The 71,234-nt window shown below is 50.4% G+C and overlaps 1 long non-coding RNA gene across 1 annotated transcript; it reads right to left on the bottom strand.

The window, feature by feature from the left end:
• Nucleotides 1–22,444: 22,444 nt before the first annotated feature.
• On the bottom strand, nucleotides 22,445–60,371 carry LOC132534909 (uncharacterized). The gene is made up of 5 exons (XR_009546667.1): nucleotides 60,233–60,371; nucleotides 54,690–54,728; nucleotides 47,055–47,103; nucleotides 23,224–23,391; nucleotides 22,445–22,731 (listed from the first exon to the last, which is right to left on the bottom strand). It is a non-coding gene; the product is annotated as an uncharacterized LOC132534909 (long non-coding RNA).
• Nucleotides 60,372–71,234: the final 10,863 nt, after the last annotated feature.

Raw genomic sequence — 71,234 nt, 5'->3', positions numbered from 1 at the left:
CTTAGTCTGCACCATCAAACTGGTCCAACTTCACTAAGTGAGCCAAATGTTTGCCAGGGTAAGGCCAAGTCCCAGGTGTGAGCCTCCACGCCCTCATGGCCATGACCGGGATCACAGGACCCCATCACAGCTCCATCCCTAACTAGCCTCATGACCTCAGGCCAAGTTGGTCAATCTCTCTCCTCCTCCAGCTCCTCATCTGTAGAGTGGGGGTAATAATGTTCAGTACTTACAAGTTACTGACCAAGAGCTCCTGTGACTTTTTTCTGGATTGAAGCATACTTTACATGCAGCACCACCCACCTTATTTATTTGTCAGTCGTTTTTATATTTTATTGATTCATTATTTGCCACCAGGGCTGGTTAATCCCTGGAGCCTACTGCCTGTACAAGGAATCCACCACTCTCGGTGGCCATGTTTCTTTCATTTATTACTAGGACAGAGAGAAATTGAGAAGAGATAAAGAGACCCCCACAGCCTGTTTTCACGGTTTGTGGATCTCTCTGCAGGTGGGGAGTGGGAGCTCAAACCCAGGACCTTGCTCCACCAGGTGCTCCACCACCTAGCATCCCTACAATCGACTCTTTAATGTGCAGTGTGATGGGTTAAAAATAAATCCACTGGGTGGGTGGGTGGGGGGAGAGTACAGGTCTTGGATAAGGATGACAGGACCTAGTGAGGGCTGTATTGTTATGAAAACAGATGTTATGCATGTACAAACAAATGTCTTCACTGTCTATTGTAAAACATTAATCCCCCAATAAAAGGGGAAAATCCATTAAGACATGTAACCACCTAACCAGGGCCAAGAGGTGGAATGATTCCCTCAAGCTCCCCAAATACCCTTGAACCCCCTTTTTCATTGGGCTGCTCGCCTACCCTCAGGAGCTGGAAGCAATTGATCTATTTTCTCTTCCTACCGTTTGCTTTTCCCAGAACAGTTCATAAATACAATTATCCAGCATAGAGCCTCTGAGTCCGTCTTCTCCACTTAGCATAATCAACTTGAGATTCGCCCATGTTGGTCTTTGCATGCCAGTACTTCACCTCTTTAGTGCACATCCGCACTCCCTGTGCGGATGTCTTAAGGTCTGTCCATCCACTTAGGAGATGAACACTGGGGTTGTTTCCAGCTGGGGGAGGGGGCGGGCATTTGGGTAAAGCTTACGTAAACGGGCACCAACAGGAATTCTGTGCATGTGAGTGCATTTCACATGGTAAGTACTTAGACTGGAATAGCGAGGTCATCTGACAAGCACTTATCGATGTGGAGTAGAAACTGCTAAACTGTTTTCCAGAATGACTGGTAGTTCACATTGTTGCCCATGATGATGAGGAGAGAGACAGAGAGAGAGAGAGAGAGAGAGTTGTTTCACCCTTTCCCCAGCATTTAATAAGCTGTTATTTAAAGTTTTTAGGCATTCTCATAGGTCTAGAGGCTGGGAGAGCTCACCCGGTAGAGTGAACACCTTATGTACCAGGACCTGAGTTCAACCCTGATCCCCACGTGGAGGGACCACGCACAGGAGAAGCTTCAGGAATGGTGGAGCAGTGCTGCAGCGTCTCTCCTTCACTCTCCCATTCTTTATCTGGAGACCAGAAAACTTAAAATGTTCCCTAGTAGCAGGGGGAGTCACATAGGGGTGAAGTCCCAACAAACTCCTGGTGGCAAAACAAACAAACAAAAAAATGAGTGAGGATAGCTCATTCTAGCCTTGATTTGCACATTTGCAATGATCAGCAATCCTGAGCAGGACTTTATAAGATGATCCTGTGTGTGTCTTGAAATGTCTGTTTTAAAGGGGGGGTGGTTTGTTTGGGCATTGTTGAGTTGTTTAAGTACTTTAATACTCTAGGTTCAAGACCTTGGTTAACCATGTGTTCTTTGAAATATTTTTCTCCTCATCTGTGACTTAATTATTTCTAGTGTGTGTGTATGTGTGTTTTAATTGCCATTAGAGTTATCACTGGGTCCTTGTACTTGATAACATGTGTGTTTAACTGGGTGTGCCACCACCTGGCCCCTCATTCTATTTTTTTTCTTCAAAAAAAATTTTTTGTGTGTGTGGATTAAATCCAGTTCATTTAAAGACGGATGTCAGAGTTATCTAAAGTCACAAAACTCTCGCTTTAGGTTTGCATCCCAGACTCTGCTTCCCCGGTTGAGTTTTGCACACGGTGTTGAGTAAGGAGTCACCATGTTGGCTGCAATAGTTGGTCCCTCTCACAGTTCTCCCTGCCCTTGGTTGGGCTGTTTGTACTCTTTATAGACATTTCACCCGATGCCTCTGCTAATGTTTACATCCCCGCTCAATCAGGTTGGCCTCTGAGGCCCTGGGCGTTTCTTAGACACAAGCAGGATGGACTGGCAGTCTTTCCCAGCTACCCTGGGGCTGCTCCCAACTCAGAGCATCCAAGCCAGCTGAGAGCTGGACTTTGCTGCCTGGTGCTGGGTCCTGCCCAAGGGAGGGACTGTGTGTGGGTGTGTGGGTGTGTGGGTGGTGGGGGGTAGGGGGTGGGGGGCAGGGGTCTGTGCTCGCTTGTTAAGGAGAGCTCATGCACACAGTCTTGAGCACTGGCTGGTCACAGTGTGCATCAGCCTGGGGCAGGTTGACTCAGCCCTGGGCCCTTGAACATGACAAGACAGGGTCTGGATCAATAAAGGCAGGTGGGAGGGCAGCCAGGAGGTAGTTCAGCGGCCAGAGTATAGGGCTTGCAAGTAAGAGGACTGCTCCCCCAGGCTCATCTGCATAATGGGGCAGCATTCTGGTCTCACTCTAAATAAACCTAGTGTTTGTTTGTTTATTTATTTATTTATTTATTTTCCAGAACATTCCTCATCATCCCAAGCTGCGAATGCCCCCACTAAACTAGCTCAGCACTGCCTCCTCCAGTCCCGGGCACCCACCACTCTACTTCCCATCTGCACATTTGACTTTTTCAGGTACCTTATGTGAGTGCAGCATTTATCCTTAAAATTATTCAAATAAACCTAGTATTTAATTAACTTTAGAATCTGCATTAAGATTGATTTTAATATTACACGAGAGAGAAAGTGTGGTGGTAGAGAGAGAGTGAGAAAGACATGTCAGAACACTTCTCTTTGCAGTGCAGGTAATACCAGGGATCAAATCAGGAGTCACCGGTATTCAAGTCCTTTTCCATACAAGTTTAACTTTTTTCCCTGACCATGTAGAGTATGTTTTATTTTTTTTGACTTCATCATCATCAATCATTATCACTGGAGTTTCACTGTTCAACGCTTACTTTTTCAGATTGAAGGACAAAGACAGACACCACAGCACTGAAGCTTCCTGAAGTGGGGTGGTGGTATTGGTTATAAGCTTAGTCATGAACGTAACACAACAATTACATTATCTAACGATTTCTCTGGCCTTCAGGGCATCATGTCAAGTAGCACTGTGGTCTCTCTGTCTCTCCAGAAAATAAGTCTGCCAGGAGCAGTGGACTCATCTAGAGGCCAGATCCCAGGAGCATAAAGAAAGGGAAGTGAGTGCAGTGGGGCCTCTGAAAGGGTGGAGGGGAGCAACACCAGCGTCTCCCCCTGGCAGCCAGTTTCCATGCTTCTCCTTCCTGTCAAGACAGAACAGCCCTGAGCCTGTGGGCCACATCTGGGGACCGGGCATCTCCTGCATTCCCTGCAGGCCCTGCTTTTCCCATCCTCCGTGAGGGCCTGCAGTGAACAGGAAGCTGAGAAAGAAGTGCAGCCCCTCACCCCCTGCAAGCCAGAGAGTCCTCTGGTCCTTTTCCCTCACTTCCTCTTGGATGGAGAAGTAAGTGGGACCCTCTGTTCTCCTGGTTTCCCAGGGTCTGGGCTGCCACACCTCCCCTTAACCTAGGGCCTGGGGGGGGGGGAGGCCTTGAAGAGCCCTGTCATGGGTGGTCAGGTGGCAGCTGAGGAGAAAAGAAGCCGACAGGGAATTCTGGGGCCTGTGTAGCATGCAGACCTTCAGGGCATCTAGGGAAAGTAGATTAAGAAATCCTTTGCCAGATAAGAGAGGCCTGTAAAGAAGTGAGAGAAAGGGAAAAAAACACCCCCCTTTGATCACAGGGGATTGTAATTACTCTGATATTGATTGGGATAATAAGTTTGCCAAAACTCTGAGGAGGAGAGAGTCAGTCCTCCAGGTGTTTTCTGTTTGCTGCCTGCGCCAAGCTCAGCACATCTGGGGGCCGGGTCTCGGGCGCCACCACCTGTCTCCAGGGGGCTGTTCCCACCATCCCTATCGGCACGACTATGACTATGACTGTTATTTAGCACCTTTGGGTGACCTGGGAGGTGGCCCAGCAGCAGAGCACCTGAATTGTGTGCGAATCCCAGTAATGTAGTAAGAACAGCTCCTCCCCTGTCTAAAATAAATCTTAAATGAATAAATCAATCCTTTGGTCCCATCTGAGGTTGTGTGTGCAGCTAGAATGGAGGACCCTAGGACCCTAGGACTCTTTCTTCCTTCCTTTTTCTTTTTTTTGCCACCAGGGTTATCTCTGACTCAGTGCGCCTGCACCATGACTTCACTCTTCCTGGAGGCCAGTGTCTTTTTTCGTGTGATTTCATAGGATAGAGAGAAATCAACAGGGGAGGGGGAGATAGGGAGAAAGAGATACCTGCAGCACTGCTTCCACCCTACAGGTGGGGACTGAGGGCTTGAACCTGGATCCTTGCGCAGGTAATATGTGCTAGGTTCACCACTGCCTAGCCCCTAAGATCTTTTAAAAATTTTATTTATTGGATAGCAAGCCAAAAACCGAGAGGGAAGGGGGTGATAGAAAGGGAGAGAGACAAAGATCCCTGCAGCACTGCTTCACCACTCACAAAGCTTTCCCCCTGTAGGTGGGGACCGGGGGCTCGAACCTGGGTCTTTTTAAAAATATTTATTTCCCCTTTTGTTGCCCTTGTTGTTTTTCATTGTTGTTGTTATTGATGTCATTGTTCTTAGGTAGGACAGAGAGAAATGGAGAGGAGGGGGAAGAGGAAGAGGGGGAGAGAAAGGACAGACACCTGCAGACCTGCTTCACCTCCTGTGAAGTGATTCCCCTGAAGGTGGGGAGCTGGGGGCTCCAGCCAGGATCCTTACGCTGGTCCTTGTGCTTTGCGCCACTTGCACTTAACCCGCTGCGCTACCGCCCGACTCCCAAACCTGGGTCTTTGTGCGTTGTAACATGTACGCTCAGCCAGGTGAGCAACCACCCAGCTCCTCCCCTAGGATCTTCATTGAGTAGTTTCCCACCTTTCTTTTGCAGACCCTTCTAAGCTCAGGCTCCTGTTGCACCTGCCTGCATGCACACAGGCTTACACACACCCCGCTGTGCTGAGCTGGCCACTTCCCTTCTGCAGCCCCTACTCTCTGGGGGTGAGTGTGGAAGCAGCACCTCCCTGACTGCCGATGGTGAGGAAGAGGCAAGGAGAGCAGGCAGCACAGTTAGCACAGGGCCTGCCAAGGAGGAAGCAAAGCCATTTTGAGCTCTGGTTATGGCTGCCATTGTGTCCTGCCTCGCTGGGAGGTTTTGCTAGGCTCCTCTCCAGTTTTCAAGGACTCCAGCTGCAACTCAGGGCTCCTCTCTCCACCTCCCAAGCTCAACCCCAGGTTGGCCCCCTTCACTACCACTATCTCCACTTGCTCCTCCTACTCTTAGCTGTTGGCATCTCCTCTAGCTATTAGCTTGATGGGCATGGAGTCCTGATCTTAATCTCTGTGAGACAGGGCTTCTGTCTCCCTCCATCCCAAGATAGACTAGAAGAGACTGACTGAAGAGGCAGAAAGAAACCCACCAAAGCTTCCTTTGGAGTGCCAGCAAATCCTCTCGGCAAAGGAGGACTTTTCAGACGTATCCAGGCCCACAGAAGGCAAGGGAGAAAAAAGCCTGCTTCCAGCAGAGAAAGTGCTGATTGCTCCCCAAGAGAATTTTGTTCGAGGGCTAGGTGGTAGGTAGCACAGTGGGTTAAATGTACATGGCGCAAAGCGCAAGGACTGGTGTCAGGATCCTGGTTGGAGCCCTGACAACCCACCAGCAAGGGGTGGGGGTCACTTCTTCTAGCGTTTGCCCTTCTTCCATAGCCAGTCAACAGCGTCAGGTTGAGCCTGATGTAAAGTTTCGAGACCTCCTTTGAATCTGGAGAGGTGGCAATCGTTGACTATGTGGGTCATAGTCTGTCTGGAGCCGCAGGGGCAGTTCGGGTCGTCTCTGGCTCCCCAGCGATGGAACATAGCGGCGCACCGGCCATGGCCTGTTCGATAGCGATTGAGGAGGGCCCGATCATAACGTGCTAGGTCAAAGCCGGGTTGACGCTCGCAGGGGTCTGTGATGAGGTGTTTCACCAAAAGTGGTGAAGCAGGTCTGCAGGTGTCTATCCTTCTCTCCCCCTGTCTTCCCCTCCTCTCTCTCAATTTCTCTCTGTCCTATTAACAGCAACAGCAAGGCCAACAAAATTGGAAAAATGGCCTCCAGGAGCAGTGATTCATAGGAGTAGGCACACCAAGCCATAGCAATGACCCTGAATTAAAAAAAAAAAAAAAGAAAAAAGAATTTTGGTCCAGTCTTCCAGAAGGGGAGAAACATTAGGCAAAGATGACAAGAGGGCTCTGGCAACCTAATTTCACCGGGCCCCAGAAAGAGAAGAGGAAAACAGGAAGCAGTAATAGCAAGGCGCGACTTAGAAAGGAAGAGAAGGCAGGTCATAGAGGAAAATGGGCTTGGGGGCCGGGCGGGGCCACACCTGGTGAAGCTCACACACTTGTGTACAAGGACCTGGGTTCAAGTCCCTGGCCGCCTCCTGTAGGGGGAAAAGCTTCAACAGCGTCAGGTTGAGTGGTGAAGCAGGGTCAGAGGTAGCTCTGTCTCTCTTCCCTTCTCAATTTCTCTGTTTTGAATAAAATAATTATTTAAAAATGGGCAAAAACTATAAATAGGTAGTTATAAATATATCTGTGACCTTTGGAGAAACCACTGCAGTTTCTAACGGAGGAAATGGGACACAGAACTCTGGTGGTGGCAACGGTGTGGCATCGGTCTTCTGGGATAATTTTGTAAAGCAATATTAAATCATTAAGCCAATAAAAGTGCCCCTGGGACACCAGGAGTTGGGAAAGGGGCAGGGAGAGGAGGAAGGGAAGGACACAGCCTGAGGGACAGACAGTGCTTGTGGACCCAGCAACCGAATTACTCACCAGCACTGGCTTCATGTGCCTGGCACCAAGAGACACTGGGAAGGGAGCAGTCAGAGAGACAGAGAGACTGATCTCCACCAGAGAGAGCAAGTAAGTGACTGATCTCTGTGATCTCAGGGAATCAGGACACACCCCTTGTCAGCTCTCTTGCCTGTCAATACCCTGGAGGGTCCCATGCCCATGCCTTTTCTGAAGCTGTCTTCAAGCACCCTGTTTGCCACCAGGAGGGGGCCCTGGGGAGATGTGTGAAACTGGTACCCCACTCCGGAGGTGATAAAGGAGGTGAGGGTACAGAAGCACAGACACAGCTCTGCTTGGGAGGGTCAGGGGGTATCCTTGGAGAGACCATCACAGGACAGAGTTCTGGGCCCAGGTGCATCTTTGCTGAAGGCTGAAAGGTATGATGGGATGACAGGTGAAGGGGACCAAGTGGGAAATCTTTGTACAGCACTGTTATGCCAAGCGACACAAGTGTTTAACTGAGCATCTACTATGCGCCAAGTGTGGACACTGGGACCATGACAAGAGGCAAATCCAAGTCTGCTGGGTGCACCACCACCCAGTCCCCTTTGTGGAGAATATTCCCCAAGCTCCAGCTGCCCTGCTCACCAAGACTTGACTTTGCTGGCTCCATCTCCTCTCCCTTCTCTTATCTTCACTCCTCCAGCTTGCAGAGAACTCCTCGGGGGGGGGGGGGCAGGAGGCTCTCAAGGGCAGAGAGAGAGAGAGAGGGAGAGAGAGAGAGAGGGAGAGAGAGGAGCTTGAGGGGGGCCTGCAGCCTGGAGGACATTTCTGACCCACAAGTGGGTTGGACCACTTCCATCCCGGTTCAGGATGCTGTCAGGATCAGGGCCCCCGTGGTCTCCCATCTTATTTTCTTCTGCTTCTTCCTCTCCTGGCATCCGGTAACTGAGGTATGTTTTGCCACAGTTCTGGGGGCTGGCAGCCTGTGGTCAGACTGTCACATGCAAGAGAGGTTTCTTCTGCTGTGCCCATGGTGTCTTCTCCCCATGTCTTCCCTCTCTGTGCCAAGTTCCTGGTGTTTTTCTTTTGTTTTGTTTCGTTTCAGGGGCTGAGATCTTGAACTGTGTATTTTCTCTGTCACCAAGGAACAACAGGAAAAGGAGAGACCCCACAACCTAAGAGCTTCCTCTAGGGCCGTAGCTCCTGCCACTTGGTGTCAGGGTTCAACTTGGGGGTGTGCACACAGTAAGTCCTGCACCTGACTCAGTGAGCTATCTCTTGGCCCAAGAGTCACATCTTCAAAAGCATTCTTAAAATAGTTGACTGCACTGAAGCCTCCTAAATGGAATTTGCCTACCTTGCTACCTTCTGGAGAGATGGGGTCTGGGGCTCAGAAATGTTAAGTGAGTTCCTTGAGGTCACACAGCAGACAGGTCTCAAAGCCCGAGACTGTTCACATCTGTATTGGATGCTGGGTGGGTGTCTCCGGGCTCATCTGCACCGGGGAAATGTATGCTTCTGGTTTTAATGCCTCTGGTGAGCCCTGGCAGTTCCACTCTGGCAGAGGACACAGGCTCTCCATTCTCCAGATGTGGCCATGCCGCTGTGGGTGGGGGACGGCCAGAACAGGCTGACCACTCCCTGCTGCCTGGGATGGTCAGACAGAAACCACCATCTGTAGATTTACTAAGTTTTAAAAATATATTTATTTATTTATTTATTCCCTTTTGTTGCCCTTGTTTTTATTATTGTAGTTACTATTGCTATTGATGTCGTCGTTGTTGGATAGGACAGAAAAAAGTGGAGAGAGGAGGGGAAGACAGAGAGGGGGAGAAAAAGACACCTGCAGGGAGCTCACACAGACCCTGCGACAACAGGCAGGGGATGGACAGAACAGACAGCCCGGGAACGGGGTGGGGAGGGAGACGGGGCTCGGCGGCAGAGCACAGGACTTTCATGCATGAAGTGCTAAGTTCCATCGCCAGCACCACATATGCCAAGAGGGATGCTCTAGAGTTTCTTCCCCCGTCTTGCTCTCCCCACCCCTCATTAGTAAATGAATCTAAACGAGAAAACAGTTCAGCACGCCCCAGTGCATTCTGTCTAGTGGGCACAGGTACAGAAAGGCAGCCACGGGCATCAGAGGTGTAGAATGCGAGCACGGGCAAGGTGTGGAGCTGTTCAATCCGTCCTTTACCTTCTCAGAAAGAAGCAGAGGCTTCTGGGTTGTGGGGACCAGGTGGGCCAAGACCTTGGATGGCTGAGTGGCTGAAATCTGGAGGGCAGGGACACTCTAGCTTCCAGGGCTGCTTCTGCTGACCTTATTTGCCGTGAGGACCATTTTTACAAACACCCTGCCCTGACTCACAGGAGGCTGGAGCCTTTCAGCAAGTCAAGTTGGCCCTAAGTGTGCTGACTGACGCGGGCCAGAAACTGTGGTGCTCTCAGCTCCTCACGGAGAGTCGAGTCGAGGCAGGAGAACCAGGCCCTTATGTGTATGTGAGGTGGCATCCTGCCAAGCCTGCTCAGGGTGAAGGAGGGGCCTCCACCTGCCCTCCTTTGGCCCCTGCATCACGGGACTCACTGTGGACCGGCCGCGGGCAGCCATTGGTTTGTTGGTATTGCAGGAGCATGGCTCCAGCACCAGGGGAGAGTGTCAGGGTCAGGAACTGCAAATTGTCAACCACTGTGGAGTGAGAGGAATCAATCTGCAGTGACCTAAGAGGGAAGCCAGGCAACAGGAGGCTTAGAAAAGGCCCCCCAGGACATGCTGGGCTGCAGGAGACGGAAGGGCATAGCCTGGGTCCCTCTCCTCTCTGTGTGTGGTGGGGGGGGGGGGCTTCTTCCCTGGAGCAAGCCTTCCTGTCTACTCCACCGTGGTCTGGGCCCCAGGAGAGAGAGGCATCAGTTTTGTTTACATAACTCTCACTCTCTTCTGATCACAATGCCTGCTTGTTACAGGAAATGGGAGAAACCTGGGAAGAGAGCAGGCCAGCATTCACAAGCCTATCAGCCAGGAGAAGCACTGTCAATATAGTTGAGGGAATTTCCCTTCAAACTCTTTATTTAGCACACATGATTTTTAAAAAGATCACATGAGGATATATGCCTTGTGCCTTTTTGTAACGTTTTCCACTGAAGATCAGATCCTGAGGTAATCCCCAAATTTAATGAACCTGTTTAATGTTCCTCCATTGCATGTTTCAAAATGCCATTTATTTGTTTTATTGAGAGAGATAGAGAAACACACACACACACACGGCAGAGCACTGCTCAGCTCTGGCTTATGGTGCTGCTGAGGGTTGAACCTGGCACCTCAGAGCCTCAGGCATATGAGTCTTTTGCTGAACCATTATGCTGTCTCCCCAGCCCTATAGTAGGCTTTAAAAAAATTTTTTTTATATTTACTTATTTTTCCCTTTTGTTGCCCTTGTTTTTCATTGCTGATGCAGTCATTATTGTTGTGGTTATTGATGTCGTCATTGTTGGCTAGGACAGAGAGAAATGGAGAGAGGAGAGAAGACAGAGAGGGGGAGAGAAAGATAGACACCTGCAGACCTGCTTCACTGCCTGTGAAGCGACTCCCCTGTAGGTGGGGAGCTGGGGGCTCAAACCCGGATCCTTACTCCGGTCCTTGTGCTTCATGCCACATGCACTTAACCCACTGCGCTACTGCCCGACTCTCATAGTTGGCTTTTTTGTTTTGTTTTACCACTAGGGTTTACCACGGGGGTCTAATGCCCACTCGATGACTCCACCACTCTCTCAGAGGCCATTTCCCCCCTTTTCCTTATAGTGAATAAGGAGGAAGAGAAGAACAGGAAGAGATAACTGTAGCGCTGGTCCACAAATCCTGAAGCTTCCTCCCCCCTGTAAGTGGGGACTGGGGGCTCAAACCTGTGTCCTCACACATAGGTAACGTGTGTTTTCAACTGGGTGTGCCACCACCCAAGCCCCTTCTATGACATGCTTTTTTAAAAATTTTATTTATTTCCTTTTGTTGCCTTGTTGTTTTATTGTTGTAGTTATTATTGTTGTTGTCGTTGTTGGATAGGACAGAGAGAAGTGGAGAGAGGAGGGCAAGACAGAGAGGAGGAGAGAAAGATAGACACCTGCAGACCTGCTTCACCGCCTGTGAAGCGACTCCCCTGCAGGTGGGGAGCCGAGGTTCGAACCGGGATCCTTATGCCGGTCCTTGTGCTTTGCGTCACCTGCGCTTAACCCGCCTGCACTACAGCCCGACTCCTGACATGCTTTTATAAAAGGACTTTTGTGTCTTAAATCCTGTGGACCCAGACACATTTTGTTGGACAGCTCGATTGCTGAAGATGTAGGTGGCACTACTGTGAACACTGCTGCACCTTAAACATTCCTGATGATTTTCCTTACACTATTTCCCTAGTAGAATCAATGTTTCCAAGGCTCTTGGCCCAGGCTGGCTAACTGCCTTTCTTCCCCACCCCACCCCCCACAAGAAAAGTTATACTGACTAGCACCCCAGTAATCAGTCTCCCTGACCGTGTGTCCAGTTCACAGCATATTTGACAAAGCTGTGACAGTGCTCTTTTAAGCAAACGACCACTTTCCTGAGTCACTGCTCAGTGTACTGACAGCACGAGCTCCAGACATGGCAGTGACTTTGTGTGTTGGTGCAGTGCAGGAAAAAACTGGGGAGAGCTAAGAGAAACAGGAAAGGCAAAATCAATGCTGGGAAGGAGAAGAGAGAGCAGGGAACCAGCTGGGGCTTGGGTGAGCTGCCCTCAAATCTCCAAGTGTATCAGTGAGCTGCCTGCCTTGCCACCCCTTTCTTCCTCCGAGAGCTCCTGTCCAAGGCATGTTTCTGGGTGGATCAGGAAATGAGAGGACTGAGCACGGTTCCACACAGGCAGGCTCTGTGAGCTGGGAAGGCTGGCGACGTGCAACGACGTGCAAAGTCTGATGCTAAGCAGAAATGAAATCGCTAATGGTGAGACACCCAAAGAAAATGTATTCCATATGCACAGGCCGGCTGGCAGGGAAGGAATGCAAATGCAGACGGGCCCTGTGGAGAGGGAGCCGCAGCACAGGCAGCCTGGGACAGGCTTTCTAGTATCTACCTCAGCTGCTGGCGTCGTGGCCACCTGGAGTGATGCATTTGAACTTTATTATTATCACTTTTTGCCTCTAGGGTTATTGCTGAGGCTCTGTACTGGCACTATGAATCCACTGCTCCCGGCAGCCACTTTTCACATTTTATTGACTGGGACAGAGAGAAACTGGAGGGAGGGGAGATGATGGCATACCTGGATGAGCACACATGTTACAATGTGCAAAGGTCCCTGGTTCCAGCCCCTGGTCCCCACCTGCAGGTGGAAAGCTTTGCGAGTGAAGCAGGGCCGCAGGCGTCTGTCTCTCTCCCTGTCACCCCCCTTCCATCTCAATTTCTGGCTGTCTACTGAATACACAAAGATTAAAAAATTATAAAAAATGCAACACACAATGACCCTGGGTCCATACTCCCAGAGAAAAAAATACAAATTATGAAAAAAAAAAAAAGAGAGGGGAGTCGGGCGGTAGCACAGCGGGTTAAGCACGTGTGGTGCAAAGCGCAAGAATCGGCGTTAAGGGTCCCAGTTTGAGCCCCCGGCTCCCCACCTGCAGGGGAGTCGCTTCACAGGCAGTGAAGCAGGTCTGCAGGTGTCTGTCTTTCTCTCCCCCCGTCTTCCCCTCCTCTCTTCATTTCTCTCTGTCCTATCCAACAATGACAACATCAATAATAACTACAACAATAAAACAACAAGGGCAACAAAAGGGAATAAATAAACATTAAATTTTTTTTAAAAAAATTGAGAGAGAATGGGGAGATAGAGAAAGAAAGAGAAAGACACCTATAGACCTGCTTCATCCTCATGAAGCAACCCTTCTATGTGGTCCCCATCTTGCCCTCCCAGGCAGCAGGGAGGGGTCAGCCTGTCCTGGCTGTCCCTCACCCCCAGGGACATGGGCACATCTGGAGAAGGGAGGGCCTGTGCTCCCTGCCAGGACGGAACTGCCAGAGCTCACCAGAGGCATTAAAACCGGGAGCATGCATTTTCCCAGTGCAGATGAGCTGGGGGCTCAAATCTGGATCTTTGAGCAAGTCCTTGAACTTAGTACTATGTGCGTTTAAGGGGGTACGCCACTGCCCCCCCTCCCAATTTGAACTTTTCTTGCCTTCTGTGCTAGCTCAATTTCTTACTGCTGCAAATTCCTTTATTATTTTTATTATGATAGAGACAGAAAGAGGACAAGAAAGGGGAAGAGCAAAGAGACACCTGCAGCACTGCTCTGCCACGTGTGAGGCTCCCCCTCTGCAGCTGGGCTCGTGAGCATGACAGCTTGTGCGCTTTACCGGACACACCACCACCTGGCCCTCTGCAAACTACAGTATCAAGGGCCAGCATGTATTGGGCCAACTCAGCACATGGGAGGCCTGCTGCATTCTCATGCTGTGCTGCTCTGACGTACTTGCTCGCATCCTAAGCACAGTTGTGAGAAGCAGGCTTCAATCTTCCCCCACTCTCACTCCAATGAGGTCACTGATGCCCAGTGGGATTAAGCCATCTGCCGGACTCACTGTAGGGGCAGGATTTGTCATTAAGCCTAGCTGGGTTTTCTCCATGGCTCTGCTGCCTGTTTAGGGCCTGGTTTCCATGTTCGTGGAGACGGAGATGGGGGCCCCCCAAAAAGGTAGAGTCTTGAGGTTACCGGGGGGATGACTTGATGAGCCAGGGTTGGTTACTAGCCATGCCTTGTGACACAGCATTACTGGATAGCACCTTGGTGACAGGTAGGTGGGTGGTAGTGGACTTAAGCCTCCCAGCCATGGAGAATTCACATGCTCAGGATTCTCACAACACAGGTCTTCACAGACATGGCCCCAGTGTCCCCGGTGCAGTGACAGCTCTCTGGCCAACAGACTGAGTTGGGCTGAGAGTAGAAAACCTGATCCGTGATCTGATTTCTCCCCAGACCTCTGGGCCTGTCTGCTGACATGTTCTGTGGGAGTAACTGAAATGATAGAGGGAAAGAAAAGGAATCCAGGGGCCGGAAAATGGTATATATGTTACCATGTACAAGGACCTGGGTTCAAGCCCCCGTAGGAAGAAGCTTCATGGGTGGTAAAGCAGTGCTGCAGGTGGCTTTCTCTTCCCCTCTCTCTTAACCCCCTCAAATTTCTCTCTACCTTCTCAAATAAAAGAAATAACTACTAGAAAAGGAATTCACCCTGTAGGGTCTGGGAGATGTGGGACTGGCTTGTGTCCAGCCCCTCCCCCCAACATACATACCTGCCCTTCTCATTAGGGCTTCATCTAACTCCCCCAAACTTCCGCCTTGCCACTGATGTTTTGCTGACCAAGGAGAATTATTACTGCTGACTTGCTACTTTTTATGTTTGCTGGAAAAACACTGGACAGACAAGAATAGAACTTTCTTTTCTATTTAAAAAAAAAGAAAGGGGGAAAAAAAAGACAAAAAGAAAAGCACAAAGCTTTTAAGTTAAGTGGTGGGGGATTGTTTACTCGGGGCAAAATGGGGGTGGTGGTTATTGTTTAACTGGGAGCCTGGGGCTTGCTGGTCCAACAGCCTCTAAGGATTATGGGATGTGTCTCCCATAGAAGGTGACCCAGCTGCGGTTTTGCTCAGTCTCTGATGGGGGCAGAGGCTCAGTATTTTCTGAGCCCCCTGGGTGGGAGGTCTAGGTCCTCAGAGTTGGGGGTGCTGGTCCATTTAGTCCTCAGGGAGCCTCCCTGGGACATCAAGCCTGTCTGGCAGATGGAGACATGGAAGTTGAGGAAGATTTGGTACCTGGCTCATGATCCTGTGATCAGCCTGCACCAGAGCTGAGATTCCAAAGAGGCAACTCAGCCCCAGAGGGTCTGCTGGTGCTCTCTGCTGCTTCCAGGATGTCAGACTTCAGAAAGGAGGGAGTCAGTCTACAAATCCACACACGTTTGTATGCTACACAGCTACCCAGGCATGCATATGATATGTTACATACTGCTCCAATAGTGTAGATTGTAAACAAGATTATAAACACACTAGAGGTTATAAATATATCATGCATTATAAAGATGACATGCATTATAAATATATATTATAAATATGTATGTATAGATATTGTCTATTGGTCCCAGAGTTTTGCAAATTAATACCCTGAACAAGGCCTCTGGGAGGGGGCTTTCTTGCCAGCTCAGTAAGATTAAATGAGATCAATAGGGCCCCTCACAGCCCATGTGTCTCCTCCACTGTCCCCAAACAATACTGTTTTGCCGCCGTCTGTCCAGCTCATGTCTCCTCTTTTTGTTCTTGGGAACAAACAACTTCCAGAAGGGTGATCCTGATGGGTCCCAGGGCACCCTGCTCTCCTGAGTCTGACTGAGAGGAAAATCCTTGTTTGGCTGAAGTGGGAGGAATCAAAAAAAACACACTGGGCTTTAGAGATGTAAATATCCTCACAGTGTGATGGAGGAGGAGATGGAGAGATGCCAGAGGATGTCTGGATGCGAGAATCTGGCAGGCGGATGGACGCAGATGTGAGGAAACACAGGGGTGAGAGAGAAAGCAAAAGGCATGGAGCCACTGGACGGACAGGGCGGGAAGATTTAACTGTGGGCAGGAACCCCAGGGGCTGTGCAGGCCTTTCCTCTTGGTCTCAGTGACTCCTAGATGAGGGGACCTGGCCTTGGGATCACCCGAGGGTGAGCTGCATCTACTGCTGTGAGTGGAGTGGTACCCACAGCTGCCTGAAGTGCAGTCGCCAAGGCGCAGAGAGATAGCAGGCAAGCAGGGACCAGCAGCAAAGATGTCCAGGAGTTGTCAGCCAGTCACAGGCAAGCTAGGCTCTGCTACAGACCCTCCAGAGCAGCCCAGGGGTGTCTGAGAACCCCCAGAGTGGAGAGGTGTGGGAGATGAGATGAGGGGGTGAGGGGGGGGTGAAGGGGGTGAGGCTCAGCAGAAGTCTGGAAGCTAGGTTCAAAAGTTTTGTGGTGGGGTAGAGGAGGATGACGATTGTTGTTAAAATTCGGGGGCTCCAGCTGGCCGGGCTAGCTTCACGGGCGGGTAACAGAGACGACCAGAGACATACGGCTGGACAGGGAAGCTGTATTTCTTTATTCAAGAACAACGATTCATAAACTAAACCGAACTAATCACCAAACAGAACTCTGCTGCCTCTTTCCCCCACAGCGGCGCCAAGCACTCTCTTTAACTCTGGAACTCTCCAACTCTCCAACTCTGGAACTCTGGAACCCTCTCAGGATTCCTAGGGGCGGGGCCAAGCGGGCCCGTGAAACTAGCAGGACTGATCCAATTTTCTTGGCGGGGGAGAGCTAGAACAACCCAATGTAAAGCATACAACAGACGATGATGATTTTGCTCTAGTGGAAAAGACAGAACAGGTGCCTGGAGGGGTTCATGGGTTTCACCCAAGGAGATTGAGAGGGTGGTGAAGGATGCAGACTGCAGTGACTCCATGACAGGCTCCAAAAACTGCAGAAATGAGATAGGTCCCAGTTTCGAGAAAAACAGATCCTGGAATTCAGGACGGTTACTGGAGATTGAACCCACAGCCCTGAGTCAACAGGAACAAAGATAAGCTGAGCATTAAGAAAGGCATCTCTGGAGAGATAGAGACCATTAAGCATTTCCAAGGCATCTCTGGAGAGATAGAGACCGTTAAACATTTCCCCACATTTCCCCCCCCAGATGTATAAGAAAGATAACCACCAGGCTAAGCTTGTCATGTATGCTATGCTAATGTAACCCATACCCTATATATCTGCTTGTGTGCTGGGGTTCCAGGTTGAACACTTGAGGGCTGCTTTGTCAGTGTCTCGGCCCTAGCCTGGCTAGCAATAAAGATTGTGCTTTTTGCATCACTCTCGTCTCTTGGTGTCTTCCTTGGATAACCGGACCCAACAGGTGTGTGTGGGGGGAGACAGCTCAGAGTTAGAGCAGTAGACTTGAGGTCCCAGAAGCCCCAGGTTCCATCGCCAGCACTGCCCCATGCTAAAGCTGAGAGGTGCTCTGGTCTCTCTCATGGGAGGAGATCAATCTTCAGCACGAAGTTATGAAGAAAGGGAGGTCGGCCAATGCAGCTAGATAGCAAGCATCTGAGAAGCAGGGTGGGGTGACTGGCTTCTCGGGGTGGGGGGGATGCACTTGCACCAGGCCAGGCTTGTGTGTACCGTGGCACAAGCAGAAGGGGTTGGCTGGAGGGAGGCTAAGCAGGGGCTCAATGCCAGTTCCCCAGAAACCACATCGTCACCCCAGCTTGTGCGTGAAGGAATGTGTGCTTCAGTGCCGTTCAAACCTGAATCCTGAAGCCTGAAGCCAGAGTTGACTAGCTCAGGAGCCTCAGGCTCCCAGGAGGGGCTGTCTTTCTATAGGTGCAAAAGGGTTATAGGGCAGGGAAGTCCGGAGCTGGGTTCGGGGACAATCAGGGAAGGGTACCCAAATCTTCCTGCTTGTATGGCCCAGGGCTAACTTCCTGGAACAAAGCCCACCATGGGTCCTAACTGTTCTCAACTGTTCCAAGAAGACAAGGCCAACAGGGTCTGGCCTTCTGTCTCCAGACACTGTCTTTAGCATTTTTTTTTTTTTTAACTTGCCACCAGGGTTATCGCTGGGGCTTGATGCTGCCACTACAAATCCACCACTCACAGAGGCCATTTTTTCTTTCTTTCCCCCTCCTCACTGCAGGTGGGGAGTGGAGGCTCAAACCCTGGTCATTGAACATGATGATATTGGCTTCTTTCACAATTTAACTGCTGGAGTCAAATTTAGCCCAGAATCTCTGGTCATCTCCTCTTGTTTCACCCATCCGGGTTGTATCACACAGTCCAAACCCAGTCTTTTTTTGTTTGTTTGTTTGTTTGTTTTTTTGGGGGGGGTCAGTTTCAAGGTGTGGGGGAAGGCAGCCCAGGTGACCACAGCCTTCCCGGTTCCTGTATCGTGACATAACCACTTGATGACCATTCTCCATCTCCGTCGGTTGCATTTGCTATTTCACATATTTCACATTGTGTCATGGTTACTTCTTCCTCAGCTCCTAATTTTGGAAGGAGACGGCTGGAGCCATTTCTCCTGAAGCCTGATACCTGACACAGTTGAGGCCAAGATCACCCACACAGATTGGGACTCCCCCCACCCCATCCCCCACAGCAAGACCTCAGGGAGAGGTGAGAAGGGCCCAGCTTCCAAGTCAGTCTCTACTGTTGTGAATACAAGAAACCACACAGACAGAGAGACAAGTGTAATGGACCCAGGGAAACTTTTTGCCTGGGTAAATAACCATTACTGTGCTGATAGCCCTGAAACGTTCATTTCGGGCTTTTTAATAATGATTCAAATGCACTCTGGAGAATGTACTTTAAGAAAAAGCATTTCTTGTGTGACTTGCTATATTTGAATTTTTCAGGGGACCACCTGGAGGTCTCTTAAGGCCCCTGTTTGGAGACCCACTGTGTTAGCAGACAGCAGGGGTCAGGGAAGTGGTAGTGGTTCCTGGTAATAGATCAGGAGGAATCTGCTAATGAACCTGGGGTGGGGGTAGAGGGGGGAGAAGAAAAGAAAGAAAAAAAGAAAAAACTAAGCCCAACACCCAGTTGAAAGCAATCTCCATTAGTGTGGTACACTCAACACCACCGTGAATTATTGTGCTGATTGGAGTAGACAAGCCATAAATTTCCCCTATTAAAGTTCTCCACTCAACACTATCAAGGCAGACACTAATGATTCAAAATCTGTGCAAAGGCTGTCTGAATGCCGAGGGCCTGGGTGGAGGCCCCAGCAGGGGAGGCTGACCTGGGCGACAAAGTGACAAGTTCACTTGGGGGACCAGGCAAGATGCAGAGCACCCTGTAAGAAGGGAAGGCCCTCTTTCTCACCCAAAGGAGGCATTCCAGAAAGTTCCATAGACACAGTAATCTGAGGCAGTTTGGAGAGTCAGGATAAAGGCAAGGAGAGCCCTGGTCGAAGGTTCTGGTTGCTAGCTCTTCTGAGTTGGGGTCAACTGCAAAAGGGGCTCGGACCAGGCCAAATGCATTGAGCACAGTTGGACAACTGCTGGGTTCATACCTCCCACCCACCCTTCCCCAGCAGCATGTGGGTGCGCGTGGGCGTGGTGTGCATGTGTACCCGGGTCTTCTCTATATCCCATCCTCTGTGGGGCCTCAGTATCTACTGGGAGAGGGCCTCGCCACACTGTGTTCTTCTGTCCCCCTTTTTTTGGTTATTTTTCTCCTCCATAAATAAGTCCACTTGCAAGGCCCGGGTGGTGCTGTACCTAGTTAAGCACATGTTACCATGCTTAAGGACCCGGGTCCAAGGTGTGCAATCAACTGCTCAGCCCCCTCAGGCTTTGCAATCCCAACCCACTCAGTGTCGGCAGTTGGGTGGTGCTGGTTCCCTTACCCAGACACCCTGTCCAAACAGGAAATCCCAGTGCCCGCCTCTCCCGGGCACATCCTCCCCCGGGTGCCATCAGGGCACGTGTTCCCGGCTGAGCACAGCCGGCTTCAGCACAGGGCGCTGCTATTCGTGTATTGGTAGAAGGTGCTGTTGGCCACATTCAGCTCATCTGCTCTGTGCCACCGCCGGCTCGCCCTCTTAGCCGCCCACAAGTTCCATTCAGGCAGGAAGGTTTGCAGGGCATCTGTAAGAGTGATGGCACTGGGGCCTGGGTGGTAGAGCACACGTTACATCGTAGTGCAAGTCCCCCGGCCCCCACCTGCAGGGGAAGCTCTGCGAGTGTTGAGGGAGTGTTGTAGATGTCTCTCCCTACCACCGTCTCACCTCTCCATTTCCAACTATCTCTATCCAATACATAAAGATATATTTTTAAAAAGTTATAGCACGGAGGCACCCTTGGTACGTGCTCACTGTGGGGACGGGGTAAAGTAGTGGACTAGGTGTCTAGGATTCTGGGGTCTGAGCTGGTACCCCCCGGCCTTTGATGAGACACATTGCTGAGGGGGGGATCTGGCTGTGGGAAAAAGGGCTTCTTAAGTGAGCTGGCCCTGGATGCCTGTCTCCTGACCCCCCCCCCCCTGCCTGCTAGCCTGTTCCACCCTTCCAAGGGTACTAAAACAAGTCTGCCTTGGAGATTCTGCAGTATCTATATTATGGTCCAGGAAACCCACAGGCAGATCTAGACTGACCTAAGCTCCATGTAGAGACTGCAGGGCTGGGAGGGTCAGACAAGGGCTTGGTTTGACCCCCAATAACCCCTGCTTCCTTCCTCATGCAGCCAAGTGTCCCTGACAAAGGTTTGTGTGGGGGGTGGGGTGGGGGTGGGGAAGGCTTGCTCCTTCCTCCTTTCACTCGGGCACCCTGCAGCTTGAGAACACGCCTCCAACAAATATTTGTCCTGAAGGACCATTTTCCTCCCCCTCTCCCCTACCCCCAACCCCTTCCCCACTTACTATTTTTTTTTTTATTAACTGGGATGAAAAGTAAATGTGAACTCGAAACAATAAGGCATGGGGGGGGGAATCACAGAAATAACTTAATTAAGTTTTTAAAGATTTCCATGCTTGAATAAATTAGCCTTCCTGCAAATGTCACAACATTCAGAAAAAAAAATTGTAATCAATGGAGCAAATGCCTCCCTGCTCTTTATTTAAAGGAGCATTGCTCTGTCGTCCCTGCTGCCTGCCCACCCCCCCCCCCCGCCATGCCTCTCCCCTGCACCGGCTGCTCAGGCAAGGGTGCCAGGCCCTGCATCCCACACACCTGCATCAGCACACACACCCACTGCTGCTGGCCTGGAGGGTGGGGATGGGCAGCAGCGAGTTTCCTCTGAAGCAGAGTAAGTGACTGCTTGTGATGGCCTCAGCCCTCCTTGGGAAAGCAACAGTCTCAGCCCTCTTCAGGTGTTGCCAGAGTTATGAGAGAAATGCCCCTCTGTACCCCTACTACCCCGAGTTATTCAGAGGTTGGTCTAAACAGTAAACAAGTTAACATGAACTCAATAGAAAGCTAAGAGAGATGGTGAAAAGGCATTTAGGAATGGTACGGCTGCCCTGCTGACTGCCTCCTCCCCACCGCCATGGTCACCCCAATCCTGGGTCACATGGGTCTAGGCACCATCTTTTTTTTTCTTTTCTTTTGCCTGGGGCTCAATGCATGCACTATGAATCCACTGCTCCTGTGGCCATTTTTTCTATTTTTTTTTTGATAGGACAGAAAGAATTTGAAAAGAGAGATGGAGAGAGACAGACACCTGCAGACCTGCTTCAGTGACCCCCTGCAGGTAGGGAGCTGGGGGCTCAAACTGGGACCCTTGCAGGGGGTAGCCCTTGGCTTCCTATTATGTGAACTTAACCTGGTACACCACTTCCCAGCCCCCCCCACTATCTTTTTTAGTTTTGTTTTAAGAGACTTTATTCATTAAAAGATAGAAGAGAAAGAATCAGACATCACCCTGGTACATGTGTTGCCTGGTACATGTTGGGGGTTGAACTCAGGACTTCATCTTTTAGAGCCCAATGCTTTACTCACTGTGCCACCTCCTGGTCCACCATCTATAAAGGACAGATTCACTGGTTACCACACAGGCCTTGTGGATGCAGACTCAGGCTCTGCTGGTCTTCTCAGCAGGTGAAATTAACCATTTGTTCAAGACCTGTTAATTAATTAATTAATCAATTAATTTTTTGGAGGGGGAGAGGGACAGGAGATGGTGACAGTGTTTTTTGATACTCTACAGGGGTCTCCTGGTCATTCTTCAGCCAAGGGTGGGGGGGGGAGGGGTGGCAGTTAGGTAAAGAGAGTTTTCCTTCAGACCTAGGCTAGGAGAGTGGGGCCTCAGAAGTCACTCCATGGGGCCAGGGCTGCAGGCTTCAACCCCTACTGCCCACATCAGCAGTCCCCCCATTTTGTCCCCCATTCCCAATGGTCTCTTCCAAGCCAGGGGCTCCTGGGGTCAGGACACAGCTCATCAGGGAGCAAGGAAAAAGGAGGGAGAAGAGGTGAGGACCCCGGTGCCCCAGGGCAGCCACAGGCCAGGTTCTCCACACCACAGGGACCCAGGGCAGAGTGCTGGGCTGAGGAGGAGTGCACTGGAGTGAGGTCAGAGGGCTGGCCACCGTGCAGCTGTCAGGGCCCATGGGGAGAAATCCGAGAAGCCTGGAAGGCAGCAGCAGGCCCGGCCCAGTGAGGGGAAATGGAATTACTGTAATGCTGAAAGCAGGCACACTGGAGAATTAAAACATTTTGTTTTGGAACCAGATTCTCCTCCACCGGGCTGATTACATTATTTATTGTCTGGCAATGGGAGAGAGGGCCAGGGCGACGGGGGTAGGGGGCAGGTAGCCCGAGCAGAAGTTGTTTTAATTATCCGGTGCATTTGGAGACCGGCCCTGGGCTGAGCCTGCTTCCCAGGAGCTCAGGGCTGAGTGAGGTGGACATGGGATGTCGGGCTTAGCTTAAGGGGCTGTATCCCACCGTAATGATCCTTCAGACATAGCGAGGGGATTCGGGGCCAGTTCCCCAGGCCAATCTGGGACCCCAACAGCTCCGTCTTCTGGCGAGTTCTGTGTGCTTTGGCAGGGCCACCTGGGTTGGGGGGAGAAGATGGTGGTAAGAACACAGGGCGGGGGAGCAGACAGCAGAGAAATGGAAGGTTTCCTACTACCCTTCCAGCCACCCGACGGCTTATTTATTTTTAGGAGTTCAAGTGTGTAGGGGTGACTATTGGTTCAAAGTCAGGGCACCCAGCTACAGCAGCATCAAGTTCCCCAGTTACCTTAAGGCCGTTCCTACAAGAGGAGATGCCCTGTCCACTCAGGTGCCCTCTCTGTGCAGGTGCCTGGGAGGCCCAGGCCACAAGGTGCCCTCACACATTCACTTGGCTCACCTCAAAGTCTGGGCAGGGAGCCAGGAAGGAGAGCTGCTGGTTACAGGCCACGGCATCTGAGCTGAGGAAGTGAGGAAGGAAGCTTAGGAAAATCACCCAAGACAGCCCCCAACATGCCTGGCCAGTGCCCCTTGCTGAGGCGGCCGGTCCTTATTCCTGTGGCCCAGACGTGTACATGCTGCTATTCTCACCTGACACTGTCCCCAGGAAGGAGGGAGGGAGCAGAGAGGGAGGGAGAGAGAGCTGGGCTGTGCCCTCTGCTGCTGTCATCAGGGCTGGTCTTCCCAGGGATACTCCTGGTATTCAGGACCTTTTTGGATCTGCACCTGGGACTTTGAGGTGTTGTCTTTGGTAAGAGGCTTTTAAAAAAAAAAATGGAGATGAAGTCTTAAGTGCCCACTGACCTTTGTTCTCCTTTCTGGGCATTTTGTTTTTAATAGTCACCAGGGTTATCACTGGGGCTTGGTGCCGCACTAGGAATCCAGCCCTCTCAATGGCCATTTTTCTTTCTCTGTTACATTCAATAGGACAGAGAAATTAAGAGGGGAAGGGGAGATAGAGACGGAACAACAAAGACGGAAGACTGCAGACCTGCTTCATCTCCCCCACAGGTAGGGATCGGGTTCAAATCCAGGGCCTTTGTGCACGGTGATATGTGCACTTAGCTGGGTGTACCACTGCCCGGCCTCCTTTATTGTTTGTTTTTAGGAGACTGGGGAGGTCTGGCATAGGGCAAGCCTGTGGGTTGAACCTGGGCCTCCAGCATGCATGGCTTGCCCTCTATCACTGAAGACACCCACTCACAACCTATTCTGCTGCTTGACATGTTCTTCCTGGGCTATGGCTCCTGTGCCCGCCCCCTTCCCAGCGCACCCACACCCCCAGGCTGGTCTTTCAACCATCTCTGGCTCTGAGACATGCTCCTCTCAACTCAGTGGGGCCTGACAAGCACCGACTAATAGAGCGGGGCTCCTTTCTTTCTTCCAAAGTTGGTGTTTTACTCATCCAGCTGACAAAAGGGAATTTAAAATACCGGGGCAAGGAGTGTGGCTGATGGATGGCCTTGGATCCCTTCTGAAGACTAGGTAGATGAGGTTGGGGTGGGGGGTACAGGGCAGCACCTCAAAGAGGCTGGGGTGATGGGGCCTGGGGAAGGGGCCACGGGGTGTCTGGAGCTCTTCCCTCCTATGGGAGGGGCGCTGAGGTTGGGTGGAAGGGAACAGCCCCACTTGGAGGACACTTAGACCCTCAGACTTTCCCTGAACCCTCCCCATCTTGCTGATACCCTTGGTTTTTTTTTTTTTTTTTTAAGTTTTTAAAAAAATTTTATTTGTTATTGGATAGAGACAGAGAGAAATTGAGAGAGAAGGGGGAGACAGAGAGGAAGAGAGACAGAGAGACACCTGCAGACCTGTTTCACCACCTGTGAAGGGACTCCCCTGCAGGTGGGGAGCCGGGGGCTTGAACCGGGATCCTGACTGGTCCTTGCGAATTGTTGGGATCTTCCAGGTGAGGACAGAGTCTCTCTCTTTGTCCTTCCCATGATCCTTAGTGTTTGCTACCCAGTGGGTGCAAAGCAATGCTGTGCTTGATAAGGGAGCAGAGAATGGATGAACAGGTCGGCAGTACTGCCCCACTGCTGTTAAGGCCCCCCAGTGCTGGGCTTGAAGCCCCTGCTGTCTGTGGCTGTCTTTCTGCCACCACAGTGCTCTAGCAAGGAGCAGGATTGGAGAAAAGCCATGAGCTGGCTATGACAACTTCAAAAAAGGCTGTCTCTGCTCCCCTCCCTACTCCGCTGCTCCCTTTCTCTCCTTGTTCCTAGGCTCTAGACAGCATTCTCTCCTGCAAATATCTTGAGCCGCTCCCACCCCCAAAGCCTGGAAAAGTCCAGAGATCTGCTTGCTCTGCACCTTCTCAGAGCAGCTTGCAAAATTGCCAGAGAAAAATCTCCCTGCTCTGGAAATAGATAAATGGAGTTTATGAACCTGCCCGGGAGTCTGAACCTGCCCCCCCCCATTCCTGGTTTTTGTGAGAGAGGCTCCCACCGGAAGGGGGCGTGCTACATGGTCTAGAGGGACCTTTGCTGGAGGATACCCATTGGGGTAACTTTTCTGCCTCCCTGATCTTCCAGACTTTCATTTTATTTATTTTTTCACCCCCAGGTGCCAGCACTATGAATCCACTTCTCTTGATGGCCATCCCCCCCCCATTTTATTTGATAGGACAGAGAGAAATTGAGAGAAGAGGGAGAGACAGACAGACAGAGAGACAGACAACACCTGCAGACCTGCTTCACCACTTGTGAAGAGACCCCCCCCCCCAGCCCCGTGCAGGCAGGGAGCCAGGGGCTCAAACTGGGATCCTTGTGCTGGTCCTTGAGCTTAGTACTACTAAGTGTGCTTAACTGGGTGTACTACCGCCCAGCCCCTCATGCTTTATTATTATTTTTTTAACTGCTACAACACAGGTTTATGATATTGAAAAAAAATTTTCAGGAGTCTCACACATCAAGTACCTGGGAAAGACCACACACACCAGCCATGTTCTAGCACCTTGATACAAGACACTTAATTCTCCTTAATTCCCACCCCCCCTTCTTTGTTCCCTCAGTCAACCATCATGGTTTTCCTGAAGTCTAAGAGTCACATTTGGGAGCTGATTTGATTTTTGTTTGAGCTGTTCAGATTCCACATGCAAGTGGAACCATCCTGTAGCTAGCTGCCTACACATAGCCTCCAGTCCATCCATTTTGTTGAAGGAGTGAGTCCCCTAAGTTCATTCAATTAAGAGTCCCCCATATAGAAAGCTAGGTGATTTTAGCCATTAAGAACAAATCTTTAGAGGACTAGATAATGAAGGAGTTCCCCCCTTTTCCCTATCCAAGGACAGCAGAGAATTTCTGATTAAGAATGTTACCAGGGAGTCGGGCGGTAGCACAGCGGGTTAAGTGCAAATGGCGCGAAGCACAAGGACCGATGTAAGGATCCCGGTTCAAGCCCCCGGGCTCCCCACCTACAGGGGAGTTATTTCACAGGCAGTGAAGCAGGTCTGCAGGTGTCTATCTTTCTCTCTCCCTATCTTCCCCTCCTCTCTGTTTCTCTCTGTCCTATCCAACAACGATGACATCAATAACAACAACAATAATAACTACAACAAGGGCAACAAAAAGGAAAATAAATAATGTTACCAAAGTCTCTCGGGTGGTAGCACAGTGGGTTAAGCACACATAGTGTGAAGCACAAGGACTGGCATAAAGGATCCCAGTTCAAGTCCCCGGCTCCCCACCTTCAGGGGAGTCGCTTCACAGGCGGTGAAGCAGGTCTGCAGGTGTCTATCTTTCTCTCCCCGTCTGTCTTCCCCTCTCTCTATTTCTCTCTGTCCTATCCAACAACAACAACAACAATAGTTACAACAATAAAAAACAATGCCAACAAAAGGGAATAAATAAATATTAAAAAAAGAAGAATGTTACCAAAACCCATCTGTCTTGTAACCTTTGTGCCATGATGGCTTATCACTAACCTGCCCACTTGCTTCCTGGTGCAGGATGGTATTTTCGGAATGTACCCATGTGACCCCCTTGAAATCCCCTACTCCCATTCCCTTTAAAAGATGAGCTCCCAGCGTCTGGGTCTGTCTCCCAAACAACGGGGCCGCTCACTGGCACTCTGGCTGGTGGGGTGGGGGGGAACCCCTCAGGTTTCCTGAGGTCCCAGTTTTCTATGTCTGTTCTGTGTCTGTACGTGTGTAAGTTTGTAATGGCTATGCTATGTGTTTGTGTGAATAAATACTTCAACTTCCCCTATTTCTTGTGTCAACCTCAGTCTGTCTCAGTTTGTAATGGGCACAGTCAGAAGCAAAATACTTAACACTGTCCCCAAGACAGTGTCATCTTCCCCACTGAGCACCCCACAGCATTTTCATCCAGTCCTCTGTAGATGGGCATTGGGGCTACCTTCCCTATTCTATGAGCCCAGGGGTGTGGAGAGCCAATGAGTGGTGCTATGTCCTTTGATGCAAAGCCCCAAGAATGGTGTTGGGTGTTGCTGATTCCCGTCTTGCCCTGTGGCCTCCCAGTGGTGAGCTGTTCTGTCACCATTGTCACCTCCCACTTGGACCCAGGAGGCCAGTCCCCTTGTCCCTTTGCTCACTCACGAAGCCCCCTTGCTCTTCTACCCTCTGTCCTAGCAGGGCTTGAATCCCAAAAGCCTCTTACAAAACTGTCTTCTAAGGGTCCCTTGGCTGTCCTGTTTGTAAAACCATTCACAGGCAGTGGCAGCCTTTCATTTCCTTAATCTCAAATTGCATCAAAAAGGGAGAGATTAGAGGTAAAACCTCAATAAAAGCCTGAACAAAAGCCTGTGCCCACATTTGAGTCTCACACCTACCTCGGCCCGTTTCCCCCTCCCTCTTGTCTGGCGGACTGAGTGTATGAACCTCTGGTCTTTTTCCCCCCTCCCTTAAAAAAAAAAAAACCACTTTGATTAAAACACTATTTAGAAAAGGGCCCACAAGTTTGATGTCACCGTCATACATTAAACATCAAATGTACATTAACTGTGAATTATGGTCATGAAAAGCAAATCCTTTAATGCCCGTTTCCTGTGTCTCACCAAGGAAGCTTAGCATTAAAAGGTCCCTGCCACTCCACTCAACGAGTGGACTTGAATGGCTCTCACTTACTCGCTCCCTGCTGCGTGGGTGCCCCTCTCCCTGCTCCCACAAACACACGGACCTGTGACAAGATTGCTGAAAGTTGAAACTGTGAAGCAGATCTGCTCTGGTGGCCCAAGCGGTTTGTCCCCATTTGGCCCTGAGAGGATGAAGACAACTTCCATGAGCCTCTGTGGTACCTTTAGTCCCCCTTTTAAAAGTTCTAGGGAGCTGAAACTGTTGGTAGGTGACACTTTGGCTGCCCTGGTCATGCTCCTGGTCAGAACCCCCCCAACAACAGGGGTTCTGGCAGTGGAGAAGCAGAGGTGCACAGGACTCAAGTTTCTCGTGCCCCCATTTGAGGGAGGAATGCAGTAAATGCCTCAGTGGCCCTCAGAGTCTGGGTGAGAAAGCCCTGGTGTCCTCCAGACCAGGAGCCCCAACTGTCTGCTCCTGTGAGAAGAATCTTCTCTTGAAAACTGGGGGTGCACTCCCTCAGGGGAGTAGAGACAGGAGCCATGGCTCAAGGCTGTTGCGGGGGCAGTCGAGCCCCAGAGCCTGCTGGGATTGTGTCTCTTGTGTCAGTGGGCCTGGAGAGAAGACCAGGAGCAGGAGCCTGAATGCCTTGCTCACTTCTCCACCCCGACGGAGAATATGCCAGGGTTGGGTGCATGGAGGTTGTGAAGAGAGGATTTCAAAAGGTCTCCCATTGCCTTTCGGTGTTGATGCACTTTTCAAGCTTGCACTAAATGTGCACAAGTTATTTAAATACATCCTTTAATATTTATGCTTTGTTGTTTTAATAAAGACTTCTATTTTAAAATAAAAATGCATAATTAAGTGGAATGGAATATTTTCCTCTTCGGTGTGTTTAATCACGCCTCTGGGAAGCTGGAGCCATTGTTCCCATGATGAAGTCTGGGCCCCACCACCAGCTCTGTAGTCACCTGCACATGGTAGGTCATCAGAGATGATTCGGGGAACAGATAACATGCAAAGGACGGACACGGGTGTTTGTCTGGGGCTAGGAGCATCAGATATCAGCCACACAGCAAGCCTGAGTCTGTAGGAGAGGCTGCTCTTGTGAGGACAGGAAGCACGGTTCTTGTGAGCACTTAGCACAAAGGAGATAGAGCCAGCAGGTGAAAAGGTGGAGAGGGTGGGGGAGACAGCATAAAGGTTATATAAATGAGTTTCCTGCCTGAGGCTTCAAGGTCCCAAGTTCAATCTATAGAACCACCATAAGCTAGAACTCAGTGCTCTGGTCCTTTTATTTAATTAATTGATTGATTGATTGATTGAATTTATTTTTTACCTAGAGAGCCTACTTTTTAAAAATTTTCTTTACCGGGGAATTAAGGGTTTACAGTCAACAGTAAAATAGTCTGTACACGCATAAAATTTCAACATAACAATACAACCTCCACTAGGTCCTCCTCTGTCATGTTCCAGGACCTGAACCCTCCCTGCCCCCACCCTAAAGTCCTTTACTTTGGTGCATTGCACCAACTCCAGTCCCAGTTCTTTAGTGTTTTCCCTTCTGATCTTGTTTTTCAACTTCTGTCTATGGGTGGGATCATCCCACATTCATCCTTCTCTTTCTGACTTATCTCACTTAACATGATTTCCTCAAGCTCCATCCCAAATGGGCTGAAAATGGTGAAATCACCATTTTTTTATTAAATATTTTTTTCTTTTTAAATATTTATTTTATTTATTTATTCCCTTTTGTTGCCCTTGTTGTTTTATTGTTGTAGTTATTATTGTTGTTGTCATCATTGTTGGATAGGACAGAGAGAAACGGAGAGAGGAGGGGAAGACAGAGAGGGGGAGAGAAAGATAGACACCTGCAGACCTGCTTCACCGCCTGTGAAGCGACTCCCCTGCAGGTGGGGAGCCGGGGTTCGAACCGGGATCCTTATGCCGGTCCTTGTGCTTTGTGCCACCTGTGCTTAAAACCCGCTGCGCTACAGCCCGACTCCCGAAATCACCATTTTTAATAGCTGAGTGGTATTCCATTGTGTATTTACCACAACTTACTCAGCTACTCATCTGTTGTTGAACACCTGGGTTGCTCCCAGATTTTGGCTATTACAAATCGTGCTGCTATGAACACAGGTGCACACACATCTTTTGGGATGGATGTTTGGCTCCTTTGGCTCTATAGCCAGGAGAGGAATTGCAGGGTTGTAGTAGTCCTTTTATTTTAATGAAAGGGAGAAGGAAATATTAAAAGTGGATGGACTGCAAAAGTGTTCCCCAAGGAGGACGGCGTTGGGGCAGAGAACCCCAAGCAGAGCATAAAGTGTATGCAGAAGCCTGGTGGCATTTTTTTCCTCTCAAAGACCTTGAGTGACACTAAAGAGGAGAGAGAGGCAGGGGCATCACTCTGGCCCATCCATGAACACAGGAACTCAGGATTCCAAGGCCGGTGCTCTAGCCTTTGGCTCACCTCATGGAAGATGGTAGAAAGATGGCATGTCCACATTGCTGGTTGCTGGGCCTCCAAGAGGAGGAGCCCTGATTGTTGACCAGGAGCTCAGCTAGGAAGAGAAGGGGAAGAGCAATGGGCAAAGCTGGGCTGCCTACAGGTTGGGGGCCTTTCTCAGAACAAGTTGGTGACGGGTTTTAAGTATGTCTGTGGATGATCAACAGTGTCCCATTTTGGCCACCATCACTCTGGCTTTTAGGTTACAAAGCCCCAGTGGAAGAGCTTCAGAGTGGAAGGGAGGGATGGTTTGGGGCAGAAGGTCTTGGGTTCGGTCCTGGTCTTTGCAGCATCCTATTGGAGGTGAGCTCAGATGCATTGCAGGGGTAATAGTTTGCAGGTATCATGCACCCCAGGCATTTGATTTCCCCCTCACCCAGGATTTGTGGCAGATTAACCCATGGGGGAGGGGGGTGTCACTCAGGAGAGGGCAGGGATGTGATTCTGGGCAGGACAGGCAGGCTAGCTTGACTCCACTCCCTGAGGGTTAGGCTGGCTCCCAAGTGGCAATGTCCCAGGAGCCAGGCCAAGGATTGTGGGTGGGTTTGGTATGAACAGAGAGTTTAGTTTATTGGGAAGGAAAGGGATTTGGATAGGACCAGATATACTGGTAGGTTCTGAAAGATGGGGTCCAAGTGGCCACTGACTGTTGATCTGGCACAGGGAGAGGAGGCCTTTCTACACTGACTATTTTTTCTACTAGAGACCTGCTCAACTCTGGTGTTTAGTGGTGCGGGGTGGTGGTGGTGATGAACCTGGGACCTTGGAGCCTCTTAAAAAAAAAAAAAAGTCTCTTTGCGTAACCATTATGCTATCTCCCCCCAAATCCCCACCTAGAGTGGCAATTCTGGAACAGAACAAGAGAGCAAGCTCAGACTGGGCAGAATGTGGCTGGGTTTGTTGAGAGTACAAAGTGCACTCACCCATGGAAGGTTTATCTAGGCCCATGAGCTACGGGGTCAGCCAGCTCCCACATAAGATGTAGAGATCACTCACAAACCCTCAACTGTAGGTGGGGCTGGACCCCTGGGCTAAAGGACTTGGCTTGTTCAGGAAAGGAAGGAGTATAATGGAGTCTGTAGGGGGCAGGTGGCAGCTCCTGCCAGTGGGCAGGGCTGGACATGGCAGGGGCTCACAGTAATAACAAAATGATTTGACCTCTGAATTCATGGCAGACACTTCTCTCCTTTGGGTCTGCTGCTAGCTGACATAGTTTGCCTGCTAATCTCCCTGTGGAGGGAACAAAGAGGCATCTGTATGTGTGCACATGTCCATATGTGCGTGCCTCCTCCTTTCCAGCGTGGGAACAATGGGTGAGAGTCAAAAGAGTCGAGGTCACCTAATCCAGAAGTGAGAAGATGGAGACTTAAGACTCAGCTTAAGCAATCACTCAGTCCAGCTCCTTGGCTGGTAAGGCTCCAGCTCCACTTATGACTATTAATCATAATACTAAGCACTCTTCTAAACATCTTACAGGAATCGGCTAATTTAATCAGCACAAGGACTTCACAGGGTCAACCACCCTGTACTGACAGGGAAGCAAGACACAGGGGAGAGGGTCTGGGCTTGTCCAAAGTCACCTGATGGTTAGTGATCAGACAAAGTTCACACTGGGAGAATCGAGTCTAGACTCCCTGCTTCACGTGGCAATCACCCTCAACATGAGATTACCCCAGGTCCCAAGGGCTGTTTAGTTAAATGGTTTCAGAAATCCTCTCATTTCTGGACTCTAGAATTCAGTGGATTCATCCTCGTCTTTCCTCCTAGGAAATGTGCTGCTTGCCTGAGGAGTAAGTCAGGCTGGTTGATGCTCTGGAAGTAGTTGTGTTGCATCTAAGAAGGAACTTCCTGGGCCAGGTGGTGGTGCACCTCGTTAAGTGCTCACAATGCAGTGTCAAAGGACTCAGGTTCAAGCCCCGAGTTCACCACCTGCAGAGGGAAAGCTTCACGAGTGGTGATGCAAAGCTGCAGGTGTCTCTCTAGTCTCCTCTGTCTCTTCCCCTCCCATCTCAATTTCTGTCTCTATCCATTAAGAAAATATTCAAAAATTAGACAGGACTTCTAATGGATCAGGTCAGCTGAACTGCAAACACTTCTATCCCTGTGGTCTCTATTTTTATTTTTATGTTTTTGTGGTCTCTATTTTGAATAATCTTCCTGGCTAAAAGAGTGGGATGAGAGGGGCCATACTGGAGGGAGGAAGCAGGGCAGCAGATGACTATGGGCGTGAATTCAGGGCTCCTCCCGGCCATGTCTCATATGGTAGGGTCTTGGGTATATGGCGCCCTCCTCTTGTAAATATGTCTTCCAGGGCCCCCAAGAAATTAATTGATAGGTTCCCATGACATCTGAAGCTTAATAGTTCAGGAAATAAAAAGTGGCACCTGCTGCACTCAGGTCTCTAATGACCTTGAATGTCCAGTTGTGCCTCCAAGGTGGATCAAGATACACTTCTGAGAGTTGGTGAGCTCTTTAGAAGTGAGCAAAGAACATGTGAGCTGTTTTAACCAGTAGGCAGTGTGCAGTAGCTGGACTGAGTTACAGCACAGAACAGCATCAGTCTTGATACCTAGGTCAGCCTCTGGGCTCTGAGTGCCCCCCACCCCACACTGGAGGGCAGGGGGCCACTCTACCCTCCTTGACTCCACATCTGGCTGGTCTCTTCCCCAGGTCAGCCCGTTGGGCAGACAGACTCCACACATTGCTCAGCAGATGCATTTCTCCTTTCCACCCCAGCCCTGCATTCCTTGAGCCTTCCCGTTCCTCCAAGCCACAGTAGCCGTGACTCCCAGCCTGACCTTCATCTGAAAGGCAGATGACTCCTGACGGGTCTCGAGCAAACAGGCATGCAGCCGGGACAGACACAGCCTGGGCAAGGAGTTCATTTCTAAGTGCCATTTCTTGGGGGTCACGTCAACTGAACCACAACGACTTCTGACCCTGTGGTGTCTCCATTTTGAATTTGCTTCCTGTCTGGAAGACTGGGATGAGAGGGACCATGAATAAGGCACCTGAGCAGACCCCAACCCCCTTTTTCTTCTAAGATCTATCAGCCTGGAAGATGCTGTAACTAACAAGCTTTCTGGTGGGGTCAGGGCCAAGGGGACCCTAAGTGGAAAATGAGACTTCTGGTCAACCATTCAACTCTTAAGCAGACTGCACACCTCAGAGACTGTGATGGAGGGACCTGAAAGGATACACTCTAGCCAAAGCCCCCATTTCTAGTTTTACTTTTGTTATCTCTTCAAAGACAAAGGGCTGGACAGAACTACATGCATTTCAGGAACCCTAGTACAACCATCACGGGTGATCCCAAGGGAGGGGAAGGACTCATTTGTCCCTGGGCATAAGCAAAATGCAAAACACTCTTCAGAGCTCTTTCCTTTATGGTTTCCTGAGTAACAGTGAGGTTATACTAGGCTCCCTTGAGAACACCCCAAAGATTCCTTCTATCTCCCTTTCCTCTCTGCCATGCCCCACATCCCTGGGGTCAACTTGGGCTCAAGAAACAGACAACTCCAAGAAACAGAGACAATTCCCTCCTTCCTTCCCCCTCTTCTAATTCTTTAAGTAAAGGCTTTTGCATTTTTCCAAAGGAACTATTCTAAAATTGAAAGATGGGTGTGGTCTGGGAAGTGGAGCAGTGGATAAAGCATTGGACTCTCAAACATAAGGTCCTGAGTTCAATCCCCAACAGCACATGTACCAGAGTGATATCTGGTTCTTTCTCTCCTACTACCTTTCTCATTAATAAACAAGATCTTAAAATAAAATTGGGATGGTAAGATGGAAATGAAGACAATGCACAGCTACATACGCATAGGAAACCTTAAAATACCAAGTCTGTGAGCCACAGAACACACTGGTGGCTGGGTGGGGGTGGCTCAGCCCCTTTTGCAGCCTGCCCTGGGAGTCTGTCCCGAGCCTCTCGTGTTTCTAGACTCACATTCCCTTCTCTCCCTGAAATCAAATTCAACTGAGATTTTTTTTTTTTCCCCTTTCCAGGGTTATTGCTGGGGCCCGGTGCCTGCACGACGAATCCACAGCTCCTAGTGACAGTTTTTCTCCCCCCCCCCTTTTTTGTTGTCGTTGCTGCTGTTGTTGGATAAGACAGAGAGGAAGGGAAGACGGGGAGAGAAAGATAGACACCTGCAGACCTGCTTCATTGCTTGTGAAGCGGTCCCCCTGCTGGTGGGGAGCTGGGGGCTGGAACTGGGAGCCTTACACCTTGTGCCATGTGTGCTTAATCCACTGTGCTACTGCCCGATCCCCGTAATTGAATTTTTTTAAAGATTTTCTTTGAGCACATGAATTAGGGAGGCTGGAGCACCATATTCTGGCACAGTTAGTGCCTGGGATCCACCGTATGTATCGCAGGAGGTCCCCTGCCCACTGAGCTGGCTGCCTGGTCACTGGCATGAAGGTCTGGCCAGTCCGTGTGGGACAGTGGACCCCTGACCCCTCTCCAGGCTCCCACCTTGCATGAAGCCAGTGCGAACAGTTTTAACACACTGTCTGTTAAGTCTGTTAAGCATAGGGAAGGGCCTGGGGTGTTTCCTTACCCCACCCCGCAAATGCTGGCAAAACGTCCATGTGGCTGTTAGGCGGAAGCAGAGAAAGTTAGAGCTCATGCTGCCCCCTCCGTGCCTTCCAGCTTTCCCTTTCCTGCAGGCGTCAGGTCCACGACTGACAGGGAAATTGGGTTTTTAGAAATAGCACCTGTCGGAAAACGGTGCCTCCCATACCCACATGCGTCCAGTATACCCCCCCCATCAGCACCAAATGGTCTTAATTAACTCTGGACACTTGTGCACCTCACACTATTTCTGAACGTTACTGAGAGTTGTCAGAACTTGTCTCACTTTCCCCCTTTATTATTAATGTGTAAATACAAAGCCTCAGGAGTGTTACTAAAACACAGAAATCTAGTCCCGGGAGATTAATTTAAGAGCACAGCGGAGGGTGGAGTCGAATCCTGGCGGCTGTAATTGGTGTTGGTTGAAGCCATGGGGCCCAGGCTGAGCAGGGGTGAGGGGGTGGAGGGAAGAGAGACTCTGCTGGTTTTCCAGATGCCCCAGGATAGACGCTGGGCTTCCTCTGGGTAGAGGAAAGAGAATGGCCCCCCTTCCCCTCCAGGGGGACAGTGCCTCCCTGTAGGCCCGTCCGTGTCTGTTAGCCATGCCCATGGGCATTTATCGGGTGTTTCTGATGCTTTCCTCTGAGCTCAGTGTCCTGGGGCAGGCCAGCATGGATGTACACCTACAACAGGCAGAGAACAAAGCCAAGCCAGACCCTTAACCAGTGAGGGAGGGAGAGCAGCAGACCCCAAACACCAAGGGCCTGTGGTCTGTCTGGGCTGGAGGGGTCGGGTAAGTCCTGGGATGTGAGAAGTCACAGAAGGCTGTGAGGTTCAAGAACAGGTGCCCAGGGGCCTTCCAAGGCAGGGCAGTCCAAGCTTGTGGTCATTGGGGTGGGGGTGTCATTTGGGGCAGGCAGTCAGGTGGGGAGGGGGCAGGACACATGGGGGCTTCTCTCTGCATGTATTTGAGAATGCAGCTGTCCACACTGGTTTTGGGGAGCTGGATCCTAAACCAGTGACCCCCAAACTCCTCCTGGGAACTCAGTGCTGAGGAGGCGAGCCCTTTGAATATGTGTGTGTGCGTGTCCTTCCAGAAGGCCACTTCTAGACCAGGATGGGGTGGCAGGCAGAGGCCAAGGTTAGCTGAGGATGGGGGGCTTCCAGGGTGGGGAGGTGGGGAGGTGGGGAGGTGGGGAGCCAGGTGCTCTTTTCTGAGGCTCTTGGTGTAGCCAGAGATGAGTGGGGATCACCCATTTGGAGAGCTGGAGCTTGGCTCTCATCCAACTCTGGGGTGACCCCCCTGGAGGGTGGAGGGTGTGTATGCATAAAGAGAAAAGTGGGGGTAGGGTCCACCCATAGTCCCCCCTCCTCCATGGAAGGTTCCAGAAGAGATGAATGTGGTTTCACTGGGTGTTCACTAGGCTGGGGAGAATCGGGTGGCTGGAGCGAGGCTGCTCCCAGAGCTGGGCCCCACTGGGGATGATCATCCTCATCCTTAAGAGGTCCTGGGGGGCCCACAGGTGGATTCTAAAAGAGGATACCACCCCCACCCTCCTCACCAATGTCAGCAGCCACGGACACCTCCAGTGCCAGACCTGCCCCTACCCACCACCATCTAGGGCCCCCCACAGGCTTGTCATCAGAGAGAGGTGTATAGAGGTGCCCGGAGGTTCAGAGAGGTCCCCAGTGGGGTCAGGGTGGTATAGGGAGGGAGGGCTGGGTGTGGGCACCTGTGCATAGCCCTCTTGTCTTTGCAGAGCCCCAGAACCCCGAGGAGGGATTGCAGGGCTGCTCTCTGGAGCCCCTGCCCTGCCTTGCCAGCTTCTCAAGCCTGCTCCTGGCTCTGCTTTCATTGGAGCCTCCTCCCGGGGCTATGGATTAACCCCGAAAAACTGGGTTTGTTTGCTGAGCTTTCTCCAAAGCTGAAGCTGCCTCCAGAGTCTCCAGCTCCTGCCGCTGCCTGACTGGGGGGATGCGGGAGGTCAGACAGTGCTGCCCTGCCTACCCTGGGTGGGGCAGGTGGGGGGAGGTCCTGCCAGCAGGGGCGTCACTGAGCTCTGATGGTGCAGGACCCAGGATGTGGGGTTGAGCATCTGTCCCACTGGTCACAGCTAAAGAAAGTCCCCCCGCCCATTTTGGCCTTTCAAGTTCTACCTTAGTTCCTTCAACAGCAACCCCACCCCCACCCCCCAGCATCAGACTCACCCGGCCCCTCTCTGGTGGCCCACAGTTCTACCTACCACCAAGCTCCTCACTAAGAACCTGGCCCCCCCTCCCCTTCCCTCTGGATACACCAGCCACACCCTCTCCCCCCAGCTCAGCTCTCTGTTCAGAGGAGGAGGAGGGAGAGGAGGAGGAATAGAAGGGAGCCCCAGGTCCTTCCTTCCTGTTTGCATGACCCATACAAATCCTCCAGCCTCCACCTGGGCAGGGGTCACCCCCTTTCACAGCCCAGGTGGATAATGAAACTTGGGGTGTGAGGTGAATGAAGTGGAATATGCTTCTTGATTCTTCCCAATACTGGTCTAGGTACCGAGGGGAGAAGACCCGAGAAGCTGGATCTGGAACCGGAACAGAGGACCTCAAGGCCAAGGGATGGTGAGAAACTCCCTTGGGCACGATCCCCAGCCGCCCTCCAGGAATTCAAAGCCAGGCTCCGCTCTGGATGGGCTCTTATCCACAGGCCCGCACATGGTCTATGGAGGCGCTATGGTAGCAGACTGTAACACATGGGACATGGCATTGAGTGACACATGTGCTAGATGTAACTGGAGTGTTTAGGGGACCCCTCCCCGCTGTGAGCCAGCACTTTGAGCTGCAGCCTCTGCCTTTGCAGGGAGGGCTCTGAAACTCAGAACCTTAGAACATTTACTCAGGGGAGTCAGGCAGCAGCACAGCGGGTTAAGTGCACGTGGCGCAAAGCGCCAAGGACCGGCAATAAGGATCCTGGTTCAAGCCCCTGGGGCTCCCCACCTGCAGGGGAGTTGCTTCACAAGCAGTGAAGCAAGTCTGCAGGTGTCTGTCTTTCTCTCCCCCATCAGTCTTCCCCTCCTCTCTCCATTTCTCTGTCCTATCCAACAACGACAACAGCAATAACAAAAATAACAAAAATTTACTCAGGGTGTGTGGTCCGGGATAGGGCGCAGTGGATAAAGCACTGAACTTTCAAGTATGAGGGCCCTGATTACAACCCCTGGCAGCACATGTACCAGAGTGATATCTGGTTCTCTGTCTCCCCACCTTAATAAAATCTTCCAAAATAGTTTTACTCAGGGACAAAGACTTTAGAAAGCTCAGACAGGGCTTCTGTACTCAATGCATCTACCCTATTGGGGGAAACAAAGCAAAAACACAGTCTTAAAAGGAAAAACAAAATTCAGGCTGGGGAGACAGCATCATGGTTCTGCAAAAAACTCATATGCCTGAGGCTCTGAGGTCCCAGGTTCAATCCTCTACACCAACCTAATCCATAGGTAAGCAATATTCTGGTCTCTCTCATTCAAATAAAGTTAATCACCAAAAAGATTAAAGGGGAATTCAAGTGGCATGACCCTCTCTCCTAGAACCTCACCCTTCTTCCTCCCTCGTCCTCTGTTCACTCCAGGCCTGGAAAGGGGCAGGAGCGTGTATTTCAGGCAGGGCTCTGTCAGCAAAGCTGCGTCATGTCCTGAAGTCACTGGAAAAAGATGACGCCAGGCCACTGGAGGGGGTGAGGCAGGTGGTGGGCATGACTGCTGGCCCAGTGTCCGTCAGCCTGCCCAGTAGGACAGCGCCCCCATCCAAGCTGCCAGCCGGCCGATCTGGGCGCCAGGCCCAGTGGCTGTTCTGGGCAGGGGAAGAGTTAAATGACCAGCCTCTCCTCCAGCAAAGCCAGAGGCTTCAATAACAGAACCCAACTGCATGGGAGCAGAGAAGCATGTTAGCAGCCGCAGCAGCTTAAAAAGGAACCCACCCACAGCTCCCGCTACAAGTGCTTTTAGCCACACGCTAAATCTTCCTCTAATGGCACCCCCTGTTAAACGAGATATGTCACCCGACCCCGAGGAGGCTGACTTGAAAGGCAAATAGTTGGAAGTGATTCCGCACGTTATTAGTGAGAGCTGTTCTCACATTTCCGGCAGGAATAATGGAGCTGAGGTCGGCAAAGATGACTAATACCTCCCCATTACTGACCCAAGGCTGGGCAGTGAGCGGGCACCCCGGCCACCACCCTCTCCCCCCCTCCTCTCGCCCGCTTGTCCTGGGTACCCGGTGCTGCCCAGCCCTGAGCCAGGCACCTCCCATCTCCACAAGGGTTGGGGGTGGGTGGATGGGGAAGATGCTCCACGACTAGTGACTGGGGCTGCATCCCCATCTTTCAGGAAGGGCAACCTGAATGGGGTGCCCGACACCCCGAGTTGGTCCTGATCCTTAACGTGCTTGGGGATGCTCTCATCTCCTTTCTGAGCCTCTCAGAGGCCTTTGCTGGTGGGCAGGCGAGTCTCTGGGTTTCGTTGTCAAGCCCTCCGCTAGAATCCACTCTCTCGCAGGCTTTTTGCCCTGCTTCTGTAGGCCTGGGGTGTCAGTCAGCCCAGGAGACTGAGGTGGGAATCGCACAAGAACCCACATGTCCTGGGGGCTGGGGGCCCGGAGGCCAAGCACCACCCCACCCCACTCTGGGCTCCCTCAGCAGTCCCTCCGGGAATCGATTCTGCCAAGTGTTCTCCCCCATTTGGCGGTTGTCCCTTGGCCACCCCTCCTCTTCAGCTAGATACTGTTACTTCTGCCCTCTCCCCAAAAGTGGCCTTCCCTCCCCAGGGAGCTGGGCCCCAGTGTTCCTCTATCACAGGGCCATGTTTCCAGGGCTGCACTGGGACCTTGCTTTGACGGCCCGCCTTTTTTCATGTGTCCGAGAACCAGACAGACACACCAGAGATAAAAAAGCTAGAGGGGAGAGACAAAGAATGGGGTTGGCAAAGAGGCAAATGAACTAGGGGAGAGGGTGGCAGAGACCAGGGAGAGACTCAGCAATGCCTGGTTTCCTGACCAGGGAGGAGGAGGAGGAGGAAGAGGGCAGCCCCTTCTAGGTGAAAGCTACAGGCTGAGTCTAGTTATTGGAGTCTGGGCTTTGTCCCTAGGGTCATGGGCCCTTCTAGAATTTTCCTTGTTGCTTGACTCCTGTCTGGCAGTCTGCTCACAGCTGGTCCCTCTTACCCAGGGCTCCAGCCTCCTTGATGCAGGCGTCTGTCTACACTGTGGGGGAAGGAGGGGTGAGTGAGGCAGGCTCGGCCTGGGAAGGAGGATACAGAGACACAGGCGACAGTCCCCCTGCTGACCCCTTTGTCCCCAGCTCCCCAGACTTTGGAAGCCTGTGGCTGCCTCCTGCCATGTCCCCTCCCTTCCCCTGCCCGACTTGGGCCCTGAACTGCTTTGGTTTGCTTCCTCCTATGTGGATTAACTGGCCAGGGAGGCCAGACCGCTGTTCCGAGGGAGGTGGGTGCTTAGACTGCTGGGGGGGGGGGGGAGGTTTCTTTGTAAATAATAAGAAAATCTGCATTCTTGCTTTTCATTCAAAGTGGGAAAACCCAAAAGGATAGAGTAGAGGAGGGGAGAAATGTCACCTGCACCTCTGCTTCCATTTCTCACTCTGTTTTCACCTTTTCCTCACTCCCCACCCCCTTCCCCATGCTGGCATTTGGCGTGTGTGCAGGGGAGAGGAAGGAGTGATTACTTCTGGGGGCGGCGAGGGGGGTGGGGCTGGGTGGGGGGAGCCCTGCTCCAGTCCCACATTAGGCATGCAGGCCCTGAGCGAGTTGCACGCATGGTAAAATATTACCTTAATAACACACTCGTGCAGAGCTATGTGCAAGTGGTAACAGCTGCTTTTGTGATGACCGTGTTATAAATGATCGCAGCCTTGATCATTAATAATGCAACTCAACAATAACAACTTGATTCCAAGAAGGCGTAAAGAGGTTTCCTTTTTTTCCCCTTTCTCTTTCTTCCATTCTCTTTCTTCTTTTCTCTCTTTCTCTCTTCCTTTCCATGTTTCCCCCCTGGCATGCACACTCCCTGATTGGGTGTTGGGAACGCACAATCGACCCCCCCCCTTTTGTTTCAGACCACGGGGCCTCAGGGGCTCCCCCCCTTGCAGTTTCCTCTCCACCTGGTCTTTCTGAGAGTCCACACCCTAAGAGGGTCTTGGGACTGACTTTCCCAGAGTTGATATTGAAGACTGACTAGAGGGCCAGATTACTCTATGTGAAAACACATCCCACCACTCTCTTCTGATGGTCCATGAAGCACCTTCACAGCATGGCACCCAAACCTAGACTACCTCCTGCTCTGCGTTGTTCTCTGACCACCTCCAAATTCTCAGGGTTCCCCCAAACACTCCTCTGTATAGAAGACCATTGCCCCGTGATATAAGCAGTTCCCTCTACAGAACTCATCTACCCTGCAAGATTCCAGTCAAAAATGCCTCCCCTTGGGATGGGGGAGATAGCATAATGGCTATGCAAACAGACTCTCATGCCTGAGGCTTCAAAGTCCCAGGTTCAACACCCCCCCCCCCTCCCCACCACCATAAAACAGAGCTGAGCAGGGCTCTGGTGTTTCTCTGAATCTCTCAAAAAATAAATTTAAAAAAGCCTCTCCTCTCACCTTTTCTCCACCACTCAAGGCAAGGAGTTAAACCACCCCATCCATGCTGCCATCCCCGTCCCCGCTCGACTGTAGACATTTTGCATACGCCTCAAGTCGATCATTAATCATATAACTCATGCCGTAATGCTTTATTTACACACTGGCGTTCTCCCTGGGCTCTGAGCTTATTAAGGGCAAGAAGTATGTGTTAGTACCCTTTTCTATATCTCAGTTCTCCGGCACAGTATTCAGTGACCATGAAATATTCAGTGAGTGCTGAATGAAAAAGAAAAAAAAAAAAAAGGAATCATTCAGTAAGCACCCTTCTGCTCCGTATGAGGGGATGAGATATGGGGGATCCTGAACTGGCAAAGACAACGATCAACATGAATCTGTCCACTGCCCTACCCCGAGGTTCATGGTCCCCAAGCTTGCTCACCTTCATATGGGTCAGGTACCTCCAAGAACTACCCCCTCCCTCTCTCTCTCCAGGAGTAGACTTCACACACTCCACTGAGTGGGGGGGGGCCCTCAGGACACCAGAACTGAGACCTTGGCGAGGCCACTGGTTCAGCCCCTTGCCAGCACCACAGCAGAGGGCTGTCCATTGAAATGGCTCTCAGCTCTCCTGCTTTAATCTCTTTCTGGCCCAGGGCTTTTTTCATCAAGGGGAAGTTCCTTGGTTTCTAGGTGCCAAGGTCACGCCTCCATACAGCCCGGGACCCGGGAGTGCAGTTGGTTACACTCCTAGTTGCCTAGGTTTGCCAAAACAGGGCAACACCGGACCCACCTGTCCATTGTGGAATTGGGGAACATTTTATTTCAGCTGAGCCCTCGTCTAAGTGCCCAGGACCTGCTGCTGGTGGCTTTGGAGGCTGAGAAGTGGGACTCAAGAGATGTAGCATCCCTTCTCCCACTCCCCACACCTGTGCTCCCCCCGCCATACACACACACACACACACACACACACACACACCCAAGGAAGGGTTTTCACCTTGCTGGCCTCCCATCCTCCTAAATTTGGTCAATTATATCCATCGAATATATCCTGGCCCTGCTCAGCTTGATTCTCCAGTGTTTGCAGGTGGCCTTGTGGGATGTAGGCGCTTTCACTGGGCTCCTTGGTCACAGGGCCACCTGCAGGGCATAGGAGGGAGCAGGCTTTCAGGTGATACCAGTAAAGAGGGACCACGGGCCATGCAGCTCCAGGTTCCAAGACAGGGCACCTGACCTGCACCTGTGCTCAGTCCTAGCGGCCTGGCTTCTACTGCCCCATTATTTGGGACCACTGTTTCCAAAAGGGTCTCATGACCTCAGTCATCTGAACAAAAGCAGTCTTGTCCACTCAGGCAAATCTTTGACTCCAGGCTTCAAAAGTCAAGGCGTCTCCCGACCCACAATCCCTCTCAGTACAGCAACTGCCACAGATGACTTGGTGTTCTCCCTCAAACACTTCTCACATCATTCCCACACAGTCCTCCTGCAAGAAGTCTGCCAGGATTGGACACCAAAGCCAGATTCCCTGAGTGTTTGGGAGGATGAAGAGGTGGCACCCTCTGAGCACATTCCTCCAACTTGCCACATTCCATGAGCCCTGTGTCAAGGGATCACTGTGACAAGTCTCGTCACCCAATCTGGTCCCCTATGCCTACACTGAACTTCTCTGTTCCAGACTCTTGGAAACAGAGTTGGCAGTCAGCTGAGGTAAAGAACACCTCATCACAGACCCCTGCAAGCGTCAACCCGGCTTTGACCTAGCACGTTATGATTGGGCCCTCCTCAATCGCTATCGAACAGGCCATGGCCGGTGCGCCGCTATGTTCCATCGCTGGGGAGCCAGAGACGACCCGAACTGCCCCTGTGGCTACAGACAGACTATGACCCACATAGTCAATGACTGCCACCTCTCCAGATTCAAAGGAGGTCTCGAAACTACATCAGGCTCAACCTGACGCTGTTGACTGGCTACGGAAGAAGGGCAAACGCTAGAAGAACTGTGACAAGATGAAGGTCCAGAGGAAATAAGGAAACAGAAGTCAAGTGTCAATAGTAAGTCCCCTCCCTCACCCACACCCAGCCCTGGGGCTCTCTCCCTTGTGCTAGGAACTTTTGATGCCTCCGGGCAGTGGGAGCCAAATGCTGCTAACACATCCACCCACCAGGGTCTAACAGGCAAAGCACCCCCCCATATGACATCTCCCCAGTCCTTCCAGGCACAGCCAACCGTGCGCACCCTGGCCTTCCACCAGCAGCATGAACATGACAGGGCTAGGAAGACTGGACCTCACATTCCCTTTCTCCTTAGTGGGGGACAGTGCGTGGGGGATGGGAGGGTGGGAACAGTGGTGTGAGGGGCATTGCAAGGCCTGACTTCTCTCATCCCAAGAGCTGTCAGGCTGGCCAGAGCAAGCATTCATTCTCAGAAATAATGGACTCCAAAAAAAAAAAAAAGAACAAATTCATTTTCAAATTGGCTTGTCAGTTGCACGTTGCCCGGGACAAGCCGATGGAATAAAATGTATCTTGGGGGAGCCAAAGTGAGTAGCCTGTCTCATCCCCTTGGGGACATCTTGTAAATAGGGACCATTCTGGAGGCCGGAAGCGGGAGAATTCTCCGGCACAGATTGAATTCTGGCTCTGTCTTAATGAACGTCAATATTTATTACCGACGGCATTGTGCTCCTTGGAGTGATGGAGCATCTCGCCATGGCAGCCCTCGCCCGCTGCCTTTCCCAGGTACCAAATGCTCTGTAATTGTTGCTCATAAAGGTGGCAGACAATATTGCCAAGGAATCTCGCTCCCGGCTGTAAATCTTCATCAAAATCAGCAGAGTTTGTTTTCCCTGTGGGCAGAGGCCCTGAGGATAGGGCCCACCTGGATGGTCTGCCTATGGCTGGGAGACACCTGGGCGCCCACAGGTGGGGCGGGGGTCCAGGGCATCAGCCAGCCAGTGTCACAGCTCCCTCCCCAGCCCAGGACTGAGCCAGCCAAGCATTCATCCTGGATGTGGAAGGGCTGCCAAGGTTGTCCTGTCTAACCTTCTCATTCTGCAAATGTTTGTAAGGGTGACTTGATTCCAGTCTGCACTACCCTTGGCACTGGGCCCCATCATCTCCCAGGCATGCAACAGGGAGGCCAGAAAGGACTCCGCCAGCAGGCACCTGCTAATGGCTACCTCCCCCCACCCTCTCCTCCACTCTTGCTAGCTCAGGGAGCGGGGAGGGGGCGTGGGGGGGGGGTTGGGCTTGCCTCTGAGCTATAAGCCTGTGGCCAGCCCTGACTTTTTTTTTTTTTTTTTGCCTCCAGGGTTATTGCTGGGGCTCGGTGCCTGCACTAGGAATCCACTACTCCTGAAGGCCATTTTTTCCCTTTTGTTGCCCTCGTTATTTATCGGTGGTGGTGTTAGTATTATTGTTGTTGGATAGGACAGAGAACTGGAGAGAGGAGGGGAAGACAGGGGGAGAGAAAGGCAGCTGCAGATCTGCTTCACTGCCTGTGAAGCGATGCCCCTACAGGTGGGGAGCTGGGGGCTTCAACTGGGATCATTATGCCGATCCTTGTGCTTTGCGCCACGTGTGCTTAACCCGCTGTGCTACTGCTCGGCCCCCCCAGCCCTGGCTTTTCTAGGGGCAAGCCAGCTGCGAAGTCTACCCTTCAGCCAAAACATGCCCAAGAAGAGAAATCCAGGCCAAAGAAATCTGAACAAGGGAAGGGGGATTCGCTTCAGCTTTCTCCTGTGGAGACGAGTCATTTGCGTCTAGAAGGGTCTTAGCTCTGGTTCTGGGGAGAGGAGCATACTGAGGCTGAGGGCAAAAGGCTGAAAGGCCTGGACCTCTGAGCACCAAGCTGGGTGGAGTCCTGCTTCCTTCCCTTCCTCCCACCAACCGGAGGAGGACAGAGATGGCCCCGGGGCAAGACACAAAATGGGTTCGAGAGAGTGAAGTTACGGGGTTCCCAGACAAGCACATCGCTCTGCAGAGAGCACCAGGCTGCTGTTCTGGGACTCACAATGAGAGCAATGATAACTTTTGACAGTGGACATCTCATCTTGCACAGATGCGTCTTTTATGGAATCTGCCAGCGAGATTAGAGGCATCACAGTGTAATGGGAAGAGGAGTCAATAATTCTGGGGTTATTGATTGGAACCAGACCCATTTTCTTTTTTATTTTATATTCTATCCACTTTCTTTCAACCTGCTTCCCCCCCCCCTCTTTTAAAGCTATCTTCACAAAAGCACCCTCTGGATCAAATACAGTTGATTATTTTTAAAAAAAAATGATAGGAGTGATTTTCCCCTTAAGAGTTGAGGACAAGGTGGGATGAGGCTTCAGGAGGTTAAGAGGGGGAAAAACTTACAGGTAGTGGGGTGAGGGGAGAAGTGGGAAAGAAGGAAAGAAACAGGAGCTGGGAGAGGAGAACCTGTCTAAGGCCAAACACTGATGAAGGCCAGATAAATTCAGACTTCCCTTCCAGCAACTCCCCCCCCCCATAGATAAGGTCAGCCACCTCCCTCCAACAGCTTGAATTTCAGAGCACCTGCACCCCTGAACCTCAATTTTTCAGTCCTCCTTAGTGCCTCTAAGGGACTCTTGTCAGTTGTCTTCCTCTTAGAGAGTCCCTCTCCCTCAAGGTGTTTTGCTTAGAAGGCAACAGAGAAACTGGACTTGTCCTCTGAGAGTGGAGGGTAGCATTTCGAGTTCTTGCTGACCCAGGGCATAGCCATTAGCTTTGAAAAAGAAAGTTTTTTTTTTTATCAAAATAAAAATTTTTTTTTAAAGTTTTGGAAGGAGAAATAGAGCCGGGAGGAAAGCAAGCAGGAAGCAGATTCTGTGCTAAGAACAGGGGGGCTTCTGGTCTATAAAGTTTTCTTAGCCCCGCCCTCTCCCATGTCCCCCATTGGTCACTGCCCCAACTCACTGCTCTCAGGTGTGTTGCCAGCAGCTCCCAGGTGAGCTCACTTGGTGGGTCTTCAGCCGACGCCCTCCACTTTAGGGTCCTGCTGTCCCCTCTGTGTTTGTCCCCATGTGAATACATCCCTTGCCCACCCCAGAATGTCTTTATCTGGAGGGTCCAGCAGGTAACCTGACAGCCTTTTTTTAGTGGTTGGATTTGGATTCCACGGAGTGAGCTCCTAGCAACTTGTGAATGCTTTAAATAAAGTGAGTATGTTTTTGTCTCTATCCTGCTAAGCAGTGTAGGGAGAGAAACCCCATGAGTGCTGCTGGCAAAAGTCTACAGTGGGTGAAGACTGGACCCTCTCTCCTTGTGCATGAGTGTCCAGGGGCTTCTTTAGTCACCTCACCAGGCAGACTGCAAATTTCCGCCTCTTTTTTTCTGAAGAGCCCTGGGGATGTCCCGTTTCTCTTCCTGCTGATGAACTGTCCACATTCCGTTCTCACTGATGGTCAACTACAGACCATGAAATGCCCAAGCTCAGTGGTGAGTTTAGCAGGTGCCTAGTCCAAACCTCTCACTTTCTTTAGACTGAGGGGAAAAAAAAGGTCCTGGAGATATTCCAATGCCCACCCCCCCCCCCCAAGACCAACACTAGTTTGGGTTACAATCAGCGTGTTGTCTTCATTTCCTTCCATTAGCAACACCGGAGTCTAATCTCCTGGCCTCTCACCCCCCCCACCCCACCCCCAATTTGTGCAGCTGAGGTCAGAAGAGCTCACCCTCCTTCACTTCTACTTCCTTCCAGAGACTTCTGAATGCAGCAGGGGTCTGAAGAAAACACAAGGGGACAGAGAGAAAGGCAGCTTTAGTCTCCTCCTTACACGCGGACTCGTCTACTCAGGGCAACACCACTTTTCCACTTTTTTTTTTTTCTTTCTAGGCCAGTGAGTCCCATTCCTTCCAGCAAGGTTTTGTTTTCATCAAACATCTATGTGTCATTTTGTCTTCTGTGGTGACACAAATACACTGCAGGAATTCTGAGTCACATTTCTCCACCTAGAACATAGGGGAGACTTGGGAATGGAAGAGTGAGAGGGCTATTTATTATTTTTTCCCCCTCACTCTGAGGCTTTAGGTGATAAGAAAACATGCCTGTCTACCCCCCCCCCACACACACACACACCTGCCGTGATCTCTGGCATTGGATTTGTCCGTCGTTCCCACTGCCATTAGCCAGACTTGCCCTTTCTGTTCTCTTTATTCCCTTTCCTCTTTTGAGATGACAACTTTTAGTTTGATGAGATAGACGCTGTAATGGGATAGAGTTCTCCACATAGAAATCACAATACCAAGTCAGGTGATGGAGTATGGATTTTATTTAAGGCTACTCAGCTGAGGGTCCAGTCTAAGCTCACACAGGAGCTACCCAAGGACTGAATGCCTAAGCATAGTCACAAGCATCTTTTGATAGTGTTTGTAGCACATGGCAGCACTGGCATGGCATACAATACCAGGATTGCATTACATACAATAGTTCTGCACAAAACAAAACAGGTTCTGGGACCTGGCTCGTTTACCTGAAATCTAATGACTGGAGGACTTTTAAGGCTTGCACCACATCTTGGTACAAAAACATCTTGTTTGCCCAGAAACAAACATCCTACCTTACTGAAAGCTGCAGGGTTTACAGAAGTGGAAAGTGAGCATTATTCCTACTCTGGGTTAATTTTTAACCTTTCTATTGTTCTGGTGCCTAAGGACCATCCGAGTTCATCTCTGAACTATGCTAGCAATTTCTTTTTTTAAAAAATATTTATTTATTTATTTATTCCCTTTTGTTTCCCTCATTGTTTTATTGTTGTAGTTATTATTATTGTTGTAATTGATGTCATTGTTGTTGGATAGGACAGAGAGAAATGGAAAGAGGAGAGGAAGACAGAGAAGGGGTAAGAAAGACAAACACCTGCAGACCTGCTTCACCACCTGTAAAACGACTCCCCTGCAGGTGGGGAGCTGGGACCTCCAACTGGGGTCCTTCCACCTGTCCTTGGGCTTTGCGCCACCTGTGCTTAACCTGCTGCACTACTGCCCGACTCCCCCATATTTCTTAATTATACCTGTATCCATTTTTAACTCTCACAGATGCCAGCCTCTGAGCAATGAGCCCTGAACTGCAAACCAAGATTTCCCACTTGGTAGCTATATGATCTTGGGCAAGTCACTTAATTTCTCCACACCTTGGTGGTTTCACTTGAAAAGTGAAGGTAGAGACACCTGTTATCTCTATGAAACCTGGGCATTCCAAGGACCAAAAGGAATAGTTTACTTACGTGGCTCAGTGTTACACAGCTGTTAAAGACTTAAAAACAAAACAAAACTGCTTCCTCCCACCCCCCCCCCAGCCCTGGACCAGTTACAGATTCATAGTAAAAGGCAGAGTTCTCATATAGCCGGCTTACTGGTGACTTATTCTTAATATCTCACATTTGCATGGTAGCCTTGTTCAAACAGATGGACTGCTACAGGTGATTTCATGTCTTTTTGTTTGTTTTTATCTATCTCTTGTTTTTATCTCTTTTTCTTTTTTTTTTTTTTTCCATCTATGTCTTTCCTTTTTCTTGTGTCCTGGATGGCACCTTGTGGGTCATTGTTTCGTCTCCTTGGGCTCATTTTGGCTGTAACCTTGACTCCAGCCTCCTAGTTTATGACCTTGATAGTCCTGAGCTTGGCTGGCCAGGTACTTTAGGGATGGATCCTCAGTGGGATTCACCCCATATCTGTCTGTCTGTCTGTCTCTCACTCTGCTTCCAGGGTTATCACTGGGGCTCGGTGCCTGCACTACGAATCCACTGCTCCTGGGGGCCATCCCCCCCCTTTTGTTGTCCTTGCTGTTCATCATTGCAGTTATTGTTGTCATTATTGTTGGATAGAACAAAGAGAAATGGAGAGAGGAAGGGAAGACAGAGAAGGGGGAGAGAAAGACACCTGCAGACCTGCTTCACCGCTTGTAAAGCGACTCCCCCTTGCAGGTGGGGAGCCGGGGCTTGAACCGGGATCCTTAGGCTTGTTCTTGTGCTTCGCACCACATGTGCTTAACCCACTGCACTACTGCCTGCCCCCCTTTTTAATTGCCACCAGGGTTATTGTTGGGGTTTGGTGGCGGCACTGCCAATTCACAGCTCCTGGTGACCATTTTTTTCCTTTCTATTTTTTTTTTTTTTGTCTGACAGGACAGAGAGAAGTTGAGTGGGAGGGAGACATGAGAAAGAGAGAGAGAGAGGGAGAGAGAGAGAGACCTGCAGGCCTGCATTACCACTCATAAAGTGTCTTTCCTGCATGTGTGGGGAGGGAGCTCCAACCCGGTCACTGTGCATGGGGATACATACAGGTCTGTTTCTATGCATGTTATCTTAGAGTTGGATTTTGTCAGTGAGAAGGGCCAGGGAGTCCTCTGCGAGAACCCGCCTCCTCTAACTTTGTCTGGACCCCCTTCCAGGTCCTGGAATGAGAGTCCTGGAAGGGTTTAACTTGAATTCTAAGCAGCTCCTTCCTCTCAGTCCACTGGAGTCTGCCTTTCTGGTCACCTGGGCCTGACACTAATGAGCTGTTAATAACACGACCATTACCTATGCAAATGAAGGGAGCGGGCAGGGTGGAGGACCTGCAGTGACAGCCCGCTCCCTTGGAGTGCTAAGTCATCAATCACCTTGCTGTGGTTATTAACCATCTTAACGGGGGGTGCCCCAGGAGCTGGGGGTGGGGGTGGGGGGCAGGTTCTCTACTTACTCCAGCGGCTTATTTCCCTGAGATTGGGGGGTATGGGGGTGTGGGACCAGAGGTGATGGAAAAACAAACAAACAGGAAAAAAAATACCTCCCCCTTTGGTTGTTAGCTCCTGGGTTGTTAGCTCCTGGGAATTGGTCCTCTGTGCCTCAGTTTCTCGCCCCTCATGACTGTCTCTTCCTCGTCTGGAAGAGGGGGCTGGAGGCTGGGGGTGGGGGGTGGGGAGTAGGGGAGGGCAGATGGCTTTTTGGTCCGGTCTGCCCAGCTTTGAATTTACTCGTTTATCACAGAGGTTGAGGTTTGCAGCTCCAGGAAAGGCAGAGAATTCATTGCTTAGAAGCCACAGGCTTGAACCCAAGCCAGAGTCCTCACACGTCCCGAACTCCCACCACGTTTCTGCCTCTAGGTGGGGACCAAGGCTCCTCCCGCTGCCCCCCCCCCCCGTGTCTCCAGCCCACTTGATTCCTGTTACCTAGAGGGGACGGCAGAAGCTTTAAGATTAACCTTGCCCCAGGGTGTTAACATTCATCCCAATGCTAATCTTAGTTAATATACTATTAAACGGGGTACTCTGAAGTGCCAGCACTGGGGTGACCTTCCATCTGGCAGGGAGGGGAAGGGCTTCCTCCAGAATTTGAGCATAGCCTTGCCTGAGGCTTGCCTTGGCGGCGACCTTTATTTTACTGAGTCTTTCAAACCAAAGAGGAGCCCCCTCCCCCACCCACCTTCTTACCGGCTGGGGAGGGGAGGGGTTGGGCCACATTACTGAGAAGAGAAAACCTAGCGGCCTCGTCCCAAGCCTTCGGGGCAGCTAGATTCAAAGCCTCTGGAGCTGCTTGTTTTGCTGCACCAGAGGCTGACACTTCTGAGTGGAGACCTGCAGGCAGCACCTATTGTGATGCACTTGTAAGACAAGATCTGCCCTCCAGGCTGGGCGGGGCAGGTTCCCAGCCTCCTGGCTCCAGTGTGCTCCCAGCTCTGGCCTGCCTTGTTCTTTTTCTTTCTTTTTTCTTTTTCTTTAAGGATTAATCATTTACAGTCAGCAGTAAAATACAGTAGTTTGTACATGCATAACATTTCTCAGTTTTCCACATAACAATTCAACCCCCTCTAGGCCCTCCTTCTCCAGGACCTGAATGAACACTTGGTTTCTTTTGCCAACTTCCCCAGCACGTGTGGCTCCTTCTCTTAGGGGTCGCTGCTTGTTCTGGCTCCCTTCTGTCTCCAGATCTTGGTGGCATAGCTGCATTCATCGCCCTTGCTCCCTTCCTTTGACTTTGTTTATATGAGAGGGAAGGAGAGGGGAGAGAAGGGGAGGGGAGGGAGGGAGCTAGAGGGGGAGGGGGAGGGGGAGGGAGAGAAAGAGAGAGAGAGAGAGAACTACTTAGCTCAGACATTTGGAGGAGGAGTTGAATTTGGGACCTTGGGACTCTGAAGAATGTCAGAGTTTTTTTTTTTTCCCCCCTCTCTATCTATCTATCTAATCTATCACTTTTCTTTTTTTTCTTTTTTAAATATTTTATTTATTTATTCCCTTTTGTTGCCCTTGTTGTTTTATTGTTGTAGTTATTATTGTTGTCGTTGTTGGATAGGACAGAGAGAAACGGAGAGAGGAGGGGAAGACAGAGAGGGGGAGAGAAAGATAGACACCTGCAGACCTGCTTCACCGCCTGTGAAGGGACTCCCGTGCAGGTGGGGAGCCGGGGTTCGAACCGGGATCTTTATGCCGGTCCTTGTGCTTTGCGCCACCTGAGCTTAACCCGCTGCGCTACAGCCCGACTCCCTATCTATCATTTTTCTGATGTCTGGAACTCACTCAACACTTTTGCCTGACTCCTGAGCTGCTCTGGTTGAACTCAACCCTTGTACCTGAAAAGACCTGTTTCATGGGCTGGAGAAACAGCATAAAATTTCTGCAAAAGATTTTGATGCCTGAGGCTCTGAAAGTCCCAGGTTCAACCCCCAGCAGCACCACAAGGCAGAGCAGAGCAGTGCTCTGGTATTTCTGTACCTCTCATTAAAATAATTAATTAATTAATACTACTAATAAAACATGGGATACAAATTTTTAAAAAAATTACCAGCTGCTACTTCTGTTTCCCACTATTGCAACTCCTTCTCACCCCAAACACACACACACACTTCCTCAGGCAGCAACTCCCACTCTGGGGGCAGGGCCAGTAAATGGGGGTTCAGTGTGGGTTCCTAGCACTTTGGGGTCCAAGTTCCTATCTTCCACTCTTTTATAAATAGATGGTGAGAGACAGTGAGGGAGAGAGAGAGGAGAGATGCCATAGCACTGCTCCACTGCCAGTGAAGCTTCCCACATGGAGGTTCTCATATATGGTGTTGGGGCAGGAGGCAGGGAGGGGTTGAACCCGGGGTTTCTCAGATGCTAAAGCATACATTCCACTGGGTGAGCCAGCTCCTGCCCCCCTACAGTTTTTAAAAAAATATTTTTGGGGCCAGGTAGTGGTGCACTTGGCTGAGCACATGTTACAATGCCCAAGGACCCAGGTTCGAGTCCCAGGTCCTCACCTGCAGGGGAAAAGCTTCACGAGTGGTGAAGCAGGGCTGCAGGTGTCTCTCTGTCTCCCTCTCTATCACTCCTTTCTCTCTAGATTTCTGATGGCCTCTATCCAATAAAAATAAAGATAATAAAAATATTTTAAAAGTATGATTAATAAGTGTCAAAAATATTTTTATACAATTTTTAAATTATCTTTATTTATTGGATAGAGACAGCCAGAAATCCAGAGGGTAGGGGGGAGATAGGTAAATATAGGGAGAGAAAACTGCTTCAGCACTCGCAGAATTTCCCCGCTCCAGGTGGGGACTGAGGGTTTGAACCTGGGTCCTTGTGCCTTGTACCATGTGTGCTCAACCAGGTGTGCCACCAACTTCCTACAGTTTTCTGATAACCTAGCTCAGTTGTGACATGCTGCTCCTCAGGTCTGCACTTCCGGGGACTTGGGGGGTGTGGATGGCACAGCGACATGCACATCAGAGGAACCTGCCACATCTTCTCAGCCCGGGTCCCTCGTCTATTCATGTAAACAGGTATGGCAGCACCACCCTCGACAGCCAGAGACAGAATCTGGGGCCTGTGATGGTGACTGCCAACAATGAAATGCCACCCTCCCGGCCTCCGTCCACCATGTCGGACTGGTAAATTCAATAGCTTTTTATGCCAAGGTGGCCACCAGACTGGCCCCCCTCTTCTAAGGATGAAGCCAGAGAGTACAGGGGACATGCCTGTGGGTCCCTGGATGTGGCTCAGAGGTGGAGCACTGAACTGGCAGGTGCAAGTCCTGAGGTCCTGAGTTTGAGTCCCAGCACTGCATGGGGGGGGGGTTGAGTATCAACTCAGGAAGGCAAGGAGTTACAAACAAAAAACAAGCTCAGAGCTAACAGTCTCCTGACTCAGGGCCCCAGAGCACCTATCACACATAGGCCAAGCATTCTTCTCCCCAGTGACTTCTTTTTTTTTTTTTTTTTTTTATTTTATTTACTTTATTTTTGAGAGAGATGCAGAGAGGGAAAGACACAGAGGCAAATACCAGAGCACTGCACAGCTCTGGCTTATTGTGGTGTGGGGGACTGAACCTGGGACTTTGGAATCTCAGGCATGAGAGTCCCTTTGCATAACCATTATGCTATCTACCCCCACCCCCCAGTGATTTCTGATGGCTCTGTCCCAGGGGAGTCCAAAGTGAATGAGTCCTCTTTCTCTGCCAAGATCATGGGCTACCAAGCCTGCTCCCAGCACTGGTGGCTTTTGCTTTTTTTCCCTCAACTCTCACCAAGTTCATTAAAGCTTGACCTTGAGGGCTTCCTGGGGGCTTCCTCAACTGTCCAGCCAGAAGGGGCCATTATGCTTTAAAGACCATTAAACTATCTGATGACTCAGCTCATGTATATGTATATGTATATGTATATGTATATGTATATGTATATGTATATGTATATGTATATGTATATGTATATTTGATAGTCAATCATCAGTCATGTACATAAACTTCCAAGTAGAAATCTAAGGAGGAGGAAAGAAAAAAGAAAGAACAAGTGGACAACTGCATCAAAGGGCATTGGAATGAAGCAGTTAAAAATTTTCCCCATCATCCCAGGCCAGGTGAGGTGGGATGATGGGCAGTTATCTTTTTCCACTGACTGATAAATTGCCAGTGCCACTGGGGCTGGCAGTGCCTGACTTGTGACAAGCAAAGAGGGGTGTCACTGTGCCCTGTGCCGGAGAACCGGGGACCCAAGCCAGCTCTGCAGATGGTGCTGGGGCTTCTCTGAACAGGACTATGGACCCAGATGCCCCCTTTCTCTCCTGAGACCACCACCCCCCTTCTTTTGTTAAAGGACCAGCAGCTTCGGTCCCCAGGAACCCCATGCCTTTCCCCACCAGCATGTCCAGCCTGACCTCATTCTTTTCCTAGCAGGTCACTGATCTGAGCTAATGGTCTCATCATTCACCCACGTTGGTTAACTAGAAACCTCATTGTGGCCCCTAATGCCCTCCCTTCCCTCACCTCCCCCCCCCCCCAGTTAATCAATCTCTGCCTCTGGCAGGTCCTTTAACACAATTATTTCTCCAACCTCCCCTCCCTCCCCAGCCTTCTCACCTGTCACCTTGTCTAGGTCCTTGCTGCTTGGTCCCTCCGCTATCAGAAAAAAAAGAAAAAAAAAAGCTCTGTAAGATAAAATAGGATGAGTTGGCAAAAGAGCTCACCTGGACGGTGAACTTTGCCATGTGCATGACCCAGGTTTAAAATCTGGCCCTCTTGGGGCCCGGTGGTGACTCTCCTGGTTGAGCACACATGTTACAAGGTGCAAGGACCTGGGTTTGAGCTCCCTGCATGCAGGGGAAAAGCTTTGCAAGTAGTAAAATAATGCTGCACACGTCTCTCTCTCTCTCTCTCTCTCTCTATATATATATATATATATATATATATATATATATATCCCTACCCTCTGTATTTCTGGCTGTCTTTATCCAAAAATAAAGATAATTTAAAACAAAGCAAAAAATGGCCCTCATGACACTGGAGGAAGTTTCCATGCTGTGGTGTATTCCTCCACTCCATGTCTCTGTCCTTTTCTTTTTTAAAATATCTTTATTTATTATTGGACAGGGACTGAGAGAAATTGAGAGGGGTGGGGGAGACAGAGAGGGAGAGAGACAGAGACACCTGCAGCCCTGCTTCACCACTCATGAAGCTTTCCCCCTGCAGGTGGGGACCAGGATCTTGAACCTATGACCATGTTCACTGTGATGTGAGTGCTTAGTCAGGTGCTCTGCTGTCTGGCCACCTTTTCTCTGTCTTTTTTTTCCTCTGGAAAAGTCGGCCTGGAATGGCAAAGTCATGGCAATGACAAAAATTTAAACAGTTAAAACATATCCTCGCTACATGCTCTTCTTGTGCAAGTCTCATAAAGACACCTGCTATCCAGACCCTTGGGGTTAATCCCCGAGGTTTAAAAGCTAATGCTATTTGGCAAATTGATGTCACCCACATACCAAACTTTGGCAAACAAAAATATGTGTTTGTCTCAATTGATACCTTTTCTAAATTTATGTGGGCTACAGCTCAGACAGGAGAAAGTGCTAAAAAGCTTGTAAGCCATATGCTCTCTTGTTTTGCCGTTATGGGGGTCCCATTATTTTTGAAAACAGACAATGCACCTATGTTTACAAGTAAACAATTTAAAGATTTTTGTTCCCTCTGGAATATTACTCATACCACGGGCATTCCCTACAATCCACAGAGACAAGGCATTGTCGAGAGGGCCCATCAAACTCTGAAGGCTCAACTAAATAAAGATAAAGAAGGAACATATCCCCCAAATATCCAGCTAGCAAAAGCCTTAACTACGTTAAATCTCTTTAATATTTACAATAACTCAGCCTTACCCCCTATTATTCTTCACTGGCAAACACCATCTACCCTCCCATCTATTAAGGTCAAATGGAGATACCCACTCGATAAAGTTTGGAAAGGGCCTGACCCATTATTGACCATGGGAAGGGGTTTCGCATGCATTTTCCCTCAAAATTTCTCTAAACCTGTCTGGGTTCCTGCCCGCCATGTCCGACAATACCCGCAGGATGGCGCTGTTATTCCTGAAGAACAAGAAATAACACAAGAGGACCAGATGCAGGATACATCCCAGGATCCATAATATGGCATGGCAGAACCTACAAAAGTTGGCTCACAGAGCCCTCTCTCCTACCCCTTCCCTGAATGTCTTATGTTATGAATGGCCAGTTGTGTTTTGTGAGTGAGTGTGCTGAATGACCAAACATTTTTTGTATGACCCATCTGCTCAGAAGTACTCTAAATGTTAAAACCATTGTTACTAACATGCATTAACTCTCTAAGTAACCTGAGTCTGCTTATAGTCCAAAGTCAATTATAGTAAACCTCTAACTTGTTACAAGTTTTTATTGTTTTCCACAAGTAAGTGATTACAGGTATCAAGCCTTCATATGAGGAATCATCTGTTCATATGGTAAGGTATTAAACTGTAAGAAGTTCCTCCATATCCAACCTATGTGAATTAGCAACATTCACATATTCTTGTAAACTTAACTGGTGTATCTTGTCTTGCCACCATAGGCCTGCCTTTGTCAGCCAACAATTTAAAGATGTTTCTCTTTATAACATCACCCATGCCACGGACATCCTTTACTACCCCCAAAGAAAATGGCTGTTCCCCTGGACATCACATTCACTGACTGCTTCCCTTAGACTTGAGATATGCTCCTACCTCTTCATATCAATGGATACATTCCCCCTTCCTTACCTGTATACCCTTAGTTGTGGGACCCTAGCTTGCTTTACTTCTTCTGCTCACAATAGGTCCTATAATTCTTTTTTTTTTTTTTCACATTTTAAATTTATTTATTAATGAGAAAGAGAGAAAGAACCAGACTCACTCTGGTACATGTGCTGCCAGGGATCGAACTCAGGACCTCATGCTTAAGAGTCCAAGGCTTTAGTCACTGCATCACCTCCCGGACCACAGTCCTATAATTCTTAACAAGCTCATGGCCTTTTGCAGCAACAGATTGATGCCATAAAGATGCAACCTATACAAAGTCACTATCATAGGCTGGACATGGCAGAATATTGAGTTGCTGTGGAGGATTTGCCCCCCTCCATCAGAACGTCCACCATGTAGAGGGCTGGCTAGCCAATGACGGGTAAGAGGAAACTAGCGCTATCCAGTCAACCTAAGACAGGGCATCTGGTACTACTGGGCAAAAATGACCAGGTGTTCCAATGACGGGTAAGACGGAAGGCTGATCCCCAACCTAAGACAGGCACAGTCCACCCTGCCACAAAACAAAGTCCGCCAAACATCAAAACATGATATAAGACAGGGGGACATGTGGGGAGCCACATGTGCCCTCAAGGTTGCTATTGGCATGACCATAGAGTTTATGTTAAAAGATAGTTCCTGGGAATCGGGTGGTGGCGCAGCGAGTTTAGCAAGAACTGGCTTGAGGATCCCAGTTTGAGCCCCCGGCTCCTCACCTGCAGGGGAATCACTTCACAGGCGGTGAAGCAGGTCTACAGGTATCTTTATCTCCCTCTGTCTTTCCCTCCTCTCTCCATTTCTCTCTGTTCTATCCAACAACCACAATATCAGCAATAACAACAATATAATTACAACAAGAACAACTAGGGCAACAAAAGGCAAGATACAAGATACAAAAAAAAAAAAAAAGGGATAAGATAGTTCCCGCTTCCCTACACCTTAGAGTCTTTGTTAAAAGATAAGGTCTTTTTCCCCATGAATCACCCAGGACCTTCCAGATAAACGGCTGACTACCATGACAAATAATATAAAATGTAATCATAAATGAATAGGAAAGATACATCCCCCAATACTCAGTTGGTCAAGGCACCAAACCTCTTCTTCTATAAAGCATTCAAATCAGATGCCCTGCTAACCACGAGAAGCAGATTGTTTGTGTTTCTTTACAGGAATCCCGGAAAAAAACATCTGAACCCCTGCACACCCTGACGTCACTCACTAGATGGCACGACTACCGTGGCACACCCCCCGAAACCCTAGATGTCACTCAACGCGATCTGAGGAATCTGATTCGCAGACTCCAAGGACAGAACCTTTTTACTGCCTGTCTGCCTTTCCTGCTTTTGCTTTGACCTGTCACGTTTTGGCGGTTCCAGCTCACAATCTACAGAAAAGCAGAATTCCAGAGGCTGACCTTCCTCATGCAGCATTTCATCCCCTGCCATTTCTCCCCCTAGTCACCTACTTTGGACTGAGACTTCTATCGGACTTGCTGGTATACCCTTTGGACACTTTAGACAATTTTACAGCAGCTTCCTTCCCTTCACGTTGCTGGTTTTTCATAGACTGATCCTGAGTAATTCATAGACTTTACAGACTGTTGCCTTGAGGACTATACAATGCCAAATAGCCCCTCTGTTTGGTGGGTCATGCCTCCCGCCTCCCCCTCATTATGTACCCTTGCCCCTTTCCCCACCCAAACAGGGAATGCTCCTTTACACACCAATCCTTCCCTTCACACCACACTGGCTTTTACTTCTCCCCTTCGTGTCCCTTCCTATTTTGTTATGTCATGTAGGCTTATGCCCAAAAGGTTTCTGCCCCATGATAGTCCTTTATAGACTTTGTACATCTTATGCTATTACTAGGTAGAAAGATAGAAAAGATGTAGAGATATTGTGAAGAGATGGTTGAGCAGGCTGCGCTTAAACCTATGAGATGAGTCTCTCCAGGTAAGTCTCTCTCTCTAAAGAGGGGTTGAGCACAGGAGGACGCATAAATCTCACAAGGTTGGCAGCCATTTAAGCCTTCCCTTCTCCACAGAAAGTCCTACATCTTCCCACCTGAGCATGGCATTCCTCTAAAACATTTAAGCCTGCTCCATTCCATTTTTCTTTACTGTGTCCATTTAGATATAAAGGGATAGGAGGAGATGTTGCTGAGGACTTATTCTGATGCAGTCTCCGCCCCCAGGTTTTTCTATGCTCCGCTAAATCCTAGAGTGCCCCCTTTCAACCAATCCTGGCTCCGCCCCCAGGTTTTTCTATGCCCCGCTAAATCCTAGAGTGCCCCCTTTCAACCAATCCTGGCCCTACACATCACCCCTGGTTGTCGCCCAATAAAAAGCCCCCTCACCCCTCCCTTCTCTCTCTCTGGGCTCTCGGCTCTCCCTCTCTGAGGTCTCGCTCCCTGCTCCCCCCCCCCCCCCCCCCCCCCCCCCCCCCCCGTGGTCGGCCATTGCTGGCTGGCTCCACGTGGTCTGAACCAAACCTCCCCCCCCATCCTATAATAAAGATCTGTGTACCCCTTTGCTCTGGACGTCCGCTCTCTTCTCCGCGGTGCAGCCCGACACCAGACCACCTCAACAACAAATAATAATAATAATAATAATAAACTTGAGAAAGACTTGTTTATTTGTTTTTATGAGAAAGGAAAAATTAATAAAGTTAAGAAAGGCTTGTTAATACAGTTGCTTTTGAGAGGGAGGGGAGAGGGAGAGAGAGAGAGGGAGAGAAAGAGTGAGGGAGAGACTAGAGAGTGAACCACCACTCAGCTCTGACATAAAGTGGTGCTAGGAATCAAATCTGGGCCTCTCGGGCCACAGATGTGAACGCTGAGCTGTTTCCCAGGGCTGCAGCCAAGAAGAGGCTCTTAATTCCGCTCCATGGCCTCTGTGCTCCCCACAAATGCGCGTGCGCACATGGTTCCGTCTGCCAGCCAGCTCGTTTGTGCGCATGCTCACCATGGGGCCTTACTCTTGCTCACAGGGCAGAAGCCCCTTTCTTGCTTTAGAGGAAGAGCTCGGGCCCCTCATCCACAGCCCGCGGCCCCCTGGGGAGATTGCCACAGTCTCCCGCCTGTTGCTTTTCTGTCACCCTGGCTTTGGCCAAAGTGCATTCCTCTCCCCATCTGTCCACCTGGCCTGCCAGACTAGAAGCGCAAGTTTCTGCTTGCCAGCTGCCCTAATGGCATCCTGGGGGCTCTCACAGCCCTGCAGCTCCCACAATCTGGTTTGGGTTTACTTATTGACCCCTCCTCCATCACTGGATGTCAGGCCCCCTGGGGTTGCCAGCTTGGGCCCGGGGTGTGGGTGTGGGTGTGGGTGTGGGTGTGGGTGGGGTACCTGAGTGTCTGTGGGGTGTCTGCAGCCCTGGGCTGTGGAGTGAGACTCAACCAGGTGACAGCACTGCCCTCCTGCTCCTGAGCTCCCTGTAACGCCGGCAGGCTGGCGCCGTCTCTAGATGTGAGTGAGCTTCATTCCTCCTCTGTAAAATGAAAATGATGATTGCAAGCCTCCGAGAATAGTATGAAGACATAAACGGGGATGGAGGAAATGATTAACTGTTGGGAGAGTCAGGGAGGCTGGGAAGCAGGAGGGAACTGAGGTTTCTAGCAATAACGCTGGCCCCGTGAAGGTGCCCTCAACAGAAAGGGCTTGTTCCAGGAGGAAGGATGTAGCAAGCATCTCAGCACATACAGACATCCCTCTCCAACTTTCTGGGTGGAAATCTAGCAACTAGAGATAAAGAAAGAAAATCGCTTGTCCTTTCTATGCTGGTGTGTCATCTCCTTCTGTTACTATGTGCAACTGGGCTGGCTAGGTGCCCAGGGGAGGGGGGTGAAACCCCCTCCATCTGCCATCAGTGTCCCTGCAGCTAAAGGGTCACCCTTCAGTTGCTTTCAACTTGCCTGTCCAGCAAACCGAGGACAGCCTGTGTCCCACAAGTGACAGGGAACTATGGAGTCATGCAGGCTAAAGGCCCCCCCCCCCCCAGTGATAACTCCGGTAGAAGGAGGAAGGGAAGGGGAGGAGCAGGAGGAAGAGGAGAGGAAGGTGGGGGAAGAAGGAAGGTCACTGCAGGATGCTGTCTTGTGTCCTGCTGCTGGGAGTCTACCTGACGGGAAGACCCAGATGTCAAGGGACCACGGGCACCTCTTAGGTGGAGGGGCTGGGGAGAAGAGTATGGGAGGGCTGCGATCCTAGGACACCAAGGCTGCAGCTGGACACTGCCCCAGGCTGTAAGTGACCTGTGTGATGAAACCACTGACTACGAGTTTGAAAGGTATATGTCAGGGAAGCTTTCAGCACAAGTGCTTTAGGGAAGAATCTCCTCTGAGTCTTGCCTAAAAGTAAAGCCTCCAGCTGTTGTCTCTGCTTCCTCGATGGATGCTCCCAACATCCTATGTTGTCACCAAGGACAGAGGGACTCTGCTGTCCTTTGAAAGCTGGCATCTTGCACTCTGTTTCTCTCTCTCTCTTTCCCTTCCTTCCTTTCTTCTTTCTTCCTCTCTCTTTTTTTTTCTTAGCATGAAATGAGGAGTAGATCCTTGACCAGGACTGTGGGAGTGAAGAAGGTACATCAGAAGCTGTGTTTGTTCATCTGGGAAAGCAAATGTTTTCCTTTCTAGAAATTACTGTCTTGAGTTGATGACATGACCACTTGCATGGGAAAGGACATGTATATCTTTATACATTTTATTTATTTTAGATAGTCACAGAGAGAAATAGAGGGGAAGGGAAGATAGAGAGGGAGGGAGGAGGGAGAGATGGAGAGAGAAAGAGAGAGGGGGAGAGATAGACCTGCAGCCCTGCTTTGCCGCTCAGGAAGCTTTCTTCCTGAAGGTAGGGACCAGGGGCTTGAACCTAGATCCTTGAGCATTATAACACATGCACTTTACCAGGTGTGCTACCACCCTGCCCCTCTTTTTTTCTTCTTTTTCTTCTTCTTCCTTTTTTTTTTTTTTTTTTTATATATTATCTATAGTGAGAGGGCACAGCCCAGCAGGAGGCAATGCTGTTTTAGCAAAGCCAGCACCTTGAACCTGATCAGATTTGACCACAGAATTTGACCTGTAAGGTATGGAGAGGCCAAGCCCCCTCTGAAACCACAGCTTCAATTTCCTGGTGTGATAAAAATTCTCTGGCATATATGGAAATCCTTATACAAAATGCGTAGAAGTTCAGAATTTCAAAATAAATAAAATAACCCAGAGCCTCTCTCTCCAAATAGCTATGTCATCTTCTACCCGGTAGAGGTATCCTGAGAGGAAGGGAGGAAGGTGGAGGGGGCTGGTCAGTTAGGCCTGTCTATGTTTCAGCCACAAACGTTGAGAAGAGCAAGCTGACCAGAAAGCCAGAAAGCCCCCATGTGCTGCTTCTCCCTGATACAGTCATGCCACACGGGCACCCTGCGTGGGGCTGGGGAGGGGGGAGCACAGACTCAGCAGCAAATATTTGCTGTGTGCCCATGCTTTGCCCAGTGCCAAGCAAGGCCCCATGGCAGGTATTAAATCAGCGCTATGCAATTCAATCTGACCCAACAAATGTGCACCGAGCGTGCTTGTTCCAGGCATGGTAAATAGAGAGAGATAAATAAATGATGCTTTCCTTTCCCAGTGCTCAAAGGTAGGACGGAAGGACAACAGGGGCACCTGAGGTAGACACTACAGAAAACCTGCTGGAACAGACCCAAATGCAGGGCCCTGGGGACTCACCAGAGGGCACTTCGAAGGTCTGTCCTGGAGCCCAGCAGAGATGGAGACAGATTTGTGTCCTGTGGCTGTCAAGCTCTTTTGGGGTGGGGGGGGGAAGGAACTTGACGGAGCAACTGACTGAGCGTGAGACACAGGGGGATTCACTCTGGATGTACAGAGGACAGAAGGCCAGCCGGGATGGGGCTTTCTTGGGACTGTGGGTCTTGCAAGGTGGCTCTTGAGAGAAGAATATAGAGATGGCTAAGAACACTGGGGAGATGTGAGGTGAGATTAGGTGGTGGGGGTGTTCTGCATCTATCTGGAAACCTGGCCTAGTGCAGGACTCCTTTCCCCTCTCCACCTCAGGCTTCTATGCCCTGACTTCCAAAGGCTTTTCTGTCCTTTCCCCCTCTTTCCCTCTCTTCCTCCCTTTTTCATTTTTTTCTTCCATTCTTTCCTATCTTTCTCTTCTCTTCCCCTCCCTCTTTTTTTTTTTTGGTTTGTTTTGCCTCTAAGGTTATTGCTGGGGCTTGGTGCCTGCACTACAAATCCACTGCTCCTAGGGGCTATTTTTCTTCCCCCTTTTGCTGCCCTGGTTATTTTATCATTGTTGTAGTTATGATTATTGTTGTTATTAATGTCGTTGTTGGATAGGACAGAGAAATCGAGAGAGGAAGGGAAGACTGAGAGGGAGGAGAGAAAGACAGACACCTGCAGATCTGCTTCACCACCTGTGAAGCGACTCCCCTGCAGGTGGGGAGCTGGGGGCTCGAACCAGGATCCTTGAGCCAGTCCTTGCGCTTTGCACCATGTGCGCTTAACCCGCTGCGCTATCGCCCCCCCCCCATTACTTTTTCCCATTGCTGCGGCTTCACAGTTTTGGGCCAACTTTTCCAGCTAGTCAGAGAGAGACAGAGAAAGAGGGAGGAAGACCTCATAAACCCCAAGCTTCCTCCTGTGAGGTGGGGGCAGGGTCCAAACTGGATTGCATGCATGGTAAATAAGGCAGGTACACTGCGACAGTTTCTTATATGGTCTAGCCACTTGACCTTGGAGCAAAGGGCCTCATCCTTTAAACTCACTCACTCCTGAGAGAGCGACAGGAGGATGAGATGTGAGAGAGGCCGGAATTCTGGAGATGACACTTCCATCTGCACTCAGCCCCGGGAAGCACAGACAGGACTGGCTTTGACTGTTTCCCTCTTCACCGGAGAAAAGACAGATTCAGGTTAGAAAAACCAGCAAGTTAAAAATTGGGACTGCCTTTTTGTCATCGAACATGGCAAGGCACCTGCAAAGAACCCTCCTTTCCCATGGTATCTCCTCATCTCTCCTTTCAGGGCACCTCCAGATACCGAGAGAGGGTGAGGAGCTCCAGAGAAAGATAGAGGGTGCTGGGGGAATCGATAGCCATTATTGAGTGCTTACTAAGTGCAGGCCCTGTCGGAAAAGCTTTACATGTGTAATTCACTTAGCAGGGAGGAGGCCCTGTGGCTGTGACTGCCGGACCCCCACTGACTGCAGCCAAGAAACAGAGTGCTGGCAAGATGTGAGGCAGCCTTGTAAAAAGTAAGGGTGACAGATGAACCCATGCAAAGGGAGCCCTTGATACTACTCAGGTCAGGACTTCTGGGCCCATTGCAGTGACCTGTCCTGTCCTCGCGCTGGGAGCCATTCGGCTTTTCTCTCACACAGAAGCTGAAGCTCTCTCCCCATCCCGCTGACTCTGTGGAGGAGGCAGCCTGCTAGACCTTTGCTCAATCTCATTTCTTGGGAAGCTCCTATCTAGGCAGGAGATTTGCAGAGCAGAGCAGACCAGAGCTGAGCAGGGTGCTGTCATGGGGTCCCACACTGGCTGCAGGGAAGAGACCCATCCACCCATACAGAATGGAGCTCTCCAGTACAATGTCTGACTGTCGTGTTGGCCCGCTGGAACAATGACAATCTTCTCAGCTTAGGGGGGGGGGGGGAGAGAGCCCTCAGCATGTCACCACCAGTCATACACAGCGGACTCTCGGAATGAGATCAGGCTGGAGCACAAACTCACAGTCGGGTCTCAGAGGCCCTCGGCCTTTGTTTTATGTCCCCGTGTCAGTGGGGAGAGGAAGAAGAAAAAAAAAATCTATGAGAGAAATCAATACTACATTTTCTTCATCATCAATTTGGCTTTTTGCTAAATGAAAGTGCTTTGGTTCCCTTGGCCAGCAAAGTGTCTTTTCCTCCCAGTGCTGGGATCTGTAGCCCTGCCTGTCACCTGCTATGTCCCTGGGACTCAGCGAGAAGCAGGGCAGGGCGGTGCAGGGAGCAGGCCTCTTCCGGCCTAGTGCTTCCTGATGTGTCACCTCATCCCACTGGAAGGCTCCTGAATGCAAAAGTCCCAGCTTGTAGCTGGGCGGGCTCTCTGTGAAACCACTGTAGTCCTAGTAATCAATCTCAAGCTATTCTCCAGCCCCCGGGGAAAGGGAGACATGTATTAGTTGATGTGATGTGAGAAAGAAGGTTCTGGAAGATGACAGTTATCCAGTCAGGCTTCAATTAGAAAGCAGATCATCAAGACATGTGTGTGCATGTGCGTGTGTGTGTACACACAACAACACACATTCCAATGCATACATCAGCAAATATGTTTAAATTGACCCTCTAGTGTGGGGGCAGGGGAGATAGACAGCACAATGGTTATGCAAACAGACTCTCATACCTGAGGCTCCATAGTCCCAGGTTCAATCCCCCAACCACCATAAGCCAGAGCTAAGCAGTGCTCTGATAAAAATAAATAAATAAAAACATAAAAATAAATAGGGGGTCGGGCGGAGGCGTAGTGGGTTAAGCGCACGTGATGCAAAGCTCAAGGACTGGTGTAAGGATCCCAGTTCAAGCCCCCGGCTCCCCATCTGCAGGGGAGTCGCTTCACAGGCGGTGAAGTGGGTCTGCAGGTGTCTGTCTTTCTCTCCCCCTCTGTCTTCCCCTCCTCTCTCCATTTCTCTCTGTCCTATCCAACAACAAACAACATCAACAATGGCAATAATAATAACCACAACGAGGCTACAACAACAAGGGCAACAAAAGGGGGAAAAATGGCCTCCAGGAGCGGTGGATTCATGGTGCAGGCACCAAGCCCAGCAATAACCCTGGAGGAAAAAAAAATAAATAAATCGACTCTCCCCCCATGTGAACCTGCCTACCCTCTTTCTTTTTTTAATCCTTATTTAATTTGATGGGACATAGAGAAATTGAGGGGGGAGGGAGAGAGAAGGGAGAGAGACAGAGAGACCTGCACCACTGCTTCGCAGCAGCTTGTGAAGCTTTCCCCCTGCAGGTGGGGACCTGGGGCTTGAACCCGGGTTCCTTGTGCATGGTAACATGTGCACTTAACCAGTTGTGCTACTACCCGGCCCCACCTGCCTACATTCTTACCTATGGCTTTTGCTACAGGTGCCGGACATTATTCCACAACTGTGGGAGCTGCTTAGATAGTCTCCGGAAGCTGCTCTCATCTGACACTGGAGACTTGAGTCCACAGGGAGCCCGGGAGGGAGGGGAGCAAGGACAGGCTGGACCCCGGAGGAAAAGAATGTGCGACGTGTCCTGGAGTCTGTGCCAGTGTAGCTGGACAGTCAATGGAGCCTTTGCCCCCAAGTGCCTTCTGAGGACCCCAAGGGTTCAGCCCAGCTCCCTGTCCTGTGCCAGATGGGCAGGCGGGCCTCCTGAACTCACAGGAGGGCTCTGGTCGGGGCGCAGCAGACACCTCACCTGGAAGTGCTTCCTGAAAGCACTGAAGGGATTTCTGCACAGCGATCTCTGGCTTCCAACTTGGCCCCTGGGCAGTGACTCTGAAGAAGGCTGGAGGGGACTGGTTCCCTGAGGCTGTCCCCACCCAGAGCACCAGGAACACACTCTGGCTGATATCTAAAGGGAAAGGTGGAAACACAATAGAGGAGGGAGGAGAGACTCCAGCTACAGCAACAGGAGCTCATCTCCTGAGGAGCAGGGCACAAGCTCTCCCGGACCCTGGGAGCACCAGCAAGCTCGGCCAGTCACTTAATAAGTCATTGAGGACGTGCGGTTTAATTAACTCGCCCCCCAATTCCTCCTTTCCCTTTCTCACTTTTGCTATTAATATTTTCCGATATCTGATAATGCAGTGTAGTTAATTCTTTCTGGCTTTATAATGAACACTGCCATAATGAAAAAGGTTAGCAGTGCTTCAGGCGGCTTTTAATTATCCAGCCGAGCAGGTAAAAGCACTTTATTCTTTTCTTTCTTTCCCCCCTTACTTAGCAATTAATGGAGGCACTCTGTGGCACTTACTGTACTTTTTTGGCTGGGAGGGGAGGGAGGGGTGGTTTCTAATGGCTGCCGCTCAGTGAGGGGAGGCCTGACCGTACCCCTGCTGTCCTGAGCAGGGGCTTGTTTTGAAGGTGGTGAGGCCCCATGTGGCTGCACTGCAGGCTTGCTCCTGACATGTGGCATAGGAGAGCTTGGGCTGCTGGCTGCAGGGTGAGCTCATTACAACACGAGTTCCGGGGAAGCGGTGCCCCATTCCCCATCCTGTCTCTGTATCTGTGCCCAGAGACCCTCCCCTAAATGGCTTTACAGCCCTGCTGGCCTTGCTCAGTGGTAGCCATCCTCCCTGTTCTGTTGAATTGGGCCATCTTCCTTCTGTCCCCAACCTAACAGCAGCCTGGGGATCCTCCTCTGGCCTTTGTAGGCAGGGAAACTGAGACCCAAAGAGGCTGGTTGCTTGGCCTAAAGCCCTCCCCCTCCCTCCAGTTCTGCTGAGGGTGTCTCTGGCAGGGGAGGCAAACATAGCCAGACTCATTGTTCCCCTGATGTGGGGAGGAAAGTCTCTGCAAATGAGCTGCTTCCAAGTCCACTAACTGCCTGAGTCACAGGGGACAGACAGACTCTTGTTAGGGGTGGAGTTACTGCAAAATTCCTCTGCATTTTGCAAAGAGAAACCAAACACTGGCACAGGGAGTGGATGACACTTTTTTTCCCCCCTTCTCTGTGGTTTGATGAGCGAAGGCTGTCCCTTCATCTCTCTGCATCTGCTAGGACAATTTTGAGAAGGGCTCAGAATCTTCTGAGAAGCAAGGGAGAGTTTGAGCTGGGAAGGTGTTGAGGTGGCCAGATGGTCTTGGGTGAGTGACAATCATAAGGACATGGACAGCACAAGGAAGGAGTGGGCAGGGAAGCCAGGGGCACTGGGACTCAGAGCTCTGGGACTGACCCTGAACTTTTGCACTCCTGCACAGCTGCACGCACCTCCTTGCTGCCTGCTGGGAGGGCTGGCCAAGCAGTTGAGGCATGTAAGGGCAGAAGCCTGATCAGCATGGCTTGTGATACCATGTTCATCACTGTGAGGGAACTGTCTACATGTTTCTGTCCTGTTGCTTTCCCCATGTGGGTGAATTGCAGGGAGTGGGGATATAGAAGGCCATCACTGTCAGGCATTTGGTACATGCTCTCCCTATCTGCCACATCTAGGAACTTCTGCCCAGAGGGAGCTCTCTCCAGCATCACATGACAGTAGGGGATGAGTGTTGGCCCCACTTGGCAGGGTCTTGGGGGTCCTTGTGAGGTTCAGGTTCCCTGAGGCCCAGAGCAACAGTAGTGGCAGAGTTGGTTCTGAAAACCTACTGGCCTGCAGGAGCAGCAAGAAATACCCACGTTTCCAAATGCAGCAGGGGCAACAGACATCTGAGCTTTGGAGGAAATTCTAGAACGTTCTCTTGCAACCTAGCACAAGCGCTGCTGAACGCTAATGTTCATAGGTCTGTGTAAGACAAGTCCCCCACTGTGACCTTCAGCACCATAATGGGGTGGTGGGGTGTTTCCTAATTTTCACTTGGCATTTGGGGACAGGGCTGACGCAGGGCCCATGTGCAAAGTGCATGGTAGGGGGTGACAATGGAGAAGTAGGAGATGATGATGGAGAAGAGGGAGGAGATGATGGAGAAGAGGGAGGTGGTGATGAAGAAGAGGGAGGAGATGATGGAGAGAGGGAGGTGATGATGGAGAAGAAGGAGGTGATGATGGAGAAACAGAATGATGATGGAGAAGAGGGAGGTGATGATGGAGAATCAGGAGGAGATGATGGAGAAGAGGGAGGAGATAATGGAGAAGAAAGAGGTGATGATGGAGAAATAGGATGATGATGGAGAAGAGGGAGGAGGTGATGGAGAAGCAGGAGGAGATGATGGAGGAGGAGGTGATGATGGAGAAACAGGATGATGATGGAGAAGAGGGAGGAGATGGTGGAGAAGAGGGAGGTGATGGTGGAGAAGAGGGAGGTGATGGTGGAGAAGAGGGAGGTGATGATGGAGGAGAGGGAGGTGATGATGGAGAAGAGGGAGGAGATGATGCAGAAACAGGATGATGATGAAGAGGGAGGAGATGGTGGAGAAGAGGGAGGAGATGATGGAGAAGAGGGAGGTGATGATGGAGAAGAGGGAGGAGATGATGGAGAAGAGGGAGGAGATGATGGAGAAGAGGGTGAAATATCCACACTGGGGGAAGGACTGTAAACGTTAGGGAGACACTGCAGAGAACCCTGCAAGGGAACGGCCTTGTAGACTGGGTGTGCTGCCATCTATGCAGGAGACAGTCCTGGGAGATATGAGGCTGGAGGCAGGGGATGGACTGGGTGAAGTCCAGGTCCATTTGGGGAAGGGGGAGCGAGGACAGAGCTGCAGTATTTTGCAGGCAAAGCCAGCCGAACTGGCTGTGTATCTGGAGCTGAAGAAAAAGCACAAACTGCACAGGGACTTGCTGTGTGAGCTCTCTGAGGGAAAGCCAGCAGAACTCCCTGCCCAGTGGACCACTGGATACATGAATCTCAATTCCTGGGAGGGAGAGACAGAGACAAAGACAGAGACAGAGAGACTAGCATCTAGATTTGAAATTGGTCAGGAGAGAAGAGGGAGTGACCACACCAGGAATCAGCTGAGCTGATAAGCCCCAGCATGCCCCCTAATCCCATTACCCGTGATCAAAGAGCTGGGCAGATGTACAAAGGTGGCTGCTGGGAGCTCACCAAGAGGCAGCAGGAGGGCATTTAAAGGAGTCATTGCCAGCTGAACAAACGCCCCCCCCCCCAATAAGCCAACTGCAGCTCAGCCGTGGAGCTCGACAGTCCTGCTCTGCACAGACGCCCTGTAGAGGCACAGCACCAAGCGGCTTGCTTCTCTCACTGCACAAAGAGAACGGCTGAGGGCTGGAGAGCCAGCTCACCGGGTAGGGCATATGCCATCCACATGGCCCGGGCTTGTGGGAGACAACTCTGGTCTCATTCTACCTCTCCCAATATCTGTCTGTCTCTGTCTCTGTCTCTCTCTGTTTCTCATCTGGATGAAATAGGGGCCCAGGGGTCATGAACTCACACATATAGGAGACTCTATCTGCATATAATAATGATAACGATAATGATAATAATAAAATAGATTGACTATTTGTTGGGTCACAAGTCAAACATCCCAGTGTGCACTGGCTTAGACTTAAACATTTTTCTTTGTAAACCAGAGCACTGCTCAGTTCAGGCAACTGCTTGTGCTGGGGATTGACTGTGGGAGCTCTGGGCCTCAGGCATGAGAGTCTGTTGGGGGAAACCACAGTGTTCTCTCTCTCCATGGCCTGGCTTGGGCTTTTCTATCCACACATCTGAACTATTCATTCCCTCCAGGACCATGCACCCTGGGAGACCCCATGCAGAATTCAGACTCCTGTCTCAGGTCTGAAGGTCATGGAATCAGAACTAGACTCTCTCTTTCCCTCTCTCCCTGAGATGACAGAGCTCGTGACGGGCCTTCTCAGGGATGTCTACACACATGCAGTCACAGTCACATGCCAACGCCCACCTCCGCCAGTGCATGCACATAGCTTGAGTTAGAAAAACAAGCCCTTCTGCATTTACACCTGGCTCCGAGGCATCGCATCCATCCCATCTCAGTAATTATTCTCGGACGTGGTGGCAGCTTTCTTCTGACCGGTGTTGAAGGCTGGTGCCAGTCACCGTAACTAGGTGTGAATTAACGCAACAGCCTCCGTGCCGCACAGCCTCCTGGGCTTGTGTTGGAAACGCCGGGCTGTGTTTTAGAGCCTCGGATAAAGTTCATTAATAGGTGCGAGCACAGTTCTCAAAGGGCAGTTCTGCCATATTTCCAGTCACTGTTCAGAATTCTCATTAGCCAATTACCCTGCTCCCGTCCTCCCAGCTTCTGCGGTAACGTGTATTTTAAGGCCCCTGATAAGACACAGCATGTTTTAAGTGTACCTTAATGTATTGGAAAGGCACACACCCCCTTTGGGTTTATATATCTTAACCACTGGCCAGTTTCACCAAGTTATAAATAAATGTTACAGGCGTCGGCTGCAGTAGTCGAATCAGTTGGGGATATTTAAAAGCCAGTCTAAATTCTAACTTACCTCTAAATCGGAGAGAGCAAGCCTGGTGAGCCAAGCAGGTAGGAATATGCAGATGATTTCTTGGTAATAAAATCAATAGCCTTGACACATGAAGTGAGATTGAGTGGGACTAGAGCGGGTGGGGGCAGTGGCTTGGTTGAATTAATAAGTATTTATGTGCAAGGGACTCTACTGGGCATTGTGGGGATTAAAAAAAAGGGGGGGAGGAAGAATCATAGTTCTGGCTG

Source organism: Erinaceus europaeus, chromosome 20 (assembly GCF_950295315.1).
Source record: "Erinaceus europaeus chromosome 20, mEriEur2.1, whole genome shotgun sequence".
NCBI lineage: Eukaryota > Metazoa > Chordata > Mammalia > Eulipotyphla > Erinaceidae > Erinaceus > Erinaceus europaeus.
The sequence above is the reverse complement of the archived record's forward strand: the minus strand, read 5'-3'. Positions and strand labels throughout refer to the sequence as shown.